At 41.9% G+C, this 60,948-nt stretch overlaps 3 protein-coding genes across 3 annotated transcripts in view; 1 reads left to right on the forward strand and 2 right to left on the reverse strand.

Annotated features, from left to right (window-relative positions):
- The window catches only part of LOC135463479 (failed axon connections homolog), a 12,086-nt gene extending 9,207 nt beyond the window's left edge, over nt 1-2,879 (forward strand). The window contains exon 8 of the mRNA XM_064740737.1: nt 1,544-2,879. Within this exon, the coding sequence (XP_064596807.1) occupies nt 1,544-1,644 (101 nt within the window). The 3' untranslated portion in view covers nt 1,645-2,879. The remainder of the gene's footprint in view (nt 1-1,543) is intronic.
- Nucleotides 2,880-8,954: 6,075 nt separating this feature from the next.
- LOC135463480 (failed axon connections homolog) lies at nt 8,955-20,760 on the reverse strand. Its single transcript, XM_064740738.1, has 6 exons — nt 20,631-20,760; nt 16,845-16,983; nt 15,590-15,786; nt 12,946-13,142; nt 12,686-12,802; nt 8,955-9,061 (listed from the first exon to the last, which is right to left on the reverse strand). The coding sequence occupies exons 1-6, from the start codon at nt 20,741-20,743 to the stop codon at nt 8,955-8,957; spliced, it is 870 nt and encodes a 289-aa protein (XP_064596808.1). The 5' UTR covers nt 20,744-20,760.
- A 5,431-nt stretch (nt 20,761-26,191) lies between these two features.
- LOC135463482 (TPR and ankyrin repeat-containing protein 1-like) lies at nt 26,192-57,659 on the reverse strand. The gene is made up of 19 exons (XM_064740739.1): nt 57,341-57,659; nt 55,574-55,906; nt 54,229-54,528; nt 52,112-52,359; nt 51,498-51,648; nt 50,524-50,856; nt 48,759-49,031; nt 47,869-48,126; nt 46,499-46,710; nt 38,248-38,455; nt 36,254-37,837; nt 34,261-35,741; nt 33,560-33,671; nt 31,811-32,029; nt 31,106-31,434; nt 30,627-30,791; nt 29,033-29,258; nt 26,409-28,832; nt 26,192-26,265 (listed from the first exon to the last, which is right to left on the reverse strand). The coding sequence occupies exons 1-19, from the start codon at nt 57,414-57,416 to the stop codon at nt 26,192-26,194; spliced, it is 9,006 nt and encodes a 3,001-aa protein (XP_064596809.1). The 5' UTR covers nt 57,417-57,659.
- Nucleotides 57,660-60,948: the final 3,289 nt, after the last annotated feature.

Below are 60,948 nucleotides of genomic sequence, written 5' to 3' on the forward strand. Positions count from 1 at the left end.
TAGCGTTCCAGCGTTCGGTGCCTCGGTGTGACTACCAAGACCTTGACAAATGAGGTACCTGGTAGCTTTTCAGGGTTCGCTAAAGTGGTGTGACTACCAACACCTTGGCTAATGGGATACCTGGAAGTGTTCCAGCGTTCACTGCCTCGGTATGACTACCAAGTCCTTAACTAATGAGGTAACTGGTAGATTTCCAGCGTTCACTGCTTCGGTTTGACTACCAAGCCCTTGGCTAATGAGGTACCTGGTACCGTTCCAGCGTTCGCTGCCTGGGTTTGACTACCGAGCCCTTGGCTCATGACGTACCTGTAGCGTTCCAGCGTTCGCTGCCTCGCGTTCCATGTTTCAACTACTGCTTTAAGTCAAGATGTTTTTCAGGTACGTGGCAAAAGTTGGTAATTTGTTTCGTGTACTTCCGTTTCCTTCACCCATCAATCTGCCCTGGAACCGTCATATAAATGGAAATATTCTTCAGAACGACGTTAAACGCCAATGAAATTAGTCTGTCAGTTAATCATTCATTCATTCATTCATTCATCATTCGATCAATTTACAAATCAATCAATCAACTACCGGTAATCAATCAATTTATTAATCAAAACATTTTTCAGTTACGAATGAAAATAAGTGTGATGAACAACATAAATTTGTAAATTGTTATAAATATTATATTAAGACAGCTACTTAAAACTCAATCAGAAGGCGGTATAGCTGAACTTTGGTCCAAAACGCTGATGTTGTGAAGACCCAAATCCTATTAGTGCCATACAATCTTCATGTTATGTATGCTATATTCAGCAGAATAACCTGCTGCAAAAACAGAATAACCTGCTGCAATAACAGAATAATCCCCTGCAATAACAGAATAACCTACTGCAATAAGAGAATAATCCGCTGCAATAGCAAAATAACCTGCTGCAATAACAGAATAACCTACTGCAATGACAGAATAATCCGCTGCAATTCTAGCATTCTTGGTTCCACATTAGATATGCTGTTTGAGTAGCACATTGCAGAGGATATGCTATAGGGAACATATATATATCTTTCTTTCTTTGAGTTTAAACGTTCTTTCCCATCGCTGTCTCCTGGCAGCAATGTCGACATTTTGATAGTGTTTTCCCATTGAAGCCCATTTCAGTTCTTTTACCTTGAGTAGGGGTCTATATGTTTAACAGCAACATTTAAAAATTTTTTATTTTTTGCCATCAAAAAGAGTTTTTGTATATCCAAGGTGATAAGCGTGTAACTACCATAAGTAAACCCTTGCTTCTTTTACGACAGTCAAATAAATAGTTTAAGCGCAAAACACATCGGTTGGATTGTATGCCTCATGGTGATCTCAATCATTGTGTCCTTTTAGTCCTTTCTGTCACGTTGGCCCTTTCTGTCACGTTGGCCCTTCCTGTCACGTTGGTCCTTCCTGTCACGTTGGTACTAGACTATTTAGAATTAAAAACTCAACAGATAGACAATAGACAAACACATATTATCGTGCCGTAATTTACTCAATTACTGACTCACATTTTGGTGATATTTTCAGAGACTTTTCCCAACCTGAGTGCTTACTGCGAGCGTATGAAGGAACGGTACTGGCCCGACTGGGATGAACACACTCTGATGGGCCGCAAACAGGACAAGTAGACGAGCACCGGGAGCTCCCAAAGCGCGCAAAGGCGACCTTGGCCACAACGGACAGGAATCATTGACGAGTCCTAAATTGCTAATATCTGCTTATCGACTTTCAGTTATGATGTAAGCCTACAGAGCTACAGAAAGTAGTTCGTTATGAAACAAACAGCAACCCACGCATCAGTCCTTGTAAAATTGGCTATTTCCGGAAGAAACAAAATGAGAGAAATCGGAAATGAAAGTTACACAACAAAACAGGAAGGCCTATTTTACTGAACGAAGTGTTTCTCTTGGGTACAAACCTGGCTTTCACTCTGTCTGTGGGTATTAGACCATTCTTGAGCTGTAAGTTCGCACTTATGGTGGAAATGTATATGTCTTGCACTGGGGCTAGAACCTAGTTTCGTACATCTTCACCTGTCTTGCGTTACCCTCATGCACTCAAACAAATAATCTGTAACTTTTTACAGAAAGTCTGGCTGATGCTAGAATGTATTCCGTCATTATAACATAACACTTTGTCATGTTGAGCTCGAGATACTGGTAGTCTAATACAATCTTTACGTTGAATGAATAGAATACGTGTAATATTGACAACAATCTGCTACAGTAACAGAATATATTCAACATGTAGCATCAGACCTAACAGATTATTTGTAGACAGTAGCGAACAGCCAGGTGTAATGAAGCTGTTAAAGTTCAAAATACGCGACCAGCATAAAGATGACGTCAGCAAAATTTCAGACAAATCTCAGCGCAAGGTAGGTGAGGGAGAGCCAATTAGAATTGAGAGGCGTATTGCGTGTGTCGTTGTTGTATGCGGAACTGTTTGTCTATTTCGTGGCTGGATTCTACCTTTGGACGTCTAGGATAAAGAGATATGGCGGAATATCAAATAATGGAGGATGGGAGGGCAAAGAATATGAAGAACTAGTGGATTCCATATTGATTAACTATTTCTTTGATACTATCATCATTTTAATGTTGCCATTTATACGTTTTATATTTTATCGCGTTTCATCAGCCTAAAGTCCAAAAAAAAAACTCAAACTTCCTTGCCAGTTGTTTATCTACACTGCATTAAGCAGTGTAAGTCATATTTTATTCAATTTTTGTCGATCAATTCTATATAACCGTTGTATGGCATATAAGTGCACGTTGCTTTTTCAAACATTTTTTTAAAGTTTAATACCCTTTTGGGTAAGCCTTATCAGTTTTACTTTGTTTTCACATGGTTAGACATATGGACGCATAAAGAAGATATGTTTATGTATTTGTGTGACTGTTTTTTTAAAGGCTTGTAAAAAACGGAAGTACCTTTTGCAAGTTATTGACGAGCTTTCCCACGTAATTCGTAACAATTTCCACGACATATTCGTGGAAGACAAGTGGCCTTTGATGAATGTTAGTCTCCTCATATAGCCTCTTGACATGGCTATCCAGTGAGGCAGCACCATGAGCATGTTGGCATTGAGCGCGACCTGCTACTAGGAAATATGACCGAACTAGTTTGAAAGCGACGTTAAATCCTTATCAAATAAACAAACAAACATTTCATCTAGGGACGGGATTATTGGTGGAGTAAACAACCTGGAGAGACTAACTTCCACACTTGAAAACCGCTGCAGACCAACAAATGAATTCTTCGAACACGCAGACGATTCCAGCGTAAGAAGATGATCTCATTTGTGACGATCTTATCGTCAGCATGGAGAACCCCTTATATCACTCGACCAGCGATGGGGCCAGGTGTGTGTTTCCCTTGTTTCTTTGTTGATTGTTTAATTAATTAATTAACTGATTGATTACTTGTTTCAAAAATATTATACGATGACAGTCAGTTTTATGGTGGAGAGAGTTTGACGTACATCGCCGACCATTGGCAAGTTACTGACGAACTTCGCCACGTGCCGTACAGATATGTACAAAATATTTGTGAAAGGCGAGTCGTCTCCCACGAACGTTAAATTGCGCAAACGGTTGTCACCAAGGTCCAACAATCAGTGGGGTCGGGGTAATCTAAAAGTTCCTTAAGTCTTTATTCATCGTTGTTACATACAAACCATGGGGCGACAAGATACTTGCGCAAATACTACAGTTTACAGACATACGTTGTCAGTTTATTTGTTTCATCACCACGTATATGATTTTGATGACAATGTCACAGTGTTTCCTTGCGTTGGGCCGGTCTAAGCACCGAGTTACATGTGATGTGCTGACTAACTGAAATACCATGTCGAAGCCACCGGACTTGATCGCAGACAAGGCGATGCTGATGGATTTGGTCATAAATAAATAGTCAGTAGCCAATACACTGCCGATAAAACTGAACTTGGCAGAACACTAAAATGGATTCGAGAATTGGTACCAAATTTTTATTTAGCTAATTGTTGTTTAGTGCCATACTCAACAAATTTTCACTTCTACGATGGCGATCAGTTTTATGGGTGGAAGCACAGGAGGGGCCGGGGTAATCCGCCGACCTTTGACGAGTTGCTGACGAACTTTTTCACATGTGACGTAAAGATGTGAATATTGGAAGACAAGTGATCTTTGAGGAACGTTAGACTGCGCAAGCGATCACATAGTGGTCATAGTCTACCGTTAACTGTCACCAAGACCTCATGAACACTGATGGGGGTAATAATGCCAAAACCGCTCTGGCGCTAAACAAATTCCAATACAAAATGTTGTAGAAAGCGGAACTTCCTCTTGCTATACGAAACGAAATGATGCCTCTCAGACATAAAGGAACACAAGGTAATAAAGCATGGAAACATAAAAATGGTACACGACCAAAATGATATTTGGTGATCTTATGAAAAGACAACAAAGAAGCAAAATATTGTCAGGCATGAGTGCGTAAATGTATTTGTACCGATATTCAGTTTTGTTTCATTTTTAGCAAAACTCAACATTCAATTGAGCTGTACCAAGAACTGGTACATTATCACCCAGACCAGTCATTCTGGAGTTCATATATTGTTAGATCTGTTTGAGCGCTTTGTTAATTATTCACTTGACTAAAACATCGGAGACTACTTTCTTTGCGTTTTAGTCATTGGTTTACAAAGGCCTATCTAGCTGACAACAACACAAATATCAACGTTCAGGACATTTTCCTTGTCATTGCTTGAAGTCTTCCTCGTCTTTCCTCGTAAACATATAGCCACATGACTACAGATTTCTGTACAACCTTCATGACCACAAATTTCTGTTCAACTTATAACACCAAAGCTTTTCAGACAATTACACATTCTCAGATTTCTGTATAAATAATACGACCACAGATTTCTGTATAAATAACACAACCACAAATTTCTGTATAAATAACACGACCACAGGTTTCTGTATGACCCACGTGACCATAAATTTCTGAACAACTTATATTAGCTTAACTTTGTACACAATTTAAAAATCCACAGATTGCTATATAAATTATGACGCCACAGATTTTTGTATAACCCACATGACCACAGATTTCTGTACGACTTACACGGGCAAGAGTTTCTATACAGTTTTCACGACCATCAACTTACAGAACCACAGATTTCTGTACGACTTACACGGGCAAGAGTTTCTATACAGTTTTCATGACCATCAACTTAAACAACCACAGATTTCTGTATTACTTACATGGGCACGAGTTTCTATACAGTTTTCACGACCATCAACTTACAGAACCACAGATTTCTGTACGACTTATATGGGCACGAGTTTCCATACAGTTTTCATGACCATCAACTTAAACAACCACAGATTTCTGTACGACTTACATGGGCAGGAGTTTCTATACAGTTTTCATGACCGTCAACTTACACAACTACAGATTTCTGTACGACTTACACGGGCACGAGTTTCTATACACTTTTCACGACCATCAACTTTAACAACCACAGATTTCTGTACGACTTACATGAGCACGAGTTTCTATACAGCTTTCATGATCATGAACTTACACAACCACAGATTTCTGTACGACTTACAATGGCAGAAATTTCTATACAGCTTTCATGACCATCAACTAACACAACCACAGATTTCTGTATCACTTTGTTGACTACTAAAATCTGCATACAATATGTAAAATATCGCCGAAATATGCCATTCATTTGCCTAGCCATGGTAATGTAAGGTCTATATATTAAGCTTATACTACGCTCTGATCAGTGCAATTGGTTTGCCTCCCCGTGCCGTCGTGTGACATGTATCAGCATGGTGATCTCAGTTTCTGTGAGCTTGCTTTACCGTTGATTAGCCACGTTTTGATTTCTATTCGATGGGACTGATTTCACTTTATTTCATCTGCCTTCTTTTTCACTGTATGATACGCTGATTTTTGGCTCTGTTTGATAGTTGCGATTTTTTGCTCATTTTCCTCCCCCATCTCATTTTAAGCTTCCCTATTTGGGGCTCGGTTTACTCCTATATTTCACAAGCCTTGTATTATTTTCATGTGTTTGTTTATTAAACGTATTGCAGTATTTTGAGTACTATGAAATTGACGACTATTTTGACGTTTATTTTTTACCCCTGCTTAAGTCATGTTGCCATGTTGGTATTTTTAAAGCATATACATAAACCCCGAGTCAAACCTCGTCTGATGCAAACTGACAAGACATCGGATTTCACCGGTTACGTGTGACCATTTGCCAGTTACCACGGTGTAGTTCCTGCTCTGGTCTCTATGAGCTTGTCTTATTTGTATAGATTTTCCCCTCTATGCTACGAGATTGATTTCCCACACGCTGATGGGAAAAGTCTCTCCAGAGGCAAGGACGAAATTCCAACTAACTCCATCCTGCTTACCTTTAGCCTGAATCCTTTCCCATCTTAGTAAAACTTAGGATTTTAAATGTTCACAAAGAAAGGTATACTCCACAAGTGGTTCGCTGTTATGAATGTCAGCGTATAGGGCACATTCCACATGTCAGGTTTCCCCGGCACGGTGTTGCTCATAAGATGAATGTACGACAAGTCTAAACCCGTGGGCTGTAATTGTGACAGGAGACATTCCGCAGCGCACAGTGGGAAGTCTTATCAGAATGGAAGCCGTATTCACAAGCAGTTATGGGTCTTAAAAGTAATAGTGGAACGTCGGTTTCTCATTAAAATGTTGCACTTTTCGAGTATAACCAGTACAGGACACAGGCTGTTATATTCTTATATTTCTGTAAACCTACTGCAATTCAGTCATTGGCCACTCGGACAAGAGTCTGTAATCCACGACCAGGTTATTGCGAATGTAAGAAGCCATATTTCTGAAGTGTTCTCCTGTCTGAAAGTAGACAAGGAAACTGACAACATATTGGAAATTTCTACACATGCCGCCAAACATCTAGATTCTGAAGTTATTACTGTTTGGTTACCGCGGCAAAATACTAATTATAAAATAAAAAAATAATTAATGTTTAATTATGATAAGGGTTGTCCGACACCGGAATGTTTTCAGCTTGAAACCATAAGGGCCAGAATTCAAACATTTTTGCGCACAGCATGGCCTTTAAACCTGACACAATATGTGTACAGGTGATCATGTAAAACCACACCTTAGCTTCATGCTGTCCGGTTATGAGGCATGGCGTAATGATCAAAGAATAGATGATGTGCTTTAGTCTAGATTCCCATATCAAGCAAGGCGTTGCCTGCAGTTCTTAACCGAGTTAACCGATTTCAGACCTGAAGAATGACAGATTATAGTAATTTGTCACAATGATGAAGGTGTTAATATTTTGAATATTTTTTTCATGATTCGTGTAACAGGCTGGGGCGTGCGATCGTCACAATCGTGTCATCTTTTTTCATTTCACCGACATTCTTTTGCTGGGACTTCAGTACCCTTGGTTACGAAATGATATCCTTTTGGAACAAACAGCCAAAGGCAAAAAACACAGAAAGTTATAGTCGGCCCTGGGTAAAAGCTAAAGGTACTACGAATTCTGGCATAGCACTGGGTAAACCAGTAACGGAGGCATAGAAGTGGGTTCAGTCTGTCGCCGAAAACAATGAAGTAATTCCTACCCAAAATGAAGAAAAAATCACATGCTTGTTTCCAGTAAAGAGGAATGTGAAGCCCTATAGCAAATTAACTCACCCGCGTAAGCAGTGATGAAAATTACGACCCAGGTTTTCTCCAGTGTAAAATGTAAGCATACTGAGGGTTAATTGGGAAATTTTAAACAACATGACTGATGACGATTTGGTTATATTTGATAGTTTTCCATTGGTCAGCCTTATGTAGGGCAGTACCGCCCTCCCTAGGTTAGGATGGTATAACACATACAATTTTAAAGTTTATGTTAAAGTGTCTGAAGCCTTCTCTACCATGAAGAATTACTTTATACCGCAATATGACAAGACAAATGGTAAACTTCAGCTAAAGGGAGATTTCTCTTTAATGTCCAGCTGTGGGAAATTGTATCCAACTTTAATCTACCGTCGAGTAAAGTCGATGTTTTAATTTGTCCAATGCTTTAGCACCACCTTCCTGAGAGTATGTAACTTTACCGTTTTCGTCACTAACCTAATGGGAATGTAAAAGTTTTCTAGTCCAATTTAGGCGTCGAAACAGACATTCACATACCAGCCGTCAACCAAAATGACGTTTCAGGTCAATGATCGCAAGGCCAATTCCCCGAAAAAGACATTAATACAAACCACCAAAAAAACTAAACAACACGAATTAGCACAGATTCATGCCAAGAGAAGCAGTCAACCATTTTCAGTGATGACCTGAATCGAATGAGTGAAGTTAGTATTCAAATCGTATACCATGTTATTGTATAAGTTGCCGATAATAAAATATTTATCTCAGTTGCCCTATAGGCACGATGGCTCATTACTATTTGCGCTATAGGCACGATGACTCATTACTAGTTACGCTACAGGCACGATAAACTCAATACTAGTTGGGCTATAGGCACGATAACTCATTTTAGTTGAGTTATAGGCACAATACTCATTAACTAGTTGCCCAAAAGACATGATAACTGATTACTAGTTTGCGTTATAGACACGATAACTTATTTTCTAGCGTGGTACACGATTTGAATACTCATTTTACTCAACCTTTCGCATTTTCTACATCACTGAAAAGCTATTGACGGCTTCTCTTTGTATGATTCCGTCCTATTTTCGTACTTTATATACTTTCTCATGTTCTAGGTTCATGGTAGATTTTATTAAAATGTCTGTTGTCTGTTTCAACGCCTAGATTTCTGACTTGTTGCGTTCAGGTACATGTCACCCCATACTTGAGAACATCTTAATTCTCGAAAATAAACAGTGGAAAGATAATTGAGGCTGTTGCATGATTTTCCCCTCTATTTGGTGGTTTTGGTTTTCCCACCTCTTGTAGTGCATTCCTCCCAATCTGGCCAAAATCGGCGCCTCATCCGATCACAGTAGTCCAATAATTCAGGGTGTTTTTCTGTGGAAAAAAAGGATTCTGGATCACATGGTTTGCCTGCTACTAAATAATAGATAATATTTGAAGATTTGCATTTAATGAAACACAAATTTATGTGGAATCGACTGACTGCATCTCTTCCTCTCAGGACGATGAAACTGCTCTATGGCTTGTTTTTTGAGGTCATTATGTTTTGTTCTTGGTGGTCGACAGAGTGAATCTAGCTCGCCAGCTCTAATTGCGTCTCTAGAGTTGGAACTTTTTAGTCGACAGCTCAGCTAGATTAGTACTTTCAAGCTTTCGTGTGTATTAGGCAAAGTTAAGAAAAAAGGAAGATAAACTCATATCCGTACATTCCTAAGACAAGAGCACCACTCATGACCGTGTATTCCTAAGGCAAGAACAGCACTCATAATTTTACATTCCTAAGGAAAGAACAGCATTCCTCACCGTATATTCCTAAGGCGAGAACAGCACTCAAAATCTTACATTCCTAAGGCAAGAACAGCACTCATAACCGTGCATTCCTAAGGCAAGAGTAGCACTCATAACCGTGTATTCCAAAGGCAAGATCAGCACTCATAATCCTACATTCCTAAGGCAAGAGCAGCACTCAAAATCCTACATTCCTAAGGCAAGAACAGCAAACATAACCGTACATACTTAAGGCAACAGCAACCCTCATAACGGTACATTCTTAAGGCGAGAACACCATTCATAACCCTACATTCCCAAGGCAAGAACAGCACTCCTAACTGTATATTCCTAAGGTAAGAACAGCACTCCTATCCGTACATTCCTAAGGCAAGAACAGCACTCATAACCCTACATTCCTAAGGCAAGAACAGCACACATAACCGTACATTCCTTAGGCAAAAACAGCACTCATAACCCTACATTCCTAAGGCAAGAACAGCACTCATAACCCTACATTCCCAAGGCAAGAACAGCACTCATAACCGTATATTCCTAAGGCAAGAACAGCACTCCTAACCGTACATTTCTAAGGCAAGAACAGCACTCCTAACCGTATATTCCTAAGGCAAGAACAACACTCATAACCCTACATTCCTAAGGCAAGAACAGCACTCGTAACCCTACATTCCTTAGGCAAGAACAAAACACATAACCGTACATACTTAAGGCAACAGCAACCCTCATAACGGTACATTCTTAAGGCAGGAGCAGCACTCATAACCCTACATTCCTAAGGCAAGAACAGCACTCATAACCCTACATTCCTAAGGCAAGAACAGCACTCCTAACCGTATATTCCTAAGGCAAGAACAGCACTCATAACGCTACATTTCTAAGGCAAGAACAGCACTCCAAACCGTATATTCCTAAGGTAAGAACAGCACTCCTAACCGTATATTCCTAAGGCAAGAACAGCACTCATAACCCTACATTCCTAAGGCAAATACAGCACTCATAACCCTACATTCCTAAGGCAGAACAGCACTCATAACCGTACATTCCTACGGCAACAACAGCACTCATTACCGTACATCCCTAAGGCAAGAACAGCACTCATAACCGTACATTTGTAAGGAAAGAACAGCACTCATAACCGTACATTCCTAAGGCAAGAACAGCACTCACAACCCTACATTCCTAAGGCAAGAACAGCACTTATAATCGTAAGTTCCTAAAGCAAGAGCAGCACTCATAACCCTACATTCTTAAGGCAAGAACAGCACTCATAACCGTACATTTCTAAGGCAAGAGCAGCACTTGCAACCCTACATTCCTAAAGCAAGAACAGCACTCATACCCGTACGTTCCTAAGGCAAGAACAGCACTTATAACCTTGCATTCCTAAGGCAAGAACAGCACTCATAACTGTACATTCCTTAGGCAAGAGCAGCACTCACAACTGTACATTCCTAAGGCAAGAGCAGCACTCATAACCGAACATTCCTATAGTACAACAGCACTCATAACCGTATATTCCTAAGGCAAGAACAGCACTCATTATCGCACATTCCTAAGGCAAGATCAGCACTCATAGCAGTACATTCCTTAGGCAAGAACAGCACTCATAACCCTACATTCCTAAGGCAAGAACAGCACTCATAACCGTATATTCCTAAGGCAACAACAGCACTCATAACCCTACATTCCTAAGGCAAGAACAGCACTCATAACCCTACGTTACTAAGGCAAGAGCAGCACTCATAACCATACATTCCTAAGGCAAAAACAGCACTCGTAACCCTACATTCCTTAGGCAAGAACAGCACACATAACCGTACATACTTAAGGCAACAGCAACCCTCATAACGGTACATTCTTAAGGCGAGAACAACACTCATAACCGTACATTCCCAAGGAAGGAACAACACTCATAACCGTACATTCCTAAGGCAAGAGCAGAACTCATAACCCTACATACCTAAGGCAAGAACAGCACTCATAACCCTACATTCTTAAGGCAAGAGCAGCACTCAAAACCCTACATTCCTAAGGCAAGAACAGCACTCATAACCCTACGTTACTAAGGCAAGAGCACCACTCATAACCATACATTCCTAAGGCAAGAACAGCACTCATAACCCTACATTCCTAAGGCAAGAACAGCACACATAACCGTACATACTTAAGGCAACAGCAACCCTCATAACGGTACATTCTTAAGGCAGGAGCAGCACTCATAACCCTAAATTCCCAAGGCAAGAACAGCACTCCTAACCGTACATTCCTAAGGCAAGAACAGCAATCCTAACGGTATATTCCTAAGGCAACAACTGCAATTCTAACCGTATATTCCTAAGGCAACAACAGCACTCATAACCGTACATTCCTAAGGCAAAAACAGCACTCATAACCGTTCATCCCTAAGGCGAGAGCACCACTCATAAGCGTACATTCTTAAGGCAAGAACAGCACTCATAACCGTACATCCCTAAGGCAAGAACAGCACTCATAACCGTATATTCCTAAGGCAAGAGCAGCACTCATAACCGTATATTCCTAAGGCAACAACAGCACTCATAAGCCTACATTCCTAAGGCAAAAACAGCACTCATAACCGTACATTCTTAAGGCGAGAGCACCACTCATAACCGTACATTCCCAAGGAAGGAACAGCACACATAACCGTACATTCCTAAGGCAAGAGCAGAACTCATAACCCTACATACCTAAGGCAACAACAGCACTCATAACCATACATTCTTAAGGCAAGAGCAGGACTCAAAACCCTACATTCCTAAGGCAAGAGCAGCACTAATAACCATACATTCCTAAGGCAAAAACAGCACTCATTACCGGTACATTCCTAAGGCAAGAGGAGCACTGACAACCGTACATTCCTAAGGCGAGATCAGAACTCATAGAGTTACATTCCTAAGACAAGAGGCAGTATGGGCTCGCATACTGTATGTGTATATGAATATGTACACACTCCTAATGACTCCTCGTTTTCACATGACTGCAGAAATGTTACGTACGACGTAAAACCTCAAGCATACACACTTACATTCTAAAGTAAGAAACCTTTTTTTAAGGAATGTTACTCGTAATTTCTACCTTACGGAAATCATAGACATTCCGTTTTCCCCTTTTACATGCGCGGTTTGTTTGGCTGGGACGTAAAAGCCCACATTTCAAAAGAACTACAACAGACGATTGTATACTTCTCACCTGTGATGAAAACGTCAGCTATCGACCCCGACATGTTGACTGTCAGCTGAGTTATCAGGCTAAACGCGATACAGTCCACTTCTGACGGCTGGTAGCCCATAAGAAACTTCTTTGACCCTGCATTAAAACCACAAAGTAACAGACAGTAAAATTATTTTCAGGAGCATAGATTTGAATGTATAACAGCTAACTGTCACGAAGGAAAACGACAACTCCAATCAATAAAATAAAAAATACTAAAAGAAGTCATAGAATGTTACCAAGAAAAGCCGACAAGGCCTCAATATCCTTCCTCATGACGTCATGGAGCTCTTCTCGCGTATGTCTGCCCATGCCTTGATAATACGCCGCCGTCCGCACCTTACGCCCTATGAACCATCGCACGAGGCGGGGAATCCCCGCCTCAGACATCCAGGGCTTGTCCTGGTTGTATAGCCAGCGCTCTATTATCATGTACCTGCGGTGTAGAGGAGAAATTGTGATTAAAGTTAGATTTGAGTGTCGGTCTGGGTTGTGTTGTCAGCGCTCTATTACCAATCTGATTAATTTAGCCAGTGCTATTATCAGTCTGAATAATATAGCCAGTGCTCTATTGTCAGTCTGAGATGTATAGCCAGCGCTTTATTTTAAGTCTGAATAATATAGCCAGTGCTCTATTGTCAGTCTGAGATGTATAGCCATCGCTCTATTATCAGTCTGAAAAATATAGCCAGTGCTCTATTGTCAGTCTGAGTTGTATAGCCAGCGCTCCATTATCAGTTTGAATTCTATAGCCAGTGCTCTATTATCAATCTGAATAACAAAGCCAGTGCTCTATTGTCAGTCTGAGCTGCATAGCCAGTGCTCTATTATCAGTCTGAGTTGTACAGTCAACGCTTTGTCAGTCTGATTCTATAGTCAACGCTTTATTGTCAGTCTGATTCTATTGCCAGTGCTCTATTATCAGTGTGAGTTGTATAGTCAGCGCTCTATTATCAGTGTGAGTTGTATAGTTAGCGCTCTATTATCAGTGTGAGTTGTATAGTCAGCGCTCTGTTATCAGTGTGAGTTGTATAGTCAGTGCTCTATTATCAGTGCGAGTTGTATAGACAGCGCTCTATTGTCAGGCTGAATTTTATAGTCAGTGCTCTATTATCAGTCTGAGTTGTATAGTCAGCAATCCATTAGTCTGATTTTATAGCCAGTGCTGTATTATCAGTTTGAGTTGTATAGTTAGCGCTCTATTGTCAGGCTGAGTTGTATAATGAGTGTTCTATTTTCAGTTTGAGTTGTATAGTCAGCGCTGTATTGTCAGGCTGAGTTTTATAGTCAGTGCTCTATTATCAGTCTGAGTTGTATAGTCAGCGCTCTATTTTCAGGCTGAGTTGTATAGTCAGAGATCTGTTGTCTGTCTGAGTTGTATAGTTAGTGCTCTGTTATTGGTCTGTGTTTTATAGTCAGCGCTCTATTATCAGGCTGAGTTGTATAGTCAGCGATCTATTGTCAGTCTGAGTTGTACAGTCAGCGCTCTATTATCAGTCTGAGTTGTATACTCAGCGCTCTATTATTGGTCTGAGACGTATAGTCAGTGCTCTTATCAGTCTGAGTTGTATAGTCAGCGACCTATTGTCAGTCTGAGTTGTATAGTCAGCGCTCTATTATCAGTCTGAGTTGTACAGTCAGCGCTCTATTATCAGTCTGAGTTGTATAGTCAGCGCTCTATTGTCAGTCTGAGTTGTATAGTCAGCGCTCTACTATTCGTCTGAGATGTATAGTCAGTGCTCTTATCAGTCTGAGTTGTATAGTCAGCGCTGTATTTTCAGTCTGAGATATATAGCCAGTGCTCTATTATCAGTCTGAGTTGTATAAAATCATTACAGACGTACAAGTAAAACCAAGAGCAGTGACCACAGTGTGATAGTTGGCAAACGGTCACACGTAATCGATGAAACGCGACCTCCTGTCACTTTACCTCAGGCAGAGTTTTATTTGAACTATTCATATATATGCATAAATAGTAGCAATCTACACGCCCACTAGCATCACGGCTCAAGCAGAATCTGGTTAAAAACGCAGGGTTGTTAATTACAATTTACTTAAAGTCACTCGTCTAGAATATTACTCAAAATACTGTGTTGTCATCACATTTAGCATCACATTATAACATTCTCTCCTAGAACATGCCTTGCGTCTTTCCAACATCATTGAAAACTGTTGACTGCTTCTCTTTCCATGATTCCGTCCTATTTTCTTACTTTATATACTTTCTTAGTTCTTTGGTGGTTTGTGTTAAACCCTGTTATAGGGAAATGGCCTTGCGATTATTGACCTGAAACGTCCTTTTTGGTTGACGACTGGTTTACGAATGTCTGTTTCGACGCATAGATACATCTATTTCATTAAGGGATATTTAAATGTCGTCCGAATGGTTTTAAAATAATAAAACGATTGTGTTAAGCTTTTCAGATCAGTTTAGAAATTTTAAATCTGTTGTGAAGCTGGATTAAGTTATATCCGTCTATCCGTCAGAAATTCCTTGTCCAAGGCCGGGATTGATCCACCATTTGAGGTGACTCGTGATAGAGAGTGGTGCATCTCACTCAGTGAACTCTTCCAAATTCCAAACGAAATGGGAGCGTACCAGCGCAGCACACTGACTCAATGTACAGTGTGGTCGTTATGAGTTCAAGTCCATCCTATGTGGGTTTCCTCTCTGGCCGTACTTTGTTCGATTTCCTCCCAACTTAATGTGTCAGCCGTCGAATAAGTGAAATATTCTTGAGTACGACTTAAAATAAATGAATAAATGAACATATATCATGCAGATTCCCAGAAAGGCACTATCTTGTGAAGCGGACACTTTGTGTGGACTTTCCTGTGAACTACATAAACAGTTCAAAATACGATACCATCTTACACACTTACCACGTCAACGATTCTTCCAAAAGTTTTGAAAATGCCCGTGCAACGGCCTGATTGGCTCGATCTAGACGGAAATTGAGGTCGACATCAAATTTCTTGTTCAGGAAGTCGATGCAGAACTGACTGTCCGCCTTGGAAACGCCGTTATAGCGAATCCAGGGAATCTTCCCTTTACTCGATTTCTTCATACCGTGAACATTCTGTGTAGAGCAAGCAACAAATATACGTATGATGAAAAACAATTGTTTATTCATTTCAGTTTTGTTTAACATCCTTCTCAGGGATGTCTGATTAATTTAATAGGCCAGGCTTACCTATAACAGATGTGAAGTAAATTGATGCGAATAGGTGACTCGCACTTGCAACCATGTTGAATCTTCAGTAACTAAAGACTGTCACTCTCAAGTGCACAGTGAAAGGCACACTCTAGCAGAGATAGAATTAAAGACTTACAGCATAGAGAATAAAACCAGAACAGCGACGACAGTGTGATAGACGTACAGCATAGAGATTAAAATCAGAGCACCGATGACAGTGTGATAGACGTACAGCACAGAGAGTAAAACCAGAGCAGCGAAGACAGGGTTATAGTTGACAAAACACGTAACCGATGAAATACGGCCTCAGTTTACGTCAATTTACCTCAGTTAGGTTTTATTCTAACCTTTCATGTTCAGGGCAAATTACACGACCCCTAGCAGTATGGCTTAACCATATTTTGGTAAAAAAAAGAGACAGTGATGTTAACTGCAATTTATTAGACGTCAATTGTCTAGAGTTACACTTGTTAAGAATACTAATGGTCTTGAGTGTAGGTAGCCTATAAGTATGTACATGTGCACATACTTTGAAGGTCACTGGAAGGCAATGAGAAACATATAAAACTCCTTGCCGTATTTAACAAAGCGGTTCAATGCTCTGTACTCCTCTGTTCTGCCCTGCAGTACGTCAGCTTATGAAACACTTAGGCGGCACACAAAAGTGCAACGCTGCAACCGATGACGATATGTTTTCAGTGCAATTTAGAACCATTTGTGTAAGCTCGTCGGAGTACCCCATTGCACCTTGTCAATTATCTCATCTGCATATATTTACCTTAATGATAAAATACGGAATTAATGTATTTATTGTGGTAAAAAGGCGTAAAGTGAAATTTGGAAGATCATTCAAAATTAGACTGACTATACAAAACTTGTTGCGTATTTTGAGATACAGTTGTCGGAGCATTGTCTGGGGGTGGGGGTGGTGACTGCATTACCTGGTAAGGTATGTTGGCCATCCTCAGGTAAGTTTCCAGTTTGAGGCAGTAAGGGGAAAAGCTGGGGGCATAGGGGCCTCTTTGGAACTGGTACAGGATAACGGTATTCGGGACATCTTCTGGACAGAAATCAGACCCACTGAAAAAAAAGCCATTCATGTGGTAATACAGTATTGTTATATGATCCAGTTATTCAGGGTGAGAGTTACGCAGGGTCAGGCGTTCGTGACGTAAGGCAACCAGTCAACCAGCTCTATTGACGTACGATAACCAGTCAACCAGCTCTCGTGACGTAAGACAATCAGTCGCCTGGCAAAAGTGACGTAAAATAATCAGTCAACCAGCCATTGTGACGTAAGACAATCAATCAACCAGTGATATTAGCGCAAGACAGTCAACCAGCGCCAGGTATCCTTATATTGACAGGTCGTTTAAAAGTCGAGAGTAAGGTTGCTTTGCCTTTATGACTTATGTGGAGTCGTAACTATGGGGTAGCGCTGATCTTACATCGGTTTCGATGACAATATTTATTGGATGCCTGAAAACACCGTGGAATTGTTCTCTGCAAGACACAAAAGCAACAATACAGATATTCGGAAGGCACATTGTACAGTGCAAAGTCCAAGATATAGTACATTTAAATGGAAAGGCAGGTAGGTCACACAGATATAGGACGACAGAGATAATTATCCATGACAACCAACATACACCCTGACGTCAATTTCACGTAACCGGTTTATAATTAAACCAAAAAGAAACATGATAAAACATTGTCAGAGACAGGTATTCGGATCTTGAGAGTTCAAATTCGGACAACTTTGTTATTTTAAGGCAATTCTTCACAATTTGAACTTACATTTTCCATTCCTGAATATATTAATGAGGTTGTCGGTTTTGATTCAAAACTGGCAGTGTGGAGTCAGCCCCTATGGCTTTGTGTAGTCAGTAATCCATCGTTCGTGACCTATGCAGTCACTAAGCCATCGCTCGTGACATATGCAATCACTAAACCAGCGCTAGTGACGTATGCAGTCAGTCAGTCATCAGGTGCTCGTGACGTAACCAGACATCATGCGCCCGTGACGTATGCAGACATGAGGCGCTTTTGATGTATGCAATCATCAGGGGCGAGTGATGTATGCAGGCGCTTATGTTTTATGCAGACATCAGGTGCTCATGGTGTACTGTCAGTCACCGGGTGCTCGTGAAGTATGCAGTCAACCAGCAAGCGCTCGTGACGTATGTAGACAACTACTAAGCGCTCGTGACGTATGCAGTCAGTCATCGTGCGCTCATGACGTGTGCAGACATCAGGTGCTCATGACGTACAGTCAGTCATCGGGCGCTCGTGAAGTATGCAGTCAACCAGCAAGCGCTCGTGACGTATGTAGACAACTACTAAGCGCTCGTGACGTATGTAGTCAGTCATCGTGCGCTCATGACGTGTGCAGACATCAGGTGCTCATGACGTACAGTCAGTCATCGGGCGCTCGTGAAGTGTGCAGTCAAACACCAAGCGCTCGTGACGTATGCACTCAACCACCAAGCGCTCGTAACGTATGTAGTCAACTACCAAGCGCTCGTGACGTATACGCTCGTGATGTACAAACTTCCACGCAGGGAGCCTCATAAACTTGATGTCTCAGTTTCCACATGCATGTTGCATGTGGGTGTACTCAATGTGTGAGGCATTCCGTGAATGAAATCTATTGTTCCAGTGAGTCATCGAAAAAATATAACCCAAAGACAGTGGAGGTGCTCGCATCCCTGACGATATGCGACACCCTGGACATCAGCAAATTTCCAATTTATGGACAACACGTGTACATGTTGCGTAGGTCCGCTATAACCCATGTAGGAAATGGGAATTTAGGTCTGCCTAAATAATTGAGTAATAGTGGAGTCTATTGTTCTTTTCTGGACAACGCCACTGGCTTTTTATAGTTGTATAGTAAAACTAAGACATAGCTCACAGGCAATACATCGCAACAGCAGAAAATGATGTGGTTTCATAAAAGTTAGCTACAGCGGATTTATATATTAGGCGGGAAATGTAAAGCGATCGCGTCCATTAATGGTTACATAATGTATTTATTTGTATATTTATTGCATTAGTGTTTTACGCTGTACATAAGAATATTTCAGTCATACGAGACAACGGCGACCAGCATTATGGTAGGAAGAAACCGGACAGAGCCAGGGGAAACACATGACCATCCACAGGTTGTTGCAAGGCCTTTCTTTGTTTAGAATAAAAATAACGCTCAAAGTAATCCCGATGAAACAGAGAATATGCAGAACATAAAAATTGATCAGAGACTACGACTAACCTAATCGTGTGCTAAAACAATGTCATGGTCTAAAAATTGCACATGCCTTTTAATTTCTAATATACATTAATTTTATAAATTATTATGTGTAGCAATCCTCATGTGTTCGTGATTTTATCTTGAAATTTCCCTGATCTTTTCTTTGTTTCTTTAAATCACAGTGTATATCATTGAACGACTTAAGACTAGCAAAGGACATAAACAGTGAACTTTGAATGGCTGAGTTAACACTGTCATTGTCAGAAATTCTCCAAACTGTGGACACGGAGCTCAGAAATGCATAACAGACGTGTTTCGTGACGCACATTGGGTGGTTAATTGAGAACTTTTAAAAGGCTCTGCATGTTCTAGCTCATAACACAGTTAAAAGAATTTAATAAGTGTGTCTTATTTGATATATTATATCTGAGTGTTATTTTCATAAAATACTTTGTAAAATAGGGCCAAAAATTGTCATGTACAGATCTGCACATTTCCTGACAAACGTCACATTTGAATACCCTGAAGGTTTTCTGTAATGCATAATAGTCCGCCTGGCCACAAACCACTCTTTTCCAGCTGTTGCATGCTATTCATAAGACAGAGTGCATATTTACTGATTTATTTTATTGAAGATATACATCGTACTTAAGAATAGCTCGCTTATACGATGGAGGCCAACATTATGGTGAGAGGAAACCGGGCACAGGCACGAGTAACCCATGACCATCCGCAGGTTGTTGACAGATTTTTCAACGTACGGCCGGAGGGGGAGGCAGAATGAGCTGGGTAGGCTGTATATATGTATTCAAGCAGATACAGGAAAGGTTTATATCACTTTCCTAGCTTGCTGTCGAAAAGAATTGCTTGAAAGAAAAGCTCGGCTGTTCACGATGGGAATCGAACAGGATTTGACGCCTTTAGCTTCGGTTCAGCATATACAGTCACATTTACGTTTAGCCTGAGTGCTTTGTATACAATCTTTTCAGTCAGTGGCTCTTTACATATGTAAATGAGTGAAAACCCGTCAAACGCCTACTATGGCGATGATTTTTTTCTCCACTCAGGTTTCATACCAGCCAAACAAGTGGCTCTCAGGGTCGTCCCTTTAAATGTACCTGTTGATTTTGTGTGAAAAATTAATGTTTCTTAACTGATTTAAACACATTGCAAGGAATATATTCTAGTCTAGCATACACGGCCGGACATTACAGTAGATCTCACCCGGTCTAAGTCTCACTTGATCTTTCCGCAATCAAGATCTTACCGGTTCCCAGGCAGAGCTTACCGGATTCCAGGCAGAGCTTATCGGATCCCAAGCAGAGCCTGTCGTGTCCCAGATCTTACTGGATTCCAGACAGAGCTTACCGGATACCAGACAGAGCTTATCGGATCCCATGCAGAGCTTGCCGTGTCTTAGATCTTACCAGATTCCAGCTCTTACCTGATCCCAAATCTACCTGATCCCAGATCTTACCTTGCGAGAAGTCTCTGGATCGCAATCAAGCCGACAAAGACGATCAATAATCCAGTAGCGACTGGTAACCATGGATACTGATACAGGTGGTCCAGTGCCCAGTTCAGATCCATCGCGGCGGGTTACAGGGTGATCAGAACGAGTGTCGATCCCGGAGAGAGCGGAGTTAAGGCTTGTGGTTCTCTCCTCCACACACCCAGTAAGCCTCCTCAAGTCAGCTGCAAAGCGCGCTGTGCACGATTACGCTGTCTGATTCATTATAAACGGAGAGTCCTCGGACTCGCCAACAGTAGGGCCTACACCACAAAGCGACTCGCAAGCTTTTCCTCAGCCATATTGAAAGTAACATATAAGGGAATTAACTCTTACGTGGCGCTAATGCAACTGGACGTGAGCTTATTCCGCCTAGTCTCCGAAAAAATGGCGGTCACACACACCACAGATTTTTGATAGCAGCCAATCCAGACTGACTAGTTTTCTGACCCCATATCTAGGTCGTTGGATTGGATCGCACAAGTGACGTTACAACGAAAACTCAGCTGTGCATATGTAGGTCAAAGTGCAACGTCTTGCGGTCTCTCACAAAACCGGTCTGCCTCATTCAGCTGTTCGCAGCCCTCCGTCATGGTCTGACAACCTCGTTAGGTTGTTATGATGATAATGTCGCCGTCCGTTCAAATGACCAGATATGAGTACATCAAGCATCCGGATGAATGTATGATTATGGCTACATGCCACTGTGTAGTATCACCGCCATATGGTGACCAGGAAATATGTAGGCCTTATTAGATACAATTGCCGCTCCTCTCCAAATAAAAGGAAAACCCAAGCACAACAAATACATGATTAACCCTTCTCATATGTGACATTAACAGCATTTAGATGGACTTATTTGACTCTTTTATCTTATTTAGACTGAAACTACATGTGAGCCCTTTTCACAACCAAGTATACTGACACTATACATATATGTATGATTTCTCGTGGAACGGGAAATAAACAGTATGCGTGTGCATGCTTGGGGTTAAACATCGTACTTAATCTTTCAATTATGACCACAAGGAGCCATCAGGTGCGTGTACATATACTGTTTCTCTTTGTAGCAGTGCGAGTCCATGCATGCAGCCATTGAAGCATCATGCGGAAGACACCAAACAGGCCAAGCGAGGCAGCAGTAAGTATCATTTTTAAAGTCTTTGGTATGACCCGACCCGAGTTTGATCCCAGGGTCACCAGAGGCGAAAGCTCTAACCATAAGCCACCGACGCGGTCTGAAAAAGTGGTGCCAGAAGATAAACAGCATGCAACACAAAGCCTGCAATCAGATTACAAGTATTGTGACCAAAATCTTATAATGGTCATAAGTAGTCTGAAAATTTCCCGGGCAAAACGCTTTATTTTACAAAATATAAATGGCACCATATAGCAATAATTTACCTTTAAAGGTTATCCGAGAAGCAGACCTGTTTCGTGAGTAAATCCTGATTGGTAGAGTCCTGCAGACGACGCATAGCTGATACTGTGGATGTCCAAAGCTCAACAAAACAGAATTACACTCATTTTAAAATTAAAAAACTGCAGGTTTTTCAGTGATAACTTGTGAGGTAGATCGGAATCGTCAAACAATACACGGGATACAACAGTTACAGGACAGTTTTGACAAAGTGAAGGAACTTTGCTCCACTTTTCCTGTTATAGCCGCGTTTGACAACAGCAGAAGAGTTACTATAACCCAGTGTAATAGCTAGTTATGGCCTTAGTGGTATCCTCCAAGATGGATACCCAGAAGCGTACACCGCAAAGGGTGCTGGATATGGCCGAACAAAGGTATGCCCATCGAAAACGGGACATTGGCAAGATTTCCGGGGGCTCTTTCTCAGAAGCGTCTTAACTAACGACGGCGATGGATTAATGTTTGTTACCTCGTCGATCTCTCAAAGAACGTCTTAAATCACTCCGGTGGGTGTAGCTTCACCGACCTACCACCGACCTAGTTTGAGACAAGAACTGGAGTTCTTCAACGAAAAAAGGTGAAAAATAAAATGCTCCTGAACTGACTCAGAGATAACAACATACATGTCAGATTTGACGAAAGGTGGCTACTCGCGCGAATACTTCTCTGGTCCATTTTCTGTAGCGGGTTATTGAGACGTACATGTTTTGACAGGTACTTACAGCAGCGTCTGTGGGCCACATTTGCCGACATATTTGTAGGCTTTCTCTTTGTTACGACCGATCTACAACACATCATCGTGAGTGCAAAATCTGCGACCTGTCAAGGGTTTAAATTTGTTTTGAGAAACGGTGACGTCGTAAATTTTATGACTTAAGACGGGCCTAAGTCTACGACCGTCCTAAGTCTCTTTCGAGAAACGCCACCCTGAGCTGTAAAAAATTTCATGAGCATACATTTTGACGCCCTGTCGTCCTTGAAAATGGGCCGCTTGCTCCAGTCCTCTCCAGTCACCCCGCATGACATTTCCATCCATCTGTAAGGGAGATGACACGCCACGCATGTGAATCTCTTTCAAAGATGCTTTAAGCACTGCTTTCTTGCCGGAGACATGTCACAAAGGCTTGGCAACATGACTGACCTCATGTTTGTTACCCGCTTCAAGTACAGCCAGTTCCAACCATATAGCGGCAAAAAGAGCTAAGTGAACTGCCCTGCATGATTGCTTCTCTGAGGTTGGCCACACACTAAGCATGAAAGTCCTCACAGTGTCAGAGAATACTGATGTTTAAAACAAGGGGGGCTACCGATGGGGTGAAGCGATAATAATTGTCTGGTATTACATATAGCTCCAGTGCTCTTCTGAATGAACAGACTGTATCACTGGTATCTATCAAATAAATGCACCTCATGCGCGTGTGATGTCGCCGTGCTGCTACTTGTTTCCCCTCAATCTGGGGCTAGGCAATGTATATTCGTTGTGTTAACTTGATCGCCGCGTTAGATATATGAACAGCTACAATCAAACAGCAAACGAGATGCACATTTTGTTCGTCATATAGGCCTAGATTTACAAACCATTTGAACACTGATTTCACTTATGCGCCTGGCCTTTCCAACATCATAAAACCGGTGACTGCTTCTCTTTGCAGGATCCCGTCCTAATTTAGTGCTGTATATATTTTCACAGTGGTTTGTCCGTTTGTGAACTGGCCTAGTGATTATTGACCTAGAGCGGTCATCTTGGTTGAGCGCTGGTATACGAATGACTGCTTCGACACATGTTCTACTTCATATATATTACTGAAAGGAACGTTACCACAGTTTTCTGTTGAACTTCCAACAATCATTACACTAAGCTAAACAGCCTTGTTTGTTTCACAGACCACCCTTTCTTAAGGTAAAACGATAATTCTTCCTTTGGTAGAATTCGATGAAAAAAAAATATTTGAACGAAAGTTGTAAGGTAGGAAAATAGTTTTATTTCTTTGAGAAAATGACATTGCAGTATCATGTAAATACAAAAAGAGACACAATCACCATAAAGCATTGTGATTTGAGCATGAAGCAATACAGAGTGAGAAATAGCTTACACCCACGTCCATAAAACTTCCATCCGTCAACAACCGTTTCATAAATTTCTTTTGAATTTTTTCTTTTGTAAACCACTTCTTTTTGCGTAAGTCTCAACGCCTTGTGGTATTACCACCAAGTGATCGTAATTTCTGAACAATAATTACAATTAGAGGTTACCAAGTTCAGCCAAATGCATCTAGCATGTAACACGTGTGTATGGAAACACTGCCCATTCACCTAAGCAAATCTTTTACCAGACCTTTCAGCTAAGGATGCAGAATAAAACCTTACCTTCATAAGTAAAAGGAGAGACCAAATCATTAAGCGCATATGTGAGCACAACAAAAAAAAGGAGAGGAAAACTGATGTAAAAAAACAGTACAAATGATAAACTGAAGTGTATCACTGAAAACAAAAATCTATATGTATCAGTGTACAAAGAGAAAACAGCAGCGTAAAAAGGCACAAAATCCTTGAAAATAAGTTTTCTAGAAGGCACAATGTGTTATAGCTGTCGTAATTAGCATTATCGTGTATAAAGCAAAAATGTATTTTAATTAGTGGAGGATATGCACACGCAACTCTCTGAGAATGACATGCTTGATTAAATGAGTTACCGTAAGGAGAAAGTTCTATGGGACTAAACAATATTACACAGTCCATCAAGAGTAACAATGCGGCGAAAATTGTGTTCTGGGGCTGAAAAACCCAGTTTTTTGAAGTTGTCTTCAAAGAAAGGAAATATACAAATGGCTTGTCACTAAATAACGTGCTTGCACGACCTTTTCAACACCAATGCCTGATGCTCTAGATAAGGAACTAGAAATCTATCCTACTTTGGGACTAAGTGTATAGCTGCAGACCTGTCTTAAGCTGAAAAAATAACACAGCTTTTTGGGGAATACGAGAAATAGCACCTGGCAGCAAGATGTTACACAGGCGGTGCGGACTACAGTGTTATGCAAGCAGGCTCTCTGGGGCTCACAGGTAGTTTGTCTGTAGTCTCTGGTGCACACTGAGCCTGTCGAAGAAACACTGAAAACATATTCTAGCATACAGCATCAAAACTAGATCTAGATGGACATAACCAATAGCTGGACAAACAAGTGTGTGGCAAAAGCAAGTGCGTATGAAGTAACAAATGTGTCATTTGACTGAATAAAGAAACAACAATAGGAAAATGGCACTGATGCTTCCTCGTGGTCAGTTTTTCTCTTTCTTTCGCTTCTTGGCCAACTTCTTTTTTGCACGGCGCCCTTTGGGTTCCCAAATTTCCGGTCCGTCGACAACTGGCTCTATTTCAGTGTAAGACGCGTCTGCGGCGGACGGGCTAGGTCGTTTCTCTTTCTCGGAGGGCTGAGGGTCAGATCAAACACAAATATCACTCATGAATATGCATTACGAATTAGAGATTGGCGTGCGATTGAAACAAAATACATTACGTAAATGTTCTCAGTACTGAAATGCCTGGAATCTAAAGGTTTTGTGGAGTAACAAATAATAATGCGAAGAGAAAAGGTTCAAGGTCAACGTAACAGCAGTCTAAAGTTTTCCTCAACTGGATTTTGCAGTAAACCAGAAAGAGTTGAGCTACACGATCTAAATGACAGGTACGTGGTGCAGCGAATTGCTATCCTGATGGTGGATGGATGTATTCAACTGGATCTAACAGGTTTCTTCCATCCATTAATCCGGCCGATATAAATGAAAGTATTCTGGAGTACAATTTTCAACCCAACTCATACATAGAAATATCAAATATGTAAATCTTACATATACCTTGCCATCTGTGGCGTCAACGTGAACGTCATGCCCCATGCTGGTGAACTGCTCAGACAGTTTCCTAGTCAGATGATGCAATTTCTCTGTCTCTTTCCAAGTGCGAGACTCCGACAACTGTTTTAGTTCCTGCCAGAGTTCATCTTGAAGTTTGGCCAGGCGATTTATGTCGAGTTCACTGTCGAGATGCCCAGACCGTTTTAAGTATTTTCGGACTTTACCCAACACAGGGGTGACTTCAGCATGAATGAATTCACAGAGAACCCGGTAATCCTGATCCTTGGCGAGGTGATCTTCCGATCCAATATGCATCGTTCGTGTCGGACGCTGTTTCCCGGATAAAGCTTCAGAGAAACTAGGAGCAAAAGGGTTGCTGTAACCATGCATTTTCACTGAACTTTGTTCTGTCATATCATTCATATCAACGTCGTCAACAGGTCGGAACTGAACACCACATATGCCACACATACTTTCATCCACTGTGCATCGCTGGAAAATTTCCTGCAAGTACGCTGGAAACCTGGGATTGCTAACATGGTTTCCAAGATAAGCCTGTAAGAAGACACTGACCATTTGTGCACGCATTTTGAATCGAACAAACTTAAAGAACTTCAACAAGACTCGTGCTGCTTTCTCTTTCCTCTCTTCTTCCATCTGCTTCTCCATTTCCTCAGGACTCATTCCCAGTCCTTCATCTTCAGTAGGCTCCTTCACTTTCAGGTCACTGAAGTTGTATGTATTCTCCTGCCACTGGCCTGTCCCAAACTCACTCGGCAGTTCATCCCAAACAGTGCTTTCTTCCACTATTTCCAGACTGAGACTTTCTTTCTTCTTTGCATCGACCACCCATCGGCACACCAGCAGATCTTCGTCGTTTTTTTCTCTCAGCGCATCGCGGAGCGTCTTGACAATGTCCTTCTGCCCCACGGATTTGCGAGTCCTGGAAATGACTGACAACAGACGCTGGGGTAGCTTGGTCTGGACAGGAAGAGGGTTGTGCACTGCTTGTAAGAGGTCACTTTGATGATCCTCGAGGACCATCCCAGACACATTGCTCAGCAAGGTCAAGAGGAAAATCATACCGCGTTCAGCGATACCAGACTCAATGTGGGGACTTGACGGTTGCAACATATCCTTTAGCAAACTGAATCCCTGTCCTTTCCCCTTCGTTTCCTTACCTATTAGTATATCCACCATGGTGCTGATTTTGTCCAGGAGAATCTGGTGACGCTTATTAAGCTTTGAAGATTTGACAACGTTAAAAAGGGACTGGCATTTTTGCTTTGCAAAACATTGATCCATAAAGCGTACCACAGAGATGTAGCTCGCAGGAACTATCAAATATTGCCCCATGTGCTTGGCACCCAACGAGAAATCAAGCATCAGAAAAAACTCCATGCTAAACAGAAGCTGGCCATAATGTGGGAAAACCTTAGTGTCACCTTTGTTCCTTAGCATTGCCAAAAACTTGCCGAATTTGAGCAGCGCTTCAACTGGCTCAGGCTGAGGTCGGTATACTAAGTTCAACGCTTCGAAGAATCTGCGAGCGTAACAGATGAAGCAGCTTTGGCCCTTGTATTTATCTCCAATCATAGCTGCACCCTGGCTAAGGGATCTTTCCATATCCGTCTTCTGATTGGCCTTAAATGAGGCGGCTTTTTCTGCTTCTTTCATCCACGCATCCACCTTATTCATTTTGTTCAGAAAAATTGCCGAGCAGATACAAACCTCCACGTACACAGATGTTGTTGAGATCTTCTCCTTATACTTGAGACTACTCCACATTTCATTCTGCCATCGATCCACCGTGTGGCGCAGGTCTTGGTGGCTCAAAGAGCTGAAGACGTAGGTAAGCAGCTGGCCGTCGCTACAAAAATGCTTCCAGTGTGTCGTATTCGGCAAAATGAAATGGATGAGATCGTCGAGGGATGCATGTTCATTTCGCAACGGTAGGAGTTTCAGGAGTTCATGTCGAAGACTTTCATCAGTGACAACCTGACAGGTTCGAAGTATTTCTGCGCAGATATGTGCCTGGCTCAGATGACAGTGGAACAGATTGAGGAAAGTTTCTTTGGAATGAGGCTTATGGAGGTAGTGACAGGTCGCTGACTCTTGACAACCCTCACCTGAGAGAAACTTTGGACATTGTTGGTTCTCACTGAGTATAAGCTCCACACTTGACCTTATCTCCAACACCCACAGCTCAACCAACTTCAGGAGATACGCTTGGAACTGGCTGTTGGCGTCTTCCACCTTAATATCTATTCTAGATTTTTCCCTGTCTTCCCTGAGAAAGAGACGACAGTTTGGGTAGTGCTTGGGATAGTACTCCAAATACCCAATCTTAGCGCTCTTCAGCCCATAGTACCTCCGATACAACCTGACTTTCTCCCGCTCTTGGTTATTGCTGGGCCTGTAACTGGCTTTAAAGGCCATCAGCAAGCGGAGGAGATGATTCTTTGCAAACTCGTAGCAAGCCTTACTGTCGTCTTTCAGGCTGACCATGGTCAGAAGAGCTTTAGAGCATTCCACTTGCCCAGCTTCATTAGGGGTTGGGGTCAACTTGCCAAACTTCCACCAGGACTCTCTCACCATGGACTCGTCCCAGTTGAGCTGGCCTAACAACAGGTGAATTTCAGCCACAGTACTGGTATCCCTGGTAAAGGTGAAGTATGTGATCAACTGCTTCAAGTTCATGACAACGCTTTCCTTCTCCTTTATTTGATTGTCGCCTGGGAGAGTGCTGGTCAAGTCTTTATCCACGATCTTCTTGCGACAAGAAGCCAGAAGACACTGATTTACGACTCCGTCATCTTTGGCCATTTCAGCGAACTTCATTGCTTCATCGTACTGGCCCTCTTCGAAAAGAATAGAGGCCGCTCGTGAGTAAAGGCCTGCAATAAAAAAAATACACAGAATTATTTAACAATCAGATGTTTCCATTTACCTGGAAGGCTATTCTCTCCACAACAATTTATTTAAATGTTTGAAATGAGGCTGAACTTTAATGTACATAGTACAACAATAAATATTACAGACTTATCTCTGTTTTACATAACCAGACGTCCAAAACACAGTGCTCGTATCCACATACCCAGTTCCTTAAGTACATTAACTGCCAGCAGAGGTCTCCCGTGCTTCATTAGGAAGTTGATGCGATCTTCCGGTGATCGCAGACGCTCTAAAGACCTCAACATTCTTTGCTCGTCTCCTTTTTTCCGGTGAAACTCAGCGGCCTTGTACGTCAGGCGATCCATGGTCTGTTCTGGGCGATTTTCCGCCAAAGCCTTAGGTAAGGGTTTTCCCTTAGAGTTGTAGTCCTGCAAACAAAAAGAGGAACAATGCTTGTTTTAGAAGTGCAAAGATTTAACCAGTGACATGGTATTTTGTTTTCCGACTGCTACAGCATGGAAGGACATATCAAAGCCATTCATCTCACACAATATAACATTTATTTATTTATTTATTTGATTGGTGTTTTACGACGTACTCAAAGAGTATTTCCCTTATACGACGGCGGCCACATTATGGTGGGAGGAAACCGGGCAGAGCCCGGGGGAAACCCAGGCACACCTTCCCACGCACAGCTGGAGAAGAATCTATGCGTCGAAGCTGACATTCGTATACCAGCTGTCAACCAGCAGAACAGACGTTCCGGGTCAATAATCGCAAGTCCAATTACCCATACGACGTTTAACACACACAGACACTACTGAAGAACAAAGAATTTATTTATTTATTTGATTGGTGTTTTACGCCGTACTCAAGAATATTTCACTTAAACGACGGCGGCCAGCATTATGGTGAGTGGAAACCGGGCACAGCCCGGGGGAAACCCACGACCATCCGCAGGTTGCTGACAGAACTTCCCACTAACGGCCGGAGAGGAAGCCAGCATAAGCTGGACTTGAACTCACAGCGACCGCATTGGTGAGAGGCTCCTGGGTCATAACGCTGCGCTAACGCTCTAACCGAGTGAGAAGAACAAAGCAAGTATATGAAGTACAAAATAGGATGGAATCAAACAAACAGAAGCAGTCAACAGTTTTCAATGATAGAGGAGAGGTATGTTCTAGGCGACTGAGTGAAATCAGTATTCATATCGTGTACCATGCCTTGTGACATTTGTTAGATCATATGGTGAGAGAGAAGAGAATTATACTGCTTGTAAAATGTAAGAAACTTGGACTGAAGTTTCTAGTTACTAGTTTTACTAGTTTTTGCTGTAATAACTTGTGACGTTGATTGAAATCGTGACACCATATGATCTAACAAATGTCACAAGGCGAGATATGTACACGACATATGCAGGTGAAATTATCCCTTTTGTCCTACAGCCTGTAAGAGAGGAAACCGTCTTTGTACAAACATAGGTCCAGAAAGGAGGTACCATCTGCAGAGTTTTTCAAATCCAGCGAAGGTGGGTAAATATCTTTTTACTGCGCTCGTTATATACGAGCTGGACTTGAACTCACAGCGGTTGCATTCATGAGAGGCTCCTGGGTCATTGCGCTAAGCTGGCCTGATACCCCTGTCGGCCAGGGAGGCCCCTCACACACAATATAAAAGACTATGGCAATAGAGAATAAAACCAGAGCAGCGATGACAGGGTTATATAGTTGGCAAACGATTACGCGTAAGTTGTGTTGTATGGCCCCTTGCTGATCTACATCCTGATCGTGACTCACCTTCAGCCTCATGTTGTATCTGTTGAGAACATCGATGGCCATGTCGTAGCTGTTCATCTCGCAGAGTGTGCTGATGGCTTGTCGGTACAATCCCTGCTGCTCGTAACACCGACTCGCCTCGTAGTTGAGATTGCACATCTTGTACAATCCTCCTGCCTTCTCCATCTAAATACAACCCAAAACCGGGAATGTTAGTGTCAGACCCACTTTCAACATATTCCCTCCATTTTATCATTATTTCATTAGCAAACGTCCACTGCTCAAAAAAGTCTCGCGGTTGCGATTTCCACTACTCATCTATTAACATTGCGCCCATTAAAAAGAGACAGGCAAGATGCAGCTGTCTTCTAAATAGCCTTCCAAAGGGCATGTTTGATGATATGCAATTGTGAAAATCAAAACCCCTTGGTTACTGATAATAGACAACCCCTGAACAACACAAAGCAGCAATGTCAACTAAAAACTTCTGGCTTCCTCACCTCTCCCATTTTGTCGTACAGACGTGCTGCCAATTCGCGTTCCTTAGCGTTCTTCAGACACCGCGCCGCCTCTGCCTTCATGTCGCACTTGATCAGATACTGCTCTGCGGCATACAGAAACTCCTCTCTCATCCGCGCAGGGTTCTCCTGAAGGCGCGTCGCTTTGAGTGCAGCTGCATGGGCCAAAGCAATATTCTCCTTGTCTTCCACGTTGGCTTTCCTGTAGCATTTGGCGGCCACTTCATACAGACGGTGTTTCATGAAGTCATCCCCACGCTTCAGCCAATCTGCAGAGCTCGAGCTTTCGGCAAACATTTCGTCTGTCAGACCTGCAAATGTGAGAAAAATTATCACAGTAAATCTCCGTCCTGGTAGGATTAAGACACACCAACTGGCAAATCTTTCAGTGGGCCCTGAGTCAAGTCTGCGACATAACGCATCAGTGGTCAGCTGTGGTGAAAATGCGAATCGCATAATGAGCCATCTGCTTGATAGCAAAGGAATATGGGTGAAGGAAACCAATGGAGAAGGTATAAACCTTGTGCCACATACATGTAACTGAGAAACCTTCTACCATAAAGACCCAGGCGAAGAAGTAAAAGCTGGAATTGAGTTTACGACCTTCATTGTCAGAGGTCGTTCGCCTGTAACAGGAATGTACATCTTATCCAAATCAACCTACACGGGACGTCGTAATGATTGTACCTTCGGATTGGTTCTCACGAGCAGAAATGGCACGGACTAAACGTCTGGCCTTGAAGTAGTCAAACATGGGAGCACGGTTTTCCGCGTCTTCGTCAAATATCCAGACGTTGACCCTGGCTCTGGTCAGTGCCGTGTACAGGTGCTTGAGTTCTGAGCACAACACCTTGTGCTGGTCAGGGTTGAAGGATAAAGGTCGGCTGGACGAGGCACTCATCAGTTCTGTGGAATACCAACAGCTTAAAGATATTATATATATTGTATAAAATTTGAACCCATTATGTTTGTTGCCATTTCCACAAAATAACCTCCTATTTATCTACAAGAGCAAATTTGTTGTTCATTCACTCACATTAGAAGTCATTATTTTGCTACTTTTACGTTGTGTATGCAGATAATGTATGTGCATCCCACTGTACACAAAATAGAATTCTTAGTGAAAATTTTCTAAGCAGGGCGTGATCACCAATCAATCGGTTATGAATCGGAAATCAGTTCTCCACACAGTTATCAAAAAATGACTTAACAGAGAAATAGGGAGTGATTTGTGGCATTTTCAGTTGAATTTTTGGTCTGGCTACAGGCTGAGTCTTCATTTTGCGACTTTTATAATCTCTACTGAAGTACTAGATACGCCAGTCTGTCTACATCATGATGAACAGAGGGAATCAAACAAATACAGCAGATATTGTGTGCAGAGTTAATAGTTCCATTGCTGAAGTTCCGAACGTAATGTGGCTTCGGTGTCCTTGTCAAAAAATGTTCATATTTTTTGAGTTTAGGAATATCGCCTCCTTCAGTGAATTATCTACATGTTTTAAACCTTTTGTCTGTCCCCATTTTAATCAGCTGAGCTCTATCAAACGCCTTCATTCTAAGTTTCTCAAATTTTACAATGACTATAACACTCTCGTTGGCAGGTATGGACAGAGCGTTCAGAATCTCTGGCGATCTGCATTATGATCAACCACACAGACGGCGGTGTTATCCCTATGTACATATCTATCACGTACATGGTATTTAACAACATAGATGGTGCTGGTTGCCCAGTGTAACCGTTTTTCTTGCATGTCATGTGTAACATCACAGATGGCGCCTCTTGTAGCATGAGATCTTTACTTATTAACGGGAAAGACGTAATGGTGGTTACTTTTGAATCACAATCTGATGGGTTAAGGTCTGTAACGTTCGTCATTTTCAAACTGTACCTAATACTGCTTAACCTGGGGCTAGGGGTCGTAAAGGTAGCCATGCTCATTACATCAGCATGATACCTTTATGAACAGCTGCAATTAAAGCGCGACTGAGATACTTGTTTAAGTGTTATTTAACATGGAACTCATTCATGGACTACGAATTTGAACTTTGATATGGAATTCATGCCTGCAATATTCATTGTCTGCCCGGCATCATTGAAAACTGATGATCGCTTCTCTCTTGTGTGTTACCGGCTTTATTTCTTATTTGTATAATTTCTTACATACCTTTGTCTTTGGGAGTTAGTGTTAAACGCTGTTTTGGAAATGGATCTTGCGATTATCGACTTGGAACGCCTTTTACGGACTACGAATGGTATACGAATGTCGGACTTGACGCTTATATTTGTAATTTGTGTTTTTTTGTAGCATTATTTTGAGCAGCTCTTAATCTGAGTGCCGCTAAAGAGTATAAAATCAGGCGTGCATATGTCTCTGGCACTGTCTTCAGAGAAACAGGATATGAGGGAATATGACAAAGAGGGTAGTTCCCTACCTGTGTCTATCTCCATCACACCATGACTACTTGCAGTCCGGGACGGATTCTCTGTCTCATCTCCTGACAGACGATGAAGAAATTCTGTCACTACACGCCACTCCTTCTTGGCCTGAAAAAAGAAGACAAAACAGAAGTTCAGTTTCTTTTCAATTTCCAAGACAACAGCCACTGCACTTTTCCAATTATAATTACGAATTCAACGTACAGTTTCTGAACATCAGTTGAGCCTGTGGATTTCCTATGTACAATATTTTTAATTAAAGACATACAGCATAGAGAGTAAGACCAGTGCAGCGACGATAGTGTGAAAGCTGGCAAATGGTCACATGTAACCGGTCTGTTATCAATTTACCTCAGTTAGGGTTCTATTCTTACCATACCTCTAAATGCATAAATAGGAGCAATTTACACATCCCCTAGAGCCAAGGCTGGAGCAGAATTAGGTTAAAAAAATATGCAATGATACATCTTATTAAACATCACTGGTCTAGAATTACTCAAAATACTGCGTTGTGATCACATTTAACATTCGATCACATTAAAACAATGCAAAGGGACCAGGCCTTGGGGATGTTTATTCCACCAGCAGAATCCTGGTTTATGCAGGAATATAATATAATTAAAGCGGTACAGCATGGAGAGTAAGGCAAGTAAGGCAAAACCACATACATGTACTATAAACCAAATTTCAACCTTACCTGGGAATCTTTGAAGAAGTTGTAAAGGAGGATGTCGTCGAACTCCAGACCTTTGGCCTCAAAGATGGTCAGCACAACCCCAAGTCGCAGTTCTTCTGGAAGAGCCTCTCTCGCAGCGTCGTTCACGACAAGGATGGCCTGGTGGGCCCCAAACTCAATTTCTGAGGTCTGCCGGCGGTTCCCTCTGAGCAGAACTGCAAGATCACAGAAACTGCAGGATTCCAACAGGACAGGAAGAGGTCCAGAGAACAGACCCTGATCCCTGCCCAATTGGTCAAAGGTTTCGGGGAAGAATTCCACCATGAGGTCGACGACACTACTGGCAAGCGTGAGGATCCCGGCGTGAGAGCGATAGTTGTGAGTCAGTTGGTACACCTTCTCTGGTACTTTTACAGCCTGGTGTTTGCCCATGGCTCTCAGCGATCGGCTTGCGTAAAAGAACAGCGACTTGAGGTCACTGAAACGGAAGGATATGCCGCACATAATGCCCTGTGCTGTGTCGCCTGTGAAGAACATCTCGTTGGGGTTCTGACACAAGCCTATCAGCAGACAGAGCTCGGCCTGAGTGAAATCTTGAGTTTCATCCACATACACTTGGTGAAAAACCCAGTTCTGCTTCTCCGTTTTACACAGGCGCCGATAAATATTCAATAGGAAGTCGCATTCATCGAACAAACCACGCTGCCTCTTTAGCACCTCGTACCGTTTGAACACCGTATACACCTTCGCCCTTTCACCTGTGAAATTCGTGGCTCGCTTCCGTCCCAGTTCCTGGTATTCTTCCAATGTCAACTTTCCGGACGATGAACGCAGAGCCTCGAAGGATCCTTTCAGGAAGGAGTTGATCTCGGTCCAGATCAGCGAGGGGTGGTACCCTTTTATCTTTATCTTTGGCCACAGTTCCTCAGCAAACACTTGATAGGTCACTTCCTGGCGGGGATCCAGATGCTGGGTGGAGTGTGCATTAGGACTGCCCACTGCTCCTCCCACCACTTCATCCTCCTCCCCTTCAGAGTCCGAGTCAAGATCGGAGAGGACCGCTAACGGGCTGTCTGCGTCGGTCCACCCTCGAATGTCCCTCTTCAAGCTCCCATCCTCCTCCCTCTCAAAAAACGGGTTGCTTGGCAACGATGCGTCCAATAAGAGCAAGAGTTGCTGTGAGGTGAGGAACAATGGGTAGTTATGGTTTGGGATGTCCTGTAGCCTGTTGGGCAAGGCTCTATCTTCTCCTTCGGCACGCTTGTTTGTCAGACTGCACGCGTGATTGAGGTCTTGGAAATTCTTCATGACCTCATTACAGAGGACTCCATTCTTTGTCACAAACACTTGCTGGAGGTGGTCCAGAATATGGACCTCCCCCTCGGGAGCCTCCTCATCCTCCCTCTCTGGGCCTTCCTCTTTCTCGCACTCACTGGTGTCATCCTCTTCCTCCTCCAAGTCTTCGTCATCACTCTCTTCCTCCTCACTACTCTCCTCGCCATCTGAAACACACCACAAAACACATGAAACACAATTAACAAGACACCAAACTCCGGAGTTACAATGCCACTGTCTTAGAACTCTCACCTGAGCTGGCAGAAAATAAGCTAGGATAAAACTTTGGCCATCGGTACAAAACTTTCTAACATCAACATTTTATTGAATAAGGAGTCAGCCATTTTTGCTTTAGACAAGACAAGAGAATATTGTAACATATCCTACTAGAGCCTTTTCAAGAAAAACTTCCTCACAAAGCAATTTGTAATTACACTAGGTGTAACTGTTTGTTTGGATGCCCAAACTCTATAAATAGGGTTCCAAATCGGTCTAGATCAGGAGAGGACAAGTTTGAAAACAGAATCACCCTTTTTCAGAACAGTGGTCGCTGGGAATTAACTTGCCTTTTTTTGGAAACAAGTGAAATATTCCTTTCACTAGAGTCAATGACTTGGGTTACAGCAAAACAATGAGCACAGTATGTTGGTATTGAGGTACACTATAATCATCCACTTACCTGTGACTGGAGTCTTGCACCTGGTGAAGTGGGCACTGCGTGGAAGCAGTGGGTCACCTGTCTGGCTGGCCTGTGTCCAGTACCTTAGGTAAGCGTGCCACAGGCGGTAGAGACAACAAGTTGTTTTTCCAGTACCGCTGCGTCCCAAGAGTAGCACTGGGGCTCCCAACTGCAGACTGATGATGGCATGCTCCATGTCTGTGACCTTGAACGGAAAGTCAACCTTGGTGTCGGTCTGATGAAGAATATGGTTGACCAAAGCAGCTGAGAAAGAGTAGAACTTCACGATGTGGTACTCACGTTCACTCGGACTGGCTGGCGGGTAGAAGGTTAAAGCTTGTTCAGTGTTCTTTTCTGACAACATGAAAAGTTCTGGCATACAGTAATTGATGTTGTCGCGGACAGTTGTCTGTTGAGTAGAGATGCGGACAAGTTTCTGGAGCAAAATGCTGTCCCTGCCGCGGGCATGGGATCGTGCGATTTGCTGAATGCGATGGTACAGGTTGTCGTGCAAGACCACAATGTCCCACACGCGAATCACCTCCGTGTAAATTTGTGCTTGTTCTTCCACAGGTATGTCTGCTTGCGTGGAATTCTTTTCAGAAAGTTTCGGTGAAAATGCGATGGCTCGCTCCCAGAGAATCCGCGCACCTTTGGAAATCTTGGCCTCAAACAGATTTAGTGTGTCCGGCACGTTGTGGACAATTTTTGTCAGAGAATCAGTCCACTCACCTCGTGCCAGCTTCTGAATCCGCTTGATGGCTCGCTGCTTCATAAACATCGGCATGCGCTTATTTTTCAGGAATTTCCACACATCTGCAGTGCATTCCACTTCCCAATCCAAGTCGTCAAAGATGTCGGCATTTATTTCGTCACTGGCATCGTCCTGTTGAACGACATCCTCTCCATCCAAATCCTCCAAACCTTGTTCAATGTCTTCTACAATATGTAATCCATCACCACTCTCATCGGGAGTTACAGAGGACAATGCTCTCTTTGTTTCTGTTTCATCACCACCTTTGCCCAATCCAGTTCTCTCTGCTACCTTATCTTTAAAGGAATCATCGTCTTCTTCTTGAAAGACAAAGTCACTGAGTTCTCCGATCCACTTTTTCAACGCCGCCTTGCATCGCTCCTTCTCGCTTTTCTTTGACTTCCGCAGCTTGATCTGTGCAGAATTCTCTGGCATTTCCTTGCCCTTCTCAGCGGTCGGCGATGGACAAAAGGGTTCTCCTGAAGGATCCATTGATTGCTCTGAAGAACTGGATGGCATGGGTGTGGACGTAGCTTTCTTTGAGGGCAGACTGTAGCCTGCAGCCATCCTCAGGTACTCTCTCCTGCGGTCATTCTGCTTGCTGATGTAGTCCAGAGGAACCCGCCCAGAGCTGTCCTTTCCTCCTGCGGGTAATCGTCGTGCACACAGTAACTCCACGGCACGTTGTGCGTGACAGCTGTAGCGACATTTTGCTGCCATGTGGTACAGCGAGCTACCGGTTTTGTCCAAAGAGCGGGGGTCAAGGTAGGGATACTTTTCTTGATCCTGGTCGTACATCTCTAGCAGTCTTTCCAACAAGTCAAAATTACCTGGAAAGCAATACCAAAAAGGCTGCTCTATAGAGAACTGGGGTCTGGCACCTGAGACTAAGTGTATTATAGGTGTAGCCACATACACTTCATAAACCAATCATAAACCCTCATGGGTGTTCCAGTAAACTTCTGAATGACCTATTTCCAAGATAATGGTCAACATAGACTGTTAGAGATTTTATGTCACTTAGGCAGTTACAATCAATTTGAGTAAAAAACCATGTGGAAGAAACTCACAAATATTTGAGCCCAATAAGCTTGGCAATAAACTCAGTTTACTTTTTACTTTTATTTTTTACGCCTCAAGAACATTTCACTTATAAGGCGACCTTCCATTAATGGAAGAGGAAACCTGGCAGAGCTTGGTTAAACTATACAGGTACCGAACTTACATGTATCTCACATACCTTTATCCAACTCTAAGGCCACCTTAAGTGCTGCATGAAGAGGGGTATCTCCATGTGTCAAGCGTACACGCTTGGGTTGAGCACCGTGCTGAAGAAGAACCGGGATGATTCGGAAATATTTCCTCTCCAGGGCGATGCTAATTGGCTCATCAGTGATCTCGGGGGTGGCTGGCAGAAATGCTCCATTATCCAGCAGGATACGGATTACCTGAAACCAGGCCAAAGCAACACGATCAGAAAATCCGGTCAAGCAACAACAACAACACAGTTAGCAGAAACAAGCCCAACCATAAAGCTGTGAAAATCGAAACCCCTTGGGTAAGACTTGCATCAATAGGACAAAGTTTCCCCGGTCAACAGGACAGCCGTTTTTATCAGGTATTACTAGTATCAATTCATGGAGTTTTAGCAGTGGCATCAAGTACTGTATGATATAAGCATCATGTCCAACATTCGTATACTATTCGTTTTTACCAGTGGCATCAAGTACTGTATGATATAAGCGTCATGTCCAACATTCGTATACTATTCGTTTTTACCAGTGGCATCAAGTACTGTATGATATAAGCATCATGTCTGACATTCGTATACCATTCGTTTTTACCAGTGGCATCAAGTACTGTATGATATAAGCGTCATGTCCGACATTCGTATACCATTCGTTTTTACCAGTGGCATCAAGTACTGTACGATGTCATTCATTACCAGATTATGAAATTAGAACATGCCCAGCGGTATGTAACATTTTTTTGGACCAGTGGTTTCTGCTTTCATGGTAGCTCATAAGCATGTGGGATTTTCCAGTGGTTATCCTTCATACAAGTCGTTGAAAGGTAAAGTTTGCCCCTGATTTTGTGTGCTTAGTTTTTCACAATCAGCATTTGAGACAGGGGTCAGATGCTAAAGACACAAGGTGATCCCATCATTCCTGAAGCCACTGTTAATGTAGAACTCCAGTGTTGGACCTTTTGAACTGAATATAGATACTGCTAAGTTCCCTGGATCCATTCCGATCGTTTAAAACGTCGAAAACAGAAGAAAAACAGCAAAATTGGGTGATCAAACATCAGAAAATCTACTCCACTAAGATCGAGCCAACACTGCCCTTGTGACTTCACGGCGGAAAATTCCCCTGCAGGCATGTGAGGCTTCTCTATGTGCACAGACCACAGAAGACAACTGCTATAATTTTACAACTAATTTCGAGATTATTCCAAGCCCAATTGTGGTTTGCGACTACAGTAACAAAACGCAGGATCCTGTAAACTTACATACATGGCCTAAAATGCCACAGATTCAGAAAATATGGATCAGATCTCATAACAAACTATCCGTTCCTTTGATTACGCCAGACTCGACCAGTCGTCTGAGACTTGCTAATTCAGCTGCGCCTACTGAAATAGAAGGCCGATGGACGAGGCTTACACCGCCCCCCTCCCCCATCCCCTCCCATCCCAAACGAAAAAGAAAAGTCCAGATTTTCACTCCTGGAAAGCATATGTTGTTAGGTTACTTGCTTGTTTGAAACAGCAGGCTGTGACAGGAACTGCAGAGAACTGCTAGCTTGCCTTCAAAAGCCAGGCTCTCCAGCTCAGTTTACACCTCGCCCACAGGCCTTTGAACCCTTTAACGGGAACTCAGAAAAAATTTTATTTGGCATTTCTATGTGTTACCAGTCGCTGTTTCCATTCAATATAATTCAAACTTTATTTTTGGCTGTGACACTTTTTTAAAACATAGAAGACTGGCTCGACTGTTACTTTCACCGGTGTAGAGCGACCAACTTTTCTCGTCACTGCAAATCACGATCAGCTGACCCGACTGCATGGATCATCGTGTCGCAGTCGGTAAGCCTATCGCTTGACTTGGCTATAAACCGCGCCAAATTCTCCACGGATATTACCATAACTCCATGGATGTCCAATTTGTGTCAGACAAACCAGGAGTGCGTCAGGGTTCCAATTAAGAGGTGTACACGTAGGGGTAAAAACAGATTTAGTTACACAACAGTTTCAGAAAAAGCTCACAGTGAGATGGTCTAATGGGTGGATTTACCAATGCTTTGTAGGGCTTGTCAACACATAATCCTGGCCATAACCCAACCAGGGCTTCGCGGCCCATAAGATTGGCAGACAGTCCAACTTTAATGGGCTTTTTTAAGTGGAACTAGTAAAAATAATGTTTTTAAAAGGCAGTTTACACACTAACATGGCACAAATATTGTCTAGGGAACATTTAGTATGAAAATAAAGGCGTTGGGACTCTTTTTTTTTTTAAAGCAGAAGAAAACTTAAAAACATGACACTACAGGCTGAAAAGAGCACATTTTTTTCTTTCTGGTGGTGCCAACTGCATAATTTTGGCCATTTTCCTCGCCATACACGTAACGTCTGAAAATGGCAAAGCTGGCATAAATCGGTGAGTCCATCACGTCCTCCATCTTTAAGACCCTGTAATTTATGCTGGGGTTGTGTTGCCTCTCAGCCAACGAAAGTAGTTGAAACTGCCAGCTTGTTCGTGTAAACTTGGAACCTATGTCCAACATTCCGGTTTCCCAATCGTCAAGCGGAAAACGAACTGTACTGTTCACTAACTTAAAGGGCAGAAGAGTTCTACCGGAAATGTGCGAACTGCACTTTGGCAGTTCCGATGGCAATTCTCCTCCTAACACAGACTTCATGACTAGTTCTTAGGCAAAATGGAGTCGCCTACATCGGATTTTGGCGCCGACTTTATTTATAATTTATCAACTTGAGTTAAATATTAGAATTTTTTTATGGTATGCACCTGTGAGGAAAAGCATACTCTTTTCAATGGTATTTGATTAATATTTAAATTTTCTTCTCCTTTAAAGGACAAGACAGCACCTGGCTAAAACACATTTCAATCGAAAGCAGGATACTCAAGCATTCTAAAAAGTATAACACTTTATTATTTGAATGAGATTACGCTGAATAACATGCAGAACAGAATGATAATGCTACACAAACGGCTGGCGTGAGTAGAGGCAGCCATTTTGAGAATTTTATCCAATGAAACAAGTTGCTATCCGGTTACGCGGCCTAAACTGTGACGTAGACTTTACCCACGGACTCCATGAAGTGACATATTACAACACAAAACTACTGCATAAGACAATCATTTTGAGATCATTCACAACGATTTATTTACGTGCAGCCGAAGGGAAATTTCACAGTGTTGTGGGGCAAGTCTGTCTAGGCTCAAACGCATTCATGTCCCAGAATACATTTCTCATTGTTCATTTTAGCGTTTAGTCAGCAGTTTCTAAAAAACAAAAATCGAAGTCAGTGCTAAATTCATTAGGGAAGCCCAGGTTTTATGGGAATGAGAAGATGGCAGCTCACCAGACAACGCTTACAATGAATTAAAAATGTTGTATAATTTTTTTTCTGCATTTATTAAAACAGAAGAATTTAACTTTTGCTCCTTTGTCTTTCTCGCATACAAGGGATGTTTTTTCTGTTTTCTTTTGTAGAATTTCTGCAAGACAGATTGGAAGCTGGAGACCATGTGACCTCCTTAGTAACAAAGGGCCTGGATGAAGAAAACAGTCCTCCCAACGTGATTGCATAGGAAAATTCGTATTTTTGAATCGCTATCAGCGATCTTGTATCCGTTTGATTTGTATAATTTTCAGCTTTCCAGATAGTCTGAGTATTTCTGCAGAGCTTCCATGATGTTATTTTGTACACCTAGGCCTTACTGGTCACTAGTGAAGGGGCAAAAAGTGACTTTTCCCCAATGCTTTAACAGTTGGCGGCCATTTTGTCTTAAACAGGAAAGGGTGGACCCCCTGACCCCAACTTCCGACACGTCTGACAGAAGAGGACACAGACCCCCATTCGAACTTCCGTTTTTTTCGGAAGGGACGAACGTAATTCTGTGTATTTTAGGGTGCAAAGTCTTTTTTTGCTGCCAGCCTGCTGTTTTTGGTGCACAGGTGCATGCTTGCTATCAAAATGCTGAATATTGTCTAAGATTTGGACAGGTAGGAGTTTTACTCATGAAAGTTTGAAATTCTGGGCGAGAGGACACAAGGATATAGGTGGTGATGAGCCTGCGAGTGATGTCCCCTTGGCGTTACTATGCACCTCTCCCAGCTGCTGGCAAAGGTCCAGATTTTGACGGTCAACCTATGTCAAGATTTTAATGGCTTCTTTCTCACAGGCTGGGACAGGTAAGCACCAAAGCTTACTGGCCATGGAATGTTTGGGGCTGAGTTACAGTGCAAAACGTTAACATTGTCGCTTATGGAAAAAAATTAATGGGGGTCTGTGGCCAACACAGTAAAATTATTGGAATGTGTCTAAGCCGGTGTGCTTTCTCTGATGTCCATGATAACTAGGTCAGCACTTCCTTCATCTTAGAAGCCACCACTACAAAACCGAAGCTACATCTGCAGCTAGGCTATTGAAACAGGGTCCATGGAGTTCCTTGTAAATGATGTAGGCCTCCTGAAATCTTCATCCACTACGCCCAATTTTGCAGAAAACGATATTTATCACCTTCATTGCCTTCATCGCCAAATTCCACAACTTTAATCTGTCATAGGCTACTGCTTATACTATTATACGGAAAATACCTTCAATGTTAGAGAGCTAGAGTAAACATTACATCACCTTGCCCTCGATAATGGAGATGTGCTGAAGCTGTGTCAAAATGACGTTTCACTAAACTTGATCTTGATAGGGTAACACTATCATTAACTGGTGCCAGAATGGTGATAACACAACACAACAATTCATGAAACTAAAACATAAAAAAATTTAACTAAAAATTTTTTGTTTCACCCAATGACCAAGTCTGCCAAATACTTGAGTCTAAACCTTCTTATCATGCTAATAAATGTAAAAAACAAATGACTTGGCCGACCATATCATCAATGAAACCATGGCCCATATTCAATCAGAGTACAAATATGGAAAAAACCATAGTCGTGAATACAGTGATGATCTCCAATAATTGCAGTGCACTTAAACCAATCACTTGCACAAAATCTGTCAATATTTCAAAAAACTGTTGCTAAATCAGGCTTAAGTAAATTCTAAGGATACAGAAAGAGGTAAAGGAATGAAATATTTCAGCCAATGACCAGTAAAAGTAGGAAAATTCTAAGGATACAGAAAGAGGTAAAGGAACAAAATACTTCAGCCAAACACCAGTAAAAGTAGGAAAATTCTGAGGATACACAAAGAGGTAAAGGGACAAAATACTTCAGCCAATGACCAGTAAAAGTAGGACAATTCTGAGGATACACAAAGAGGTAAAGGGACAAAATACTTCAGCCAATGACCAGTAAAAGTAGGACAATTCTGAGGATACAGAAAGAGGTAAAGGGACAAAATACTTCAGCCAATGACCAGTAAAAGTAGGAAAATTCTGAGGATACAGAAAGAGGTAAAGGAACAAAATACTTCAGCCAATGACCAGTAAAAGTAGGACAATTCTGAGGATACAGTAAGAGGTAAAGGAACAAAATACTTCAGCCAATGACCAGTAAAAGTAGGAAAATTCTGAGGATACAGAAAGAGGTAAAGGAACAAAATACTTCAGCCAATGACCAGTAAAAGTAGGACAATTCTGAGGATACAGAAAGAAGTAAAGGGACAAAATACTTCAGGCAATGACCAGTAAAAGTAGGAAAATTCTGAGGATACAGAAAGAGGTAAAGGGACAAAATACTTCAGCCAATGACCAGTAAAAGTAGGAAAATTCTGAGGATACACAAAGAGGTAAAGGGACAAAATACTTCAGCCAATGACCAGTAAAAGTAGGAAAATTCTGAGGATACACAAAGAGGTAAAGGGACAAAATACTTCAGCCAATGACCAGTAAAAGTAGGAAAATTCTGAGGATACAGTAAGAGGTAAAGGAACAAAATACTTCAGCCAATGACCAGTAAAAATAGAAAAATTCTGAGGATACAGAAAGAGGTAAAGGGACAAAATACTTCAGCCAAAGACCAGTAAAAGTAGGAAAATTCTAAGGATACAGAAAGAGCTAAAGGAACAAAATACTTCAGCCAATGACCAGTAAAAATAGAAAATTTCTGAGGATACAGAAAGAGGTAAAGGGACAAAATACTTCAGCCAATGACCAGTAAAAGTAGGACAATTCTGAGGATACAGTAAGAGGTAAAGGAACAAAATACTTCAGCCAATGACCAGTAAAAGTAGGAAAATTCTGAGGATACAGAAAGAGGTAAAGGAACAAAATACTTCAGCCAATGACCAGTAAAAGTAGGAAAATTCTGAGGATACAGAAAGAGGTAAAGGGACAAAATACTTCAGCCAATGACCAGTAAAAGTAGGACAATTCTGAGGATACACAAAGAGGTAAAGGGACAAAATACTTCAGCCAATGACCAGTAAAAATAGAAAAATTCTGAGGATACAGTAAGAGGTAAAGGAACAAAATACTTCAGCCAATGACCAGTAAAAATAGGAAAATTCTGAGGATACAGTAAGAGGTAAAGGAACAAAATACTTCAGCCAATGACCAGTAAAAGTAGAAAAATTCTGAGGATACAGAAAGAGGTAAAGGGACAAAATACTTCAGCCAATGAGCAGTAAAAGTAGGAAAATTCTGAGGATACAGAAAGAGGTAAAGGGACGAAATACTTCAGCCAAAGACCAGTAAAAGTAGGACAATTCTGAGGATACAGAAAGAGGTAAAGGAACGAAATACTTCAGCCAATGACCAGTAAAAGTAGGAAAATTCTGAAGATACAGTAAGAGGTAAAGGGACAAAATACTTCAGCCAAAGACCAGTAAAAGTAGGAAAATTCTGAGGATACACAAAGAGGTAAAGGGACAAAATACTTCAGCCAATGACCAGTAAAAATAGGTGAGTGAGTGAGTGCTTGGGGTTTAACGTCATACTCAACAATTTTTCAGTCATATGACGACGAAGGAATCATAGTAAAAATAGGAAAATTCTGAGGATACAGTAAGAGGTAAAGGAACAAAATACTTCAGCCAATGACCAGTAAAAATAGGAAAATTCTGAGGATACAGTAAGAGGTAAAGGAACAAAATACTTCAGCCAATGACCAGTAAAAATAGGAAAATTCTGAGGATACAGTAAGAGGTAAAGGAACAAAATACTTCAGCCAATGACCAGTAAAAATAGGAAAATTCTGAGGATACAGTAAGAGGTAAAGGAACAAAATACTTCAGCCAATGACCAGTAAAAATAGGAAAATTCTGAGGATACAGAAAGAGGTAAAGGGACAAAATACTTCAGCCAAAGACCAGTAAAAGTAGGACAATTCTGAGGATACACAGAGAGGTAAAGGGACAAAATACTTCAGCCAATGACCAGTAAAAGTAGGACAATTCTGAGGATACAGTAAGAGGTAAAGGGACAAAATACTTCAGCCAATGACCAGTAAAAGTACGACATTTCTGAGGATACAGAAAGAGGTAAAGGAACGAAATACTTCAGCCAATGACCGGTAAAAATAGGACAATTCTGAAGATACAGTAAGAGGTAAAGGGACAAAATACTTCAACCTTCCGTAAAAGTTGGAAACTTCAATAAACTCATTTATATCCATGTCTTCAAACGGCTGGGCTATGATCTCAATGAAGCTGGGTCAATAAAGTTTTGGGGACATTTTGATGCCCTTAAGTCTAATAATCCTGAAAAGATAATGTATGGATATAGGCCTTCAATATAAGGCTCAAGATGCTTGATATCTATACACTAACTCACATGTATTGGTTGTATCAAACTATGGAATCTTAGCAGTACAGCAGTTGAACCAATGCAAGCTCATGCAGCTCATCACAGCAAACAGTAGACTAACAACTTGTGTGTTTTATTTATTTCATTGGTGTTTTACACCTTACTCAAGAATATTTTACCTATATTAATGGCCAGCATTATGGTCGGCGGAGGAAATCGGGCAGAGCCTGGGGGAAACTAACAACCATCTGCAGGTTGCTGTCAAACCTTCTTGCGCAAAGCCACCTTGAGCTGGACTTGAACTCATAGCAACCTAACCAACTTGGCCATGGAGGCCCCCACTTGCACTTTAAGAGGAAAAAACAGGCAAAAAATTATTAATTACATTCTACACAAGTAGAAAATCATCCAGCCTTGCAAACAGACCTCAAACACTTGTCTTGAAGTCCAAAGAACACCCGGAATGAGTGAACTTAGTCATGGGAGAAATATCATGTCATTTACAGTGCTCGCCTTGTTTTTCTGCCAAAAAATTATGTACCTCAGTCCTGTAGAGGGCATTGCTCTGCAGCTGGTCACAGCGAATCACGTCACCCACACACAGTCCAACAGCCATGTCCTTGTTACCAGGTTGCTTGTCTCTCCACTTACTCACAAGTCTCTCCACCACCAGCCAGCGGTTTCGTATAGCCAGCTGCTTTATCAGCCCCCTGTATGTTTCCTGGGGCAGGTCAAGCATACAGACTGGGATCTCTGAGGGGTAACACGAAACAAAGCATACAGTAAATGCCCAGCATAGAGGAGGAGATCTGTGAAAGCATACACCAAACATGGCACACACTAACTGAAACAAAGCCACCTATCAGAGACCTTTGAAAGCAGATACATACCAGCACAACCAGCATAGAGGCAAAAACTACAAGGCAGATTAAACACATGCACACTATACTGAGCACAAGTACAATTCAGTACAGCTGTTTATTTCACCTATATGACACATGTGCTGTCTAATTGTGGAGGAGGAGAACAATGCAGACCATTGCATCTCAGAAGGTACTTGATACTCACTATTATCTTAAGTTACCAGATGTGAAGCTACAACTGATTGGGCAGGAGACTGACAGGAGTCTGGCTGTGGTCAGGTTCATCTTATTGCGTCAGATACTTTACAGCCAGCTATGTTTCCTGCCTTGATCAAAAATACAGGAATAACACCTACCTAATGAGTAACCATATATCAAGCGTGGAAATAATTTTCGGTATGAACGTAACTGGAAAATATTCCTGCTACCCACCCAAAAGTTACACTTCATTATACGACGGAGGCCAGCATCATGGTGGGAGACCCACAACCATCCGCAGGTTGCTGGCAGACCTTCTCATGTACGGCCGGAGAGGAAGCCAGCATGAGCTGGACTAGCACTGCGCTAGCACTCTAACCAACGGAGCCACGGAGCCCCCCTTGCTCCTCCCCCCAAAATTACAATTTGTCCTGCACCAAACATCTGGCCTTTGTTGTATTTCTTTTACTGTCGGTCACCGTCCTTCTCCTGGTGTTTTTTTCCAGGATTGTATGATATATACAGTTTCCAATCAAATAGTTGTTTTGCTGCTGGACAGCACAGACGAAACAACAACAACATCATGTAAAGGTTGAATGCACACATGGCTGATGGGGATAAAACCTGACAACAAAAGAACTTCACACATCCTCTATGTGTGGGGAGAATTCACTGGTGGAGGTACCAGGAGTATCACTTCAAGTTACTGATGGAACTTGCCTACATGCGAGGTATCCATATAAACACTATTTTGGTGGCAGACACTCTTCAAGGGACATCAGTCCGCAGAAGCCGGTACCAGAATGTCACCGACCACTTATTGTTACCATGGTCCCCTGCGCACACATACCTGGTCTAAACGAGTGATCCAGGATAGTCAAAATTTCTTCCACGCTTTCTCCTCTCAGCTTCTTGTGACGATCTGAAGAGTGCCATTTCTCACAAACGACCTTGCATGCGCTCTCTATGGCGGCCACACTGTCACCTTTCTGATGGAGACTGCGGCATGCTGTTAAGTGAGAGACACAACGATCACAAGGATCAGCTGGCCTAGATCTAACTGGGGGTTTCTTCTTGGCTTTCTGTGATGGCTCCTTCTGCGTTGTGTCTAAAAATGTACCAAAAAAAAACAGCCACTTTTATATTACAGAGAAAAACCTGCTTCAATAATAAATGTTGATGAAATATACTATGATGAAAAATGTAGTTCTTAATTATTAGAATGTAGTTTGAAATAATAAGTAGCAAAAGGTGCATCTTGACAGAACCAGATAAATACATCCAGACTATTAAAGCTAAAATAAAAATTATGACACACAAAGATGTTCACCCACAGAAAACCGCCATTCTGATGGCAATTCTCCTGTAAAAAGAAATGAATGAACTGTTGTATGAGCTCTGTATACTGCTTATTGTCATCTAGAACAGTGAAGACAATCTCATGACTCCACTGCCCACTCCAGGCTCTTCTCCAGCATCACCCATGCTGTGAACTACCATACTTGACCTCTGATTACCAATCACTCTGATTTCATGCTGCCATAGCTCCTGGATTAATGCACTAAAATGTGGACATCTTGTGGAAATTAAAGCCACAATTGATAACTAAATATTTACCCTAATTGTTGAATTAACATGTTATTTACATCTTAAACGTGGAAATGAAGATGCCTCATAGCATTCCCAACAGGTCACAGAAGAGGCAGCAGCAGCGGTCAAAGTAAACACAATGCTCCTCACCATTCTTTACTGCGGTTGTTTTCCCAAACATCGGGGCAAGTTTGGAGTCTGCGGGGAGGTAATCTGTTGGTGTTTTGCCCTGCTCGTCTCTCTGGTGACGGTCAACGCCTAGACGGATAAGTAGGTCAGCTGCTGATTGGCCGATCTGGTAATTCTTCTTTGGAGATTTGGCCAAGGCATGAAGAAGATTTTCTTTGTTGCCGTTAACAACACACTTTGCCACTTCCTGACGCTTACGAGTTTTCACGACAATTTCCAAAATAGTCAAATCCTCTGCAAGTGGGAGACAGAAACTTCTGGCATTATCAGCATTTAGACATAAGTGTATTTTGCCTGCCTTCTAGAAAAAACAAACAAATGATGCAAATTTCAGATAAGAGAGCATGTAAAGTTATTTGCACATATGGGCCTGGTGTCACAAACAGGCGTACAACATTTTTTCTTATTCATTTTTAGAACGATAATCTGCATGTCACATTTACCGTACCTACGTGCGTGGCCTATATGTGTGTTCATCGTACATATACGACATCTTTGTGAAACTGGGCCCTGGTCTTCTTTTTGATTTTTTCTTGCACAAGAAAGGGTATTTGAAAATATATTTGTTCAGAATTTGGGACCACCGCTTAGTACATATCATCTTTGAATTATAATGTTCTAAATAAGAATGTGATACATGTCTAATAAAATTTTTCAGAGTAAATTTGTGGTTTACGTATATATCTACAGACAAACATTAATTATGATCATATTTATGAATATATTAATACATAAATACGATCAAAATTCAGGTTGAACACATTTGTTAGCTGAAAAGACCAAATTCTAGTTTGTTAAACCAAAACATTTGTCAAATATATTTATTAAACATCCGAGTCTGGAAGATCGCCACTCAGAAACCAGAATTATAAAAAATACGGTGGTTCAAAATACCAACCAGACAAAAACTATTTTCAAGTCTTTTTCTCGTTAAAGAAAATCGAAAAAAGTATTTAAGACCATATTTATAACTAACTGTTATATGGTATCTGTCATAACTAGAGCCCAGTTTCACAAAGATGTTGTACATATACGATAATCGCACATACAGGACAATCGTACAGTAACAATGACATACAAAATATTGTACGACAAATGTGCGCGAAAACTTAGAAATGGTAGTACGGCTACCAAAGAGCTCACCTATAGGAAGTACATGGTTGCAAAACTTCAGCTCAAAAGATTAAGTACTGAAATCACGAATTTGGTAATTTATAGTAATAAATATACACAGAGAGCATCAGCGATGGAACATCTCCCTTGTGGCATTGTGCTTTATATGCATGTAAAACAGCTCAATAAATATATTTCTTAAACTTTGATTGTAAAACACACAATACACTAAGTGGAGAATTTGGTAATTCACTGTAAATAATATGCACACACCATATCAATGATGGAATATTCCCCTCATGTCACTGTGCTCTACATGCAAACCCTGATCTCAATACGAACAGTACTCTTAAGATACCACCCCTAACACTTTGTTTAACTTTTCTTTTTGTTATTGGACGCTGATGCTGACGCTCAGGGTACGAAATAAGCTACATAATTTGTGTTTCTGTTTCATCAGGGATTTAAAGCTATTAACAATTTTCTCTATTTCACTTAATCAGTCCCCATGTTCACTGACCTGCACTGTCAAGTCTTGTTTGCTGCTTTACGAACAATGCGTTTGACTACATCGAAAGTGGTGACCTCAGGAATGAACGAGTGGTTAACTTACCCATATGCAATGCCAGTCGGAGAGCGGCGTGGTATGTCGTATCACCTTTCTGCGACACCATGGTGTCTGGTGATGCTCCCATGAACATCAGAGACAACAGCAGGTTAAACGGCCAGCATACAGAGGACGGTTTGGATTCCACAAGGCTCACCAATTCATGGAGGTTCACTTCTTCAGCTGTCCCTCCTTGGGCTGCCTTGGTTAAAGATTTAGCTCCACCCACTATCAACAATGACAGAACCCACCAATCAGCCTGCTTAGCAAGCCGTTTTATCACAGACGAGATGATGGGTTTTGCCACTCTTCCAAGCATCTCCAGAAATGGTTTGTAATCTGGGAGAAAAAAAAATGAATGGTATTTGTGTAATTTGATTTGCTGCCATACTTGAGAATTTTTTCGTTATATGAAAGTAATGATGCCATCAGTTTTATGGCTGGAGGAAACCAGTGTGATCGGCATAAACCACTGACCTTTGGCAAGTTACTGACAAACTTTGCCACGTGAGACTAACAGATACAGTATGAGCAGGATATTGGTGGAAGACAAGAAGTCTTTAAAGAACACAAGACTGGATAGCCAAAATGGCGAGAGATTGTAATGTGGTAGTGTGGATTTTATAGCAATCTATAACAAACCCTAAAGACAGGTCACATTACGATCCAGTCCTTATGTTGGGGAGAGCTCGCGAATTGTTACTTAAGAAAGTGTTCCTGATGTTGCTCCAGCAGATATGGACAGAATATGTTGACAAGAGCTTGAGAAACAATGATGTAAAATATACTGTAAAGTCACAACCTCAACAAGGCATAGCTGACTCACCCTTGATCTGACTCATCACAGTCACAGCCTCAACAACACACAGCTGACTCACCCTTGATCTGACTCATTAGTCACATCCTCAACAACACACAGCTGACTCACACTTGATCTTACTCATTACAGTCACAGCCTCAACAAGACACATCTGACTCACCCTTGATCAGACTCATCACAGTCACAGCTTCAACAAGACACAATTCAGACCCCTCCGGATGTTTGTCACATTCAAATCCTTCAAGGTATGTCAAGAAGGCATCTTTGTATCGTCCCTGGGATTTCAGCACTCGGCCTTTTCTCCAGTAGCCCTAAAAGTTTGTCAAAATATAAACAATGCAGCAAAAATATCCCACACTGGTCATCATGGAGAAATGACACATGAAGCAAACATCATAACATGTAAAGTAAACACCACAACACAACACAACACAACGCAACACAATGAAAATCAGTACATTTATCTCAACAATTGCAGTTTTATGACTATTGACTGGTTGGTGTTTTAACACAGTTTTCAACAAGATTTCGGTTATATGATGACCATCAGTTTTAATTATATTTGAGCTAAAAGTCACTGATCCATTGATTCCATTAATCTTAGGAAGGCATTTTGAGGTTGGTCTGGATGGCACGTTCATACCCAACTATAAAGCTTTAATCCCAAAGGTAATCTTTTATGACATTTATTGCATTTTAAAAATGCATATTTTGGGGCCATTTGGCTTCTAAACATGTATTTCTGGAGACCAATTTTTAGAGCAAACATAGTACCTTGGGCCAGAACGGGTTATTGAGAATACAAGTCTCGGCATCTTTCAGGGCCGCTTTGAGGTTACCCAGCTTAGTGTAAACAGCAGAGCGGTTACTGTACAAGATGGCTACATCCTGTTTCAAATCCCCACTGTTACCAGCCAGTTTGATTCCCTCTGAATACTTGCTTAAGGCATTTGCGTACGCTCGGTTTTTCATACAAGTCTTGCCAATTTCCCTTAGCTCTTCCAACCTCCCACGGAGATCACCTAAATTAAAAGAAAAGATAACAAATCATATAGCCTGAGTTAGTCAGGAAGAGGCGTGGAAACAGACTAAACGGCCACAGACATATTTAGTCACAAAGAGGCATGGGATCAGACTAAATGGCCACAGACATATTTAGTCAGGAAGACGTGTGGAAACAGACTAAACGGCCACAGACATATTTAGTCAGGAAGACGAGTGGAAACAGACTAAACAGCTCCACACATATTTAGTCAGGAAGAGGTGTGGAAACAGACTAAATGGTCGCAGACATATTTAGTCAGGAAGAGGCATGGAAACAGACTAAATGGCCACAGACATATTTAGTCAGGAAGAGGTGTGCAAAAAGACTAAACAGACACAGGCATATTTAGTCAGGAAGAGGCGTGGAAACAGACTAAACGGCTACAGACATATTTAGTCAGGGAGAGGCGTGGAAACAGACTAAACGGCCGCCAACAAATTTAGTCAGAAAGAGGTGTGGAAACAGACTAAATGGCCGCCGACATATTTAGTCAGGAAGACGAGTGGAAACAGGCTAAATGGTCCCAACATATTTAGTCAGGAAGAGTCATGGAAACAGGCTAAATGGCCCCAACATATTTAGTCAGGAAGACGTGTGGAAACAGACTAAATGGCCACAGACATATTTAGGCAGAAAAGGTTGTGGAAACAGACTAAAGGGCCACAGACATATTTAGTCAGGAAGACGTGTGGAAACAGACTAAAGGGCCACAGACATATTTAGTCAGGAAGACGAGTGGAAACAGACCAAGGGCCGCCGACACATTTAGTCAGGAAGAGGCTTGGAAACAGATTAAATGTCCACATATATATGTAGTCAGGAAGAGGCGTGGACACAGACTTAACGGCCACAGACATATTTAGTCAGGACGAGGCATGGAAACAGACTAAACAGCCACAGACAAATTTAGTCAGGAAGAGGCATGGAAACAGACTAAACGTCCATAGATATATGTAGTCAGGAAGAGGTGTGGAAACAGACTAAATGGCCGCCAACATATTTAGTCAGGAAGAGGTGTGGAAACAGACTAAATGGCCGCCAACATATTTAGTCAGGAAGAGGTGTGGAAACAGACTAAATGGCCACCAACATATTTAGTCAGGAAGAGGCGTGGAAACAGACTAAATGGCCCCAACATATTTAGTCAGGAAGAGGCGTGGAAACAGACTAAACGGCCACAGACATATTTAGTCAGTGAGAGTCGTGGAAACAGACTAAACGCCCACAGACATATTTAGTCAGGAAGAAGCGTGGAAACAGACTAAACGGCCGCCAACATATTTAGTCAGGAAGAGGCATGGGATCAGACTAAATGGCTGCCGACATATTTAGTCAGGAAGAGGCGTGGAAACAGACTAAATGGCTGCCGACATATTTAGTCAGGAAGAGGCGTGGAAACAGACTAAATGGCTGCCGACATATTTTTTCTGATGTGCAATGGTAAATCAACATTTAATCAAAAACTCTTCTGAGCCCACCAGATGTGTCATATTAGAACAGAAACACGATGTTGCACCATTCATAAAAGGAACAAAATGCAATGGACAAAAGGCATTGGATAAAAGACAGTCTGGGTTTGGGTGACATAAGCAGAAGCCTCTGCGCCATGGGGTATAAATTATACAAATATCTTACAGCATGAACCTACAACAAGGTGGCAGTTTTGATTGTCTCAATGAGTTCAAAAACAGTTAGAAGTTATGAAGGGAACTGTTTCATCTGAAGATGAAAAAAATTAAAAAATTATTATTTAAAAAGCCATAATTTTAGTTCTCTTCTATTTTGTCTCATTCTGAAAAATTCATGTACGTCCTTGCAAATAATATCCCTAGAAACAACAACATACCAGGGTCGGGCAAATGTGGGTAGTGTCCCCTGGGTTGGAAGCATTTCCGCTGTAGCAAACTGTACACTTGGTCTGTGGGATTAAGGTATTCCACCGGTAGCTTGCCGGCCTTGTCCCGGATGTCACAGCGACAGCCGTTGTTCAGAAGAAGTCTTACGGCTGTCTCTCCAACTGTTGTATTGGCCTTCCCGGACTTCACCACTATGTGGTATGCCGAGTCCCCATTACCGTCCACTCCGTTCTTCGCCTCGAAATCCGCATGTAATCTTTCCAAAAGGTATTTGAGCAGTTGAAATGACCCTGTGACAAAAACCAAAACAGCACTTCCAATTAAGACTGATACACATCACAGGTATATTCTAACTGCAACAAACAGCTTTATGGGATGACAGCAACATTCTTCTTGTTGTTTGGGGGGTGGGGCGATGTTTTTCTTGATCTTTTCACAGTTTGTGACTGCACATTCTTCCTGTGTTCTTCTTGTCCTCTAATTGATTTCATCTTTTCACACATTGATCTAGCACATATCACTGTCACTTCCTAATCAGACACAGTTTAGTCATTTCATTTCACACAGCTCTTCCTCACATATTCACACAATGTTACTCAAAAGAATTTGACTTAATATGTCATGGCAGACAGGTTTATGAGTGAAAAGGTTGGCAGGTGACGGAATCTATATGTACATCACCAATCAAACACTAATGAAATACATAAGTGACACTTTCGCCACAATACGTCCCAATCCTAAAATAAGAGATATGTTGTCCTTCGTCAACCCAATTTTGTCTCAGATCGCCTTGTGCGAGTCAAGCAAACTTGATCCTAAATCCCCATCTGTCTATGCCTGCTTGTCGGAGTGATCCTACCCCATTCACGGTAAATAAATCCACGAAAATTAGTTCCACGCGAAAATTATGTACTTCAAAGTATCTTGAAAGGTCGGTCGAAACAAAAAAAACCCCAAAAAACAACAACTCAATTTCAGCTAAAAGAAAAACTCAACTTCGCCACATAGTGCTGGTCAGTAAGTGGAAAAATGACTTTTATGAATCCCTGCCCACTTGATGTTATAACATGGTAGTCACTATTTCCACACAAAAGCCTCGAAAAATGGAGAGGTGGTATATTTTTGAACACAGCAAGGTGGGACTTTGAGCCTCTGCTACGTCCAAAATGGATTGTTGCGCAACATCTACCATGCTACAATGTCTTTGATTCTATGGTTACATCATAATGTCTTTGATGTGGCATAATAATGGTGACCTGGGAAAGGGTAAAATAAAATGACATGAAAGTCATTCTGCCAGTCATTTAACAGGTCCTCATTTTGTGTGAAACTCACCACATCTTAATCCCACTGTGAGTGCGGCCAAAAGGGGCAGGTCGTCCTTCTTCATCCACACCGTTTTCAAGTCAGCACCTTCCTTCAGTAGAACCACCGCAAGTTTCTCTCCCCAGCTGTTCAATGCTTGTTCGCTCAGCGAGTTGAGAAGCGCACCCACATTGATACCATCTGCTTTGCAGCCCTTCGCTACGCCATTCAAAGTGCTATAGGATACAGCTGACAGCCCCATCAGCATACGTACGGATTCCCATTTGTTGTGGAGTGACAGTCTTTTAAGAACTTTCTTCCACTCACCAGCAGAGGCTTGGATTCTCTCCACCATGTTATTATCTGAAACAGAGAACAAAATGGTCAGACAGGATTTACTTATTTGATCAGTGTTTTAAGCTGTACTCAAGGCTAGTTCACTGACACGAAATTATCGTGGGAAGAAACCGGGGAAAGCCAGGGGAAAACCTTCAGCCATCCGCAAGTTGCTGCAAGACCTTCCCAAGTAAGTCAGCATGTGGTGAATATGAATTCACAGCGACTGTATTGGTTAGAGGCTCCTCGGTCATTGCGCATTGCTGGCACGCTAATGACCTTAGCCATGGAGGCCCCAGTCAGACAGTACTCGGCGTGGATTTATCCAGGGGTATGTCTCAGTGTCCTTGAAACACCTCATTTTGACAAAATTAACACACGAGAGATTGGGAAAATAGAAGAACATTGGAAATGGATGGCCTGATTTCAAATTCTGGTTAAATCTATGGGATTTGGGGAAAACTCACACCGTTATCAGGTGAGTCAAAAGTGTATTCAAAATTAAAAAGGACTTCATTAAAATTTTGTGAAAATTTTTAGCATGTTTTTGTGACGTCGTTGATGGTGAGATGAATGAACCAGGGCTGCTTTGGCATCACAACATTCCCAAACAGAATAGGAAGTGGCCATGATGTTTTGAGCAAATTATGCCTGCAATCTGATTTTATTCCAGATTTGTTCAGTTTGCTTGAGGCCTAACACAAGCTACGAACTGCACATAAAATAACGGAAAGATGGAACACAGTCAACAATATGAAGTCTTCAGTTTCAGAGCAAAAGCCTTTGCAGTTGACCTTTAAAGTAGGATTCTAATTCTGACAGCCATAATGACAGGTCCAAATTGGCCAATCAGCAAACCCGATGTTAAAATCTAGTGAAATGACTACCTCGCTCTCCTCAAATCAGTTCACCCTCTGCTTCTTGTGGCTGACCGTTGTCAGTTCTGGAGGTTATCTAATTCGCCTTTCACCTTGGTTGCCAGCTGTGTGTTCTTCACCAGACAGTCTTCTCTCCTCCACTTTGTGGGTGACCTTTGCCAGTTCTGGAGGTCGTCTACATGCACCTTTCACGTTAGTTGCCAGCTCTGTGACCTCCACCAGACAGTCCACTATATGCCTTTTTGTGGGTGACCTTTGTCAGTTCTGGGGGTCGTCTACACTCACTTTTCAGCTGTTACTGACTGTGTTATCTCCACCAGACACCTCACCTTCTGGCCCTTTGTGTGTGACCTTTGTTAGTTCTGAAGGTCACCTACACTCACCTTTCACCTTAGTTGCTAGCTCTGTGACCTCCACCAGACAGTCCACTCTATGCCCCTTTGTGGGTGACCTTTGTCAGTTCTGGAGGTCACCTACACTCACCTTTCACCTTAGTTGCTAGCTGTGTGATCTCCACCAGATAGTCCACTCTATGCCCCTTTGTGTGTGACCTTTGTCAGTTCTGGAGGTCACCTACACTCACCTTTCACCTTAGTTGCTAGCTGTGCGATCTCCACCAGACAGTCCACCCTCTGCCCCTGGGTCACTCCATGCAACATACTGCTGGAACAATAGCAGGTCAGTGCTTGGTCCAGTGCACCTAGCAAAGCAAGGGTCTTTGCAAACAGCCAGTTGGCCTAAAAAACAAACACAGAGAAAGCCCCAATACATATGTTCAACACTAACCAGAACTGTTCTGATAACGGTCAAACTACAGGTGGATGAAATATTTATGCATTTATTTGATTGGTATTTTACAGCATACTGATAATGTCACTGAGAGGACAGCAGCCAAAATCATGGTGGGAGGAAACCAGGCAGAGTTGGAGGGCAGACCTTCTCGCGTACCATCGGACAGGATGCCAGCATGAAGTAAACTTGAACTCACAACTACCCCATTTGGGGAGAGGCTTCTGTATCATCAACCACTTCTTAGTGATCATTAGGCCATGGGAGCCCCCCTCTGTGGGTACATGATGAGGATATGTGGCTACATGTATAAAGGTAAAAGAAAAAAAAAATGACATTAAACATGTTGATTTCTTATCTCTCCAAGAATTTATTTGAATGAACTTTTACACAGTTGGCAACAACACTTAGCATGTACAATTGATGGTGGAAACCCAGTGGAAACATACAGTACATGGACGTTTCTGCTTTGCATAGAAGTTGTAGCCGTAGACAAGGAAGGACAACTGCCACATGGCAAGAATAAATATACAGTTGAGATTATATGACAAAGGTTAAGCTCTTCACAAGAAATAATAGTAACCAATCTGACGAGGAAATTCAGTGACATGAGGTCGCACAAACCAATAACAACCAAGTTTACCTGGAAATCTTGAGGCCTGTTATATGACAGCTCTGAAGCCTTCTCCAGCGCCAATTGATACAAGCCCATTTTCTGGTAGAGCATCACCTGGGTCAGCAGAACGTGACATATCTGTTGCTCCACCACCTCGACTGGCAGCTGCTGGTATATACCGTACGCCTTTTGCAGGTGCTGCTTGGCTTCGTCATACCGACCTGCAAGCATTGCTGTTTTCCCGGAGTTGACGAAGTCTTGCGCTATTCCAAACACGTTCTGCGCTGATGATTGAAAAAAAAGTATATATCCTCCACCAGTGTCTTATCACATATAACTGTAGTCCCGTTCACACAGTCTGACTTTATGTGTGTTTTATATAAATTTTTTTGGAGGTTTATCATTATGATCAAGGCTATTTCACTTAGGCATATGTTTAGCTTAGCAATTTTTAGAATGGTGCTGCAACCTGCCCATGAAATGTGTGCCATGCCCTCTTTCTTTGTCCAGCACAATGTTAATATACAGGCAGTGGAAACCATGCCCCTTTTTTGAGCATTGTGTCTTCGTACCCTGCAACTTTAGACTTCTGGCCAGAGGTCAGGTTAGACAATGGCGGCTTGGTTTTTCCTAACATTGGTGAAGAAATCTCAGAGTAAACCACTTAAATTTTGTGAGTTACTGCCAACCCCTTCCAGGTGTGACATAACTTCCAACCTCTCCCAGGTGTGGCATAACTGGCAACCTCTCCCAGGTGTGACATAACTGCCAGCCTCTCCCGATTGTGACATAACTGTCAGCCTCTCCAAGGTGTGACATAACTGCCAGCCTCTCCCAGGTGTGAGATAACTGCCAACCTCTCCCAGGTGTGACTGCCAACCTCTTCCAGGTGTGACTGCCAAGGTTTGCCATCAACCTGTGGATGGTTGTTGGCGTCCCCATGGCTCTACCTAGTTTCCTCCAACCATAATACTGTCCTCTGCCGTAAAAGTGTGAAGTATTCTCGAGCACAGCTCAAAACATGAAGCAAATAAGTAAACAGACAAATCATACTGATGAACAGCAACTGGTATCCAGTGAACTTTAAGAAAGATGACATAAGGGCGCAGACACTACCACTTATTGCCACCAGGAACATCAAAATGTCTGACTTTTCTTTCTAGATACACTTAACTGCTTTCAATATTTTCTCTCCACAACAGGGATGAATTCACTGCCGCTGTCATTAACTCATTCATTCATCAATATGAAAATGATATACTATATGTGTACTGCCATTTGTTTACAACACTTTATTTATTTATTTATTTGACAGGTGTTTTACTCAAAAATATTTCACTCAATGGTACTATGACGGCGGCCAGCATAATGATGGGAGGAAACCGGGCAGAGCCAGGGGAAATCCAATGGTCATCCGTAGGTTACTGACAGACCTTCCCACGTAGGCTTAGAGAGGAAGCCTACATCAGCTGCACACCAACTCACAGCAACTGCATTGGCGAGGGGCTCCTGGGTTGTTGTTCCGTGTTGATATGGTAAGCCTTCATGGTTAAGGTGGTCCCTCCCACCATAATGCTGACCGCCATCAAATAAGTTAAATATTCTTGAGCACAGAGTAAAACACCAATAAATAAACAAATTTGCCAAAGTGGCTTTTTCTAAAATATCAGGTGCCTATTTCCAGGATTTTTATGTCTTGAAACATACCAAACCCCATGGATCCAGTCATCATGTGTTGAAAGGCTAACACATCTTCCAAGCTGGGCTGTCTGTAAGGGGGCTCAAACGGGTTGGCCCAGGGAGGCCCTCTAGGGGGGCCACCAGATGCCATCAGGGTCACAGCCTTATGCTGCCTTCAGTCCGTAATCTGAAACACACACAGGTATTCAGTCCATTTTCGGTGTCATCTAGGACTACAGGTGCACATAAAAGTAGGCAGGTGGACAGGAAGTTCAAAAATGAAAATGAAACAAAACTTCAGAATTAAAGGAAAAAAAACCCAAAACAAATATGCTAATGTGATCTTTCCGAGGTACATGTAGTTACCTGTATGTAATGTTCGATGTAACTACATCTGCCAGTGTGGTAGACATTATAACATTTCTGTGGTACATGTGGTTACCTGTATGTAATGTTTCGATGTTACTACATCAGCCAGTGTGGTAGACATTATAACATTTCTGTGGTACATGTAGTTACATGTATGTAATGTTACGTGTAACTACATCAACCAGTTACCTGTATGTCACTACATCAACCAGTGTGGTAGATACAACATTTGTGTGGCACATGTAGTTACTGTTGCTACATGTAACTTCCTTGTACAAGGCGAACCAGAGATTTGCCAACACCAAGGCAGTAGTTACATTGATTTAATGTGTCGTATAGCCCACTGTGAGATAGACTGCTCATTGCGAAGAGATCTATTACAGTTTTGTTGGCAGGCGTATTTGTCCAGGTATACAATACTAACTACGTGACAGGTATATAAGTGAATGGCCTAACATGATTGGCTTTACATCACAGTGGCCATATGGCGATAAGAAGTAGGTCAACTACGTGCAACACAAATGTACCCAGTGCCCATACACAATGCTTACAACATACACGTGTGACGGTATTAATGTACATACTGAAGTTCCTCAGTCTTCAATAACAGTCAACCTGTGCAATCATGTACTCTCTGTTCCTAATATAATATTCAACTTCCTTGTATGTATATGGCTCGTTTTAAGAAGCAGTTGCAGGTTGCACCATGCACCTGGTGTATTAAACCGTTAACGCCC

This window comes from Liolophura sinensis, chromosome 3, assembly GCF_032854445.1.
Source record: "Liolophura sinensis isolate JHLJ2023 chromosome 3, CUHK_Ljap_v2, whole genome shotgun sequence".
In the NCBI taxonomy this organism is placed as follows: domain Eukaryota; kingdom Metazoa; phylum Mollusca; class Polyplacophora; order Chitonida; family Chitonidae; genus Liolophura; species Liolophura sinensis.

Coding starts and splice junctions, on each gene's coding strand:
- LOC135463480 (XM_064740738.1), bottom strand. CDS start 20,743: ATGGATCTGAACTGGGCACTGGACCACCTGTATCAGTATCCATGGTTA. Junction 16,984..20,630: donor ATCCAGAGACTTCTCGCAAG/GTAAGATCTGGG, acceptor CTTTTTTTTCAG/TGGGTCTGATTTCTGTCCAG. Junction 9,062..12,685: donor AGCTGACGTTTTCATCACAG/GTGAGAAGTATA, acceptor TTTTTTCCACAG/AAAAACACCCTGAATTATTG.
- LOC135463482 (XM_064740739.1), bottom strand. CDS start 57,416: ATGTTGCATGGAGTGACCCAGGGGCAGAGGGTGGACTGTCTGGTGGAG. Junction 37,838..38,247: donor GGCCTTAGAGTTGGATAAAG/GTATGTGAGATA, acceptor ATTGCTTTCCAG/GTAATTTTGACTTGTTGGAA. Junction 32,030..33,559: donor TGTGATGGAGATAGACACAG/GTAGGGAACTAC, acceptor GGTATTCCACAG/AACTGATGAGTGCCTCGTCC.